Here is a 72,089-nt window from a genome sequence, read left to right as displayed (position 1 = left end):
ACAGAGCTCAATGTGGGGCTTGAACCCACGAGATCATGACCTGAGCTTAACTGAATAGACCACCCAGCCACCCCCAAATAAGAGTTTTAAAAAAATAGATGCCCATTTTGTCCACATATTGCCTAATGTCTGCATGTTGGATATATCGAGATACTTGATACTATGAATCTAAGTGACTGAATATTAGACTTCTCTAGACATTTTGCTGTGGTTAGATACAATCATTTTCTTTGGGAGTACTATTTGTTAACCCTCTTCTATGCCAAACTACATATCAAAAAGGATTTCTAATCTAGCTTCTTTCTAGATAAAAATCATTCTGTGCCGGGGAAATCAGCACACTGACTCCACATGATTTTCCTGCCTTCCTTTCTTAGCTGAAATGTCCTTCTGCTTCTGAGAAATGGCTTGAAATATCTGCTCACGATTTGTCTGTCAGAACTTTGTGTCATCAGGGATGACTGTGGCTTGCTTTCTTCCCTTTATTTATCTATTTTTATTTATTTTTTTAATATGAAATTGATTGTCAAATTGGTTTCCATACAACACCCAGTGCTCATCCCAACAGGTGCCCTCCTCAATGCCCATCACCCACTTTCCCCTCTCCCCCATCCCCATCAACCATCAGTTTATTCTCAGTTTTTAAGACTCTCTATGGTTTGGCTCCCTCCCTCTCTTTTTTTTTTTTTTTCCTTCCCCTCCCCCATGGTCTTCTGTTAAGTTTCTCAGGATCCACATAAGAGTGAAACCATATGGTATCTGTCTTTCTCTGTATGGCTTATTTCACTTAGCATCACACTCTCTAGTTCCATCCACGTTGCTACAAAAGGCCAGATTTCATTCTTTCCCATTGCCACGTAGTATTCCATTGTGTATATAAACCACAATTTCTTTATCCATTCGTCAGTTGATGGACATTTAGGCTCTTTCTATAATTTGGCTATTGTTGAAAGTGCTGCTATAAACATTAGGGTACAAGTGCCCCTATGCATCAATACTCCTGTATCCCTTGGGTAAATTCCTAGCAGTGCTATTGCTGGGTCATAGGGTAGATCTATTTTTAATTTTTTGAGGAACCTCCACACTGTTTTCCAGAGCGGCTGTACCAGTTTGCATTCCCACCAAAAGTTCAAGAGGGTTCCTGTTTCTCCACATCCCCTCCAGCATCTATAGCCTCCTGATTTGTTCATTTTGGCCATTCTGACTGGTGTGGGGTGGTATCTCAGTGTGGTTTTGATTTGTATTTCCCTGATGAGGAGCGACATTGAGCATCTTTTCGTGTGCCTGTTGGCCATCTGGATGTCTTCTTTAGAGAAGTGTCTATTCATGTTTTCTGTCCATTTCTTCACTGGATTATTTGTTTTTCGGGTGTGGAGTTTGGTGAGCTCTTTATAGATTTTGGATACTAGCCCTTTGTCCGATATATCATTTGCAAATATCTTTTCCCATTCCGTCAGTTGCCTTTTAGTTTTGTTGATTGTTTCCTTTGCAGTACAGAAACTTTTTATCTTCACGAGGTCCCAATAGTTCATTTTTGCTTTTAATTCCCTTGCCTTTGGGGATGTGTCAAGTAAGAAATTGCTGAGGCTGAGGTCAGAGAGATTTTTTCCAGCTTTCTCCTCTAGGGTTTTTATGGTTTCCTGTCTCACATTCAGGTCCTTCATCCATTTTGAGTTTATTTTTGTGAATGGTGTCAGAAAGTGGTCTAGTTTCAACCTTCTGCATGTTGCTGTCCAGTTCTCCCAGCACCATTTGTTAAAGAGACTGTCTTTTTTCCATTGGATGTTCTGTCCTGCTTTGTCAAAGATTAGTTGGCCATATGTTTGTGGGTCTAGTTCTGGGGTATCTATTGTATTCCATTGGTCTATGTGTCTGTTTTTGTGCCAATACCATGCTGTCTTGATGATTACAGCTTTGTAGTAGAGGCTAAAGTCTGGGATTGTGATGCTTCCCACTTTGGTCTTCTTCTTCAAAATTACTTTGGCTATTCAGGGTCTTTTGTGGTTCCATACAAATTTTAGGATTGTTTGTTCTAGCTTCGAGAAGAATTTTGATTGGGATTGCATTGAATGTGTAGATTGATTTGGGTAGTATTGACATTTTAACAATATTTATTCTTCCTTTCCATGAGATTGGAATGTTTTTCCATTTCTTTGTATCTTCTTCAATTTCCTTCATAAGCTTTCTATAGTTTTCAGCATACAGATCTTTTACATCTTTGGTTAGATTTATCCCTAGGTATTTTATGCTTCTTGGTGCAATTGTGAATGGGACCAGTTTCTTTATTTGTCTTTCTGTTGCTTCATTATTAGTGTATAAGAATGCAACTGATTTCTGTTAATGTGCAGAAATCAGTTGCTTTCTTCCCTTTGAAGTAATTTTTTTTTTGGCCAGAAATGTTTCTACCTTGTACTGTACCCCACAAAGTAATGTCGTTTCACCTTCGGAAACAATAACAAAAGTAAGCAGGGACACAGTATAGTCTCCTACGCTATTGCAATTTAAATTTAAAAAAAAAATTTTTTTTTGAGAGAGACAGAGTGTGAACAGGGGAGAGAGAGAGGGAGACACAGAATCCGAAGCAGGGTCCAGGCTCCGAGCTGTCAGCACAGAGCCTGACGCAGGGCTTGAACCCACAGACTGCGAGATCATGACCTGAGAAGTCAGATGCTCAATCAACTGAGCCACCCAGGCGCCCCTCTCCTATGCTATTTCAAACATCCTTTTTTTATATTCACATATATTAAAAACTTACTTATCAGATATTTTAGGAAATGTTTTTAATTGGTAAGTCAATGTAAGTATAACAAAGTAATGATATTCAAACTTGTAACGTTGACCAGAGACATTATGAAATTTAAAGTCCCTTTCGAATCATAGAAAATGTGTTATTATAAAAGTGTTTAAGTAATGGGTATACACTGTTTTAGCCAAAGTCTCAACTCTTTCAAATACTTATAGTATAAACTATTGTGTGTATGTATAAATATGTGCATATATAATCATAATCTCAGGTTTTTTCAAATAGTTATGTTATCAACCATTTCATATGATGTGTTTCTGAGACATTTGCTTCTATTTATAGAGATTAGTGCACATTATCATTTGTATCTTTGGAACTAAATGTTTGGCTGTTACCATGGCAAATGTCAAACCTATGACTAACAGAGTAGAAAAAAGTAACTGAGTGTTAGATATGATATGTATCTGTTTCCTGGCCTGCCAGAATGTTCTGAGGATAAAGTAGGTAATATTAATAGATACAGATAATCAGAACAGTTCTCTATCTAGGGGCACCTGGGTGGCTCAGTTGGTTATGTGTCTGACTCGGTTTTAGCTTAGGTCATAATCTAACAGTTTCATGAGTTTGAGCCCCACATCGGGCTCTGTGCTGACAGCTGTCTCCCTCTCTCTCTGCCCCTTCCCCACTCACACTGTCTCTGTCTCTCTCAAAAATAAATAAACTTAAAAGTATATTTTATATGTATAATAAATGTTAAAGTGTTAGGTTCTGGGGGAAGAAAAAAATCCCACATTCATCTTGCAAAGTTCTTTGCCAGGCAGAAACATTCCAGGAAAATGTTTTTTTTTTTTCATTACTACTGTGTATTCTTTGACAGAAGACTCTTGATTCTCATCTTGCCTAATGGAGCTTTTCCAAAACTGTGCTTTTTGAAATAGAAATTTTCCTTTGCCAGCATTAAGTCAAATCTAGACTTTAGTTTGGTTACTACCTTACGTATGTGAATAGAGCGTTTAAAATTAGGGCCTGGGGCGCCTGGGTGGCTCAGTCGGTTAAACGTCTGACTCTTGATTTCGGCTCAGGTCATGATCTCACAGTCGTGAGATGGAGTCTTGCACTGGGCACCACACAGGGCAAGGGACCTCCTAAGATTCTTTCTCTCCTTCTCCCTCTGCCCCGACCCCTGCTCGTGCTCTCTTTCTCTCTAAAATAAAATAAGATAAGATAAAATAAAATAAAATAAAACAAAATAATAAAATAAGGGCCCAAAACAAAGATGCCTGCAGATACTGTTTCGAAATATACTGTTTCCAGCATCAGTACAGTGAGCTAACATGAGCCGAAGCAGCCGTGGTTAGGAACACAGAAGGCAGATGTTGCTCTCTTATAGGACAAAGGTATTGTAACAAGGCTGGTGAGTTTGTTACTGTTATTACTGGGTTTTGTTTTTCTCCAAAACTCCTTCTTGGAGAATTAAACTAAAGACACTTATGCCATCAGGGTTGTTCAAATGTCAACAAATGTTGAATCTGTCATATCTCCACGTTTAACTTCCAATTTTTAAGTATAAGTCATCAAAGAAAATCAGCTATATCCATGTTGTAGAATAGCATCCTATATAGGCAATGGTGCTCAGGTTAATGGGGAGCCTTTTCAATAACTGTCAGAGTTGAGATGAACAACTTCCTAAAATATTGTCAAACTGCACTGTTACAGTATAATTTTCAAAAACATAAAATCATTACTGTCACGCGGATATAGAATGAATATATGTGAAAAAAAATCTTAGCTAAGTAGGAGACTTAGCTCAAAAAATTAAAAATAGAGCTACCCTACGACCATACTACTAGGTATTTATCCAAAGGATGCAAAAATGCTGATTCAAAGGGACACGTGCACTCCAATGTTTACAGCAGCACTTTCAACAATAGCCAAAGTATGGAAAGAGCCCAAATGCTCACTGACTGACAAATGAAGTTGTGGTGTGTGTGTGTATATATATATATAATGGAATACTACTCCATGATCAAAAAGAATAAAATCTTGCCATTTGCAACAACATGGATGAAACTAAAATGTGTTATGCTAAGCAAAATAAGTCAGAGAAAGATAAATATATGATTTCACTCATGTGGAATTTAAGAAACAAAACAGATGAACTTAGCGGGGAGGGAAGCAAAAATAAGATAAAGACAGAGAGGGAGACAAACCATAAGAGACTCTTAAATACAGAGAACAAACTGAGGGTTGCTGGAGGGATCTTGGGTGGAGGGATGGGCTTAATGGGTGACGGCCATTAAGGAGGACAGTTGTTGGGATGAGCACTGAGTGTTGTATGCTAAGTGATGAATCACTGAATTCTACTCCTGAAACCATTTTTATGCCACATGTTAACTAACTTGGATTTAAATAAAATTTCTTTAAAAAAGAACTTATGTCTATAGGCTAATTTGACAAGAAAAATTTCAGAATAAAATTGTTACATTAGATATAAAACTGGCTTGTGTCCAACAGACCATTGACCACAATCTCTGGGGAGGCTAGTGAACTGACAAAAATTGCTTGTATCTCTGTGAGGCAACAATCTACAAGTTAACCTTTGCTTGCACAGAAATAATGTACCCAGACAACAAAAATCAAGCCCAGCGCTGCATTGAAAGAATGGCTGGTGATCGTTTGCCTAATTCCAAGTTTCAGATGCAAAGCATGTGTCTGGGTTTCTTCCATATCTAACTACCTTATTTTATCACGTTGCTAATTCTGTACAGCAAAGGACGAGAAACGTCCACACAACAGCAATATCAATATTCCAAAATAGGTAAGTAAGTACTGGCCTCAGAGAATTTAATTTAGATCTATTATTCAACAAATATTTTAATAATAACAATAAAAATAATAACAAAATACTTAATTGAGGTTTTCCTGTGTTCCGGATACTGTGCTTACAAGATATAAGTGTTTTGATGCGGTAAGTACAGATAAGAGAGGACCAGGGCCTATTATTAAGGCACCGAGCCCAATTCAGGGGGTCCTGAAAAGCTTTTTAATGGGGATATCTATGAATGCGACATTCCTTCGTTTGGTAATGTGATTTGATTCTATTTTCTACATTCATTAAGCCCACCATCACTAAACCCAAAATTGTAACCCACGGCCAGCCTATCCTCTTTATATACTCCTCACCTAGAAAAGAAGGTAGGAAATGCTAATTAAAAATGGGAACAAGCCTTTGGATCTTATAGATTATTTTTGTGGTATTATATCTAAAAAATTGTTTTTCAGATAAAAATTGATCGTGGGAATACTGTGAATGTAATCCCTAACAACAGTGTTGCAAATTGATTATTATGCATCCCATTTATATATTAATATCCATTTAAATGTTATAGTATGGATGGATATACCTTAGCTTATAAAAAAAGATGTCAATTACATGCAGCTCGAATGTGCACCTAAGATAAACACCTGGTGATACCTTCTAGTCTTTGTAGACCTCAGTATTTTCAATTCCGAGTTTTCCATGAGATTCTTTTAGGGGAACCTTCATAACAAGTAAGCCTACCCAGCATGTGCCAAAGTACATGATTTTTCCTGGTCTCTCTGTATCACTGGCTTCTTTGTGCCATCTAGTGAACGTTTACAAAGTATTTATAGAGAAAAAAATCTGGGGAGCTTTAGCTGCAGACATGCAATTTAATATTTAAGGTATATGACCTTTTTATAAAATCCACTTACCTTTGCTATCACTGAACAGATATTAATGCCCTTTCCATAAAATTCATAGTCTCAAAATAAAGGTTTTACGAAACCTACAGAGAAAATAAATTTTGAAACAACACAAAGGGGTTTACGTTTATGAAAGAGCATTTCCATTACATTTTACTTTGCTACTTTGAAGCGTTTCTTCAATAATCACCCTCTCCATTTTTGTCTACGATGCCCTTAAGTGCGTAGCAGTTTCAAATGAAACAATTTTCATTTCTTTGCTTGACTGGGGAAGAATTTTTCATTTAGATTTTCTTCCTCGATTCATTTGAATGTATTCTACTAGTGACATACATACGAAAAATATTGCCTACCTTCTTCTAAAGATTGTTCAGTTTTCATTCCATGTGTAGAAACATGTTAGTGGCATGGCATGAGACACAAAACCTCATTTTTTTTATATGTTCCTTTTCTTCACCACCCCTACTACTTCCCAAACGCAGATTTGAAAAAGCTGCCCTTGACCATGGTTTAGCTCCGTGTTCTCAAAGAAAAAAACTTCTGAAAGATATAGCATAACATAGTCAACAAAGTATAACTTCTAAGAGGAAAGCAAACTTCTAATACAGCCTTTATAATTTCCTTTACACCTGCCTAGATCATCATTTTCATGACACCAGGGGTGAGAATGCTTGTTTACAAAATACTCAGCTCAGCAAACAAGGCATAAGGGGAACTTCCTCAGCTTGATAAAGAACATCTACAGAAAACCTGTACTAACAGGTGAGAAGCTAGAAGCTTTCTTACTAAAATCAGAGGTAAAGCAAAGACATCCCTTCTCATCACTCCTTTCCAGCATCTTGTGGGAAATCCTAGCTAATGCACTGAGACAGGAAAAGAAATTAAAAGGCCAAAGAAGGAAGGATGGAAGGAAGGAAGGGAGGAAGGAAGGAAGGAAACAGTCTTTCTTTTCAGATGACCTGATCATTTATGTAGAAATAGAAAGTAGAATGGTGATTACCAGGGACCAAAGACCAGGGGATGACAGGGAATTGGAGAGATCTTGTCTGAGATCTCTTTGTAGTAGATAACCAAGCCCTAAAGATCTAATGCACAGCCTAGTGATTATCATCAACTATACTATTTTATAAACTTCAGAGTTGCTAAGAGTCTACATCTCAATTGTTCCCACAAAAGAGAAATGATAAGTATGTGGCATGATAAAGGTGTTAGCTATGATGGTGATGATATCACAATATATAAATGTATCAAATCAAAATGCCATACCCCTTAAACTTCACACGTTATATGTCAATTATCTCTTAATAAAAAATTGACATAAAAATGGATCACAGACCTAAATGTAAAATGTAAACCTATAAAACTCCTAGAAGATGACACAGGAAAAAAACATATATGATATTGGGTTGACGATAACTTTTTATTTTTTTTCTTAATGTTTTATTTATTTTTGAGACAGAGAGAGACAGAGCATGAACGGGGGAGGGGCAGAGAGAGAGGGAGACACAGAATCGGAAGCAGGCTCCAGGCTCTGAGCCATCAGCCCAGAGCCCGACGCGGGGCTCAAACTCACGGACCGCGAGATCATGACCTGAGCTGAAGTCGGACGCTTAACGACTGAGCCACCCAGGCGCCCCGACGATAACCTTTTAAATACAATACCAAAGGCATGATCCATTAGAGAAATCATTGTGCTACATTTCACTAAAATTACGCTTTTCTGTTTTGCCAAACACACTGTCAAGAGAAGAGAAGAGAATTCACAGACTGAGAGAAAATGTTTGCCAAAGACATGGTAACTCATTCAAAATGTACGGGTAACTCTCAAATCTCAGGGGGACATCTGGCTGGCTCAGTAGGTAGATGTGTCGCTTGAACTCAGGGTCATGAGTTGAAGACCCACGTTGGGTGCAGAGATTATTTACAAATAACTCTAAACTTTCAATAGAAACATGAACAACTCAATTTAAAAACTGAGCAAAAGACACCCTTCCAAGGACGATATGCAGATGCCTAATAAACATATGAGGAACTGCACACTGAAGTAACAGATACCTCGACATACTTATTAGAATGCCTAAATCCAAAACACTGGTAACACCAAATGCTGGAGAACTCTCATTCATTGCTGGTGAGAATACAAAATGGTACGGCCACTTCAGAAGACACTCTGGCAATTTCTTACAAAACTAAGCATACACTTACCATGCGATCCAACAATCACAGTCTTTAACATTCACCCAAAGGAGTGAATCAAAACTCTAAAAATGACATATCATATATCTACAATACCATACCTACGTATGTATTTATATCCGTTTAGGATGGTGTAACTCGTAAAAATTTTTCCCCACCTAACGTTAAGAAAATGCCAGGGAAGCTACAGACTCATAACTTACTGGAGCCCATCCGAGAGAGAGGACAGATCATCTATTTCATCGTGGGGAGAATACAGAGGAAAACAAGCCAGTCACAGAAATACGTCAGAAGAACACAACTGAAATTTTAACAAACTCTTCATGACCGAGGGTGGGGTAGTCCGATAGTCTTAAATCCTCTAGAGCTGGGCTCCGAGAAGATGATGCCTTGTGTATTCCCAGTACCTGCTATTAAGCATTTCTTTACTGTAGTATGAGTGCCTGGCGGGAAGCTTGCGATTGCTGGGGCGATCATCTCAAAGACCTCCACCTTGAATAAACATATTGCCCAGCTGTACGACACAGCTACTACCTAAACACCTAGGATAAGAAACCAGGCTGCCCCATCCATGAAGTTCTCCTTTTAGAAAGCCACTTAGAAAACGGAGCGCAATCTGGCTTTTCCCTTCCTCTGCCCTAACTCCCATTCTTAGGCTTTAGGTTTGCCGGTAAATAGTGAACCCAGGAAGCCCTCGGCACCCACCCTGCCTCGATGAGGGCAGAGCCCCGGGGCTGTGGCCCTCGATCTGCCTACCTGTGACCTCACCATGTGGCCCTGAGGCTTGCTATGTGCCCTTTAGGACTCGTGAGTAATAGATCCTGATGGTTGTTGCTGAGGCACATCCTGCCATCATAGCAAGACCACAAGGGCCAGTCCAGTCACACAACACTTCAGGCAAATGCCTGTGGGGGCTTGCCACAAGCACTGTGGGCCCGGGAGAGTGCCCCGGGCGTTTCTAGCCGAGGCATCACTCTCGGGAGGCTGAGGTCAACACTACACGCTCACTTGGATCCTTTTCCCACCAGCGTCCATGGGGCGAGAGGAGCAGTGGGGGTGGCGGGAGATCCACAAGAGAATGTGGGAGCCGGGCAGGCCTGAGAGAGCTACCCTTGTTGGAGCACAGACCTGTCCTGTGGGACCTGTCCCCCTTTGCAGACCATTTTTTACAGGAAAGAAAGCTGTCTTCCAGGAAAAAAAAAACACCCATCCAAATGACAGGCTTAGGGACGTGGCTCTGGGAGAAGAGTGGAAACAGACGCCAGCTACTGCTGCTGACGGGCAAGAAACACTTCCAACACCTGTACCCAAGGGACGGCCCCCAGTCCCCTGGGCCCAGTGGGACAAATCCCTGTCTGGGGCCGGCCCCAGGGAGGACCCAGTGTCCCCTACTGCCACGAAGGGGAAGTGTGCTGCTGTTGGGCAGGGGAAGGGAGGAGCAGAGGACGGCCCCGCCCCAGACGCCCCTCCCGCACCAGTCAGAGGGTGGCGGCCACAGGAGGAAAGCCAGAAGGCTGAACCAGACCCACCCCTGGGGCCCAGCAGCACAGGCCCGCCTACAGGTGAGCAGGAAGAAGAGACCCAAGAAAGCCCCAGCACTACTCTGAGCACTGCCCTGAGCGCCCCCCTCAGTAGTCTGTCACTGGGGAGTCACAGGGTGCAGTAGAGGGGAGCTGGCCTGGGTCATGCTGAGACCTGAGAAACAGCCTCCAGCGCACAGGCTCCACACTTGGTACCAAAGTCCCCGGGGGCTGGGGAAACTGGAAGGCTATGGCACACCGAAGGGGACAAAGCTCCCACGGATCCCAGCCCGGCCCAGTTACAGACCGGGGTGATGCCGACCCTCATATTAATGACTGCCAGGCAGGGGACATGCCTATTTCCGGGGGCAAATTGTACTTTTTGTATATATATAAAACGACATCTGATATTCCTTTACAAATTACAACAGACACCGCAAGAACAAGGAAAAGTAAGACCCGTGGACAGGAGACGAAGCAGTCAGTGGACCAGCAGCCCCAGCAATCAGCCCAGATGTCCGGGCTGTCAAGATAGGAACTTTAAAATAGTTCTTATTAATAAATTAAATGACCTGGAGGGAAGAGAGGTGATGTGTGTGAAGACGTGGGGAACTTCAGCAAAATGTGGAAATTAGGTGCCTTCTGACCAGAAGGCACAGTCTCAGCGGGATGGCTTGGGGTCCTACGAGACCTCCCCGACCCTGACAGGTGACATGTGTCAGCAACGGGTGAAAGATCTCTCTCAGCCGGTTCCCCACAACCTCCCCCGGCCGGCTCTGGCCGGAAGCCCTTTCCTGGCTCGCTCATGGCCTGTGCACCAATACAGGAAAAGCTAGCTCATCAAAAAGCCTCCAGGCATGAAAGCAGGACTGGACAAGATATCCACTCTGCCGCCTTTGTTGCTTAAAAAAAGAAAAAGATCTGACAATCCAGGAATTGCACAGGGGTTGCCAAGAGGATAAAAGGTCTCCTTTTTCCCTTCAGTAAAACTCCAGAGAGACTGCAAGTCTCCATAAACAGAACCTGCAGGTATTTAGACAGGAACAGGACCCGTGACTCACGAGGAAACGGAGGACATGATTCATAAAGCGACATGACAAATGGCAAAGATACACAGCTTAACAGGGACCTAGATGGAGACAGCTTGATTACACGTGGTGACAGTTTCTAGATTCGGAATCGGACAGTGTGAACGCTGAAGACACATACTAATCTCACACAGCATTTGCTAGGGAGGAAATGGAGGGCAGGGAACAGTGGCCACCCCTCTTCTGCTGCTGGCTACCTCCAGGTCCCGTTGACTCTCTTATCTATCTGTCTATCATCCATCTATCATCTATCTATCTATCTATCATCCATCTATCTGTCTATCTATCATCTATCTATCTGTCTGTCTATCCTATCTATCATCTATCTATTTATAGAGACAGTGAAAGTGGGAGAGGGGAAGAGAGAGAAGGAGAGAGAATTCCAATTCTCCACTCTGTCAGTGAAGAGCCTCACGTGGGGCTTGAATTCACAAACCGTGACATCATGACCTGAGCCAAAACCAAGAGTCAGACGCCTAACCAACTGAGCCACCCAGGCGCCTACCAATTGACTCTCTTTTTTGACCGAACAGAATCTGCGGCTTGATCTGCATCACGAGAGGCAGAGGAGGGAAACAAACCAGGATGCTACCGGGAGTCACGCAAGGTAACCTGCCTTCCGTGGGTGCATTTCTGACGGAGGAGAGTGCCTCTCTCACTTGTCAGAGACCCAGGTCCTTCTCTGCCCTGGCCAGAGAAACCCACTGCATGACTTTCAGATTCTCTCTCTTCCCTGCTAAGGAATGTGTCCGGGGCACTCCGCCCTTATGAAGAAAACATAGCTGGATGTCCAATCAGGAGCAAAAGTCAAACCAACGACAAACCCAGACACTCCCAGGTCCAAAGTAAAAGTACAAGATACATATACGAGCATCCTTGTCTGCTCAGACACCCACCTACCAACATACACACAGTAGGCACGCATGTGCACAAAAATCACATCATCTGCTTATACTTTCCTGGTGACATTCACCAGAAATTGTCTTGCTATTCATTTCTTCTTTGCTTGTCTTCCGTATACGTCTCTCATCTAGAAAGGAAGTTCCGTGCGCACTGAGTCCCAGTACCCAGTACCCAGTACCCAGTACCCAGAAGAAAACCTGCAACACAGTATATATTCCATTGCATCCGTTGACTGAATCAGTGAATCCACACCCACATTTGCCTCCCCCTACGGTCCGGCTCAAAGACAGTGAAAACTCGAGCGTGCCTAGACTGTGAAGAGAGAGAACCAGCAGCGAGTGACGAGGCAGGGGCGAGACTAACGGATGGGAGTATTTCATGAGGGAGATGGGACCACAGCACGGGCACCAGCTTCAGCTTCAGGGGAACGAAATGGTATCTACAATTGCGCCAAAGCTGGAGGGCAGGGGGCATGTGGAAGAGTAAGAAAGAACCCCCACTTACCCTGCCCTCCTTTAACGACGATCAGTGGAAAGACCATCTGTTGCAAGTGGAAAGGGGTGAGCGGTTAGTTCAGGGTGTGTTTGTTTGTTTGTGGGACTAGAGCTGGACTCCTTTCGCAGGGCCCTTTTCGGATGGTGATTATCAATTTAAAAATGTAGTCATCTGCTCAGCTCTGAATGTGATCCCAGATAGCGGGAATGCTGTCAGCACGGCGCCCAGCACAGAGTAAGGACTTAGTAGATGCTCCTTGAGTAAGAGAAGAGTAAAGGTGTAGAAAATCCCCTGAAGCCAACTGAAGGGGGGTGACTGGGATCACACAAGTGGATCTCCAGGTGGGACTGAGGGCTCGCTTGGGGCAGCCCCTGAATATCAATTGTGCCAATCTAAAGGCAAATGGCCCGAGGGTCTTACCACCTATGTAACCTTGGCTCAAGTATCCTGAGTTTTTAAGCCTCAGTTGTATCCTTTCTGAAACAGGTGTGGCCAAACTATCTGCACAGGGATGTCATCTGGGAAAAAAAAGAAGGACGCTTGTCAAACTCCTAGGCCAGGACAATATACACACGAATTACTGGTTGCGTGGTGCCGTTTACTGTATCTTGATGGTTTCGTGGATTCCGTGAGAGCATACCAGAAGCCAAGAGCCAGTCGTGGCCGCCTCTGTGTCCCTAATGTCTAGTATGGTGCTCAGTCGTATACGAACATGGCAGAGGCTTATAGCTGCCCCCTCACATCACTTCCCTCTTTCTTTCTCACAGCACTGATTGTATTCCAGGTAAAGATGTGCACAGCTAAAGCATGCACTTTGCCAGGCTTCCTTGCAGCTCAGGGTACCATGGGAAATGGTCCCGGATGTGTGTGCAAATCCACTGGACATCTCCAGGGAAATTGTGGCTTTTTCTATAAGAGTATGACCTCATCCTTTGTTTCTTTTCTTTCTCCCTGAAGGGAACGTAGGAAATAGGCTGGAGTTGGGGCAGCCTTCTTGAGATGATGAAGTGGCAAGACAGTGTAAGAAGGAGTTTAAAGGACCTGGAACCTTCATCACAGAGCCATCACATCAACTCTGAACTGCTGGCCTCCAGACTTATAAGAAACATTCCCGTCCAAAAAAAGGAGTCATGCATGTCTAAAAGGCTAATTTAGGGGCACCTGGGTGGCGCAGTCGGTTAAGCGTCCGACTTCAGCCAGGTCACGATCTCGCGGTCCGTGAGTTCAAGCCCCGCGTCAGGCTCTGGGCTGATGGCTCGGAGCCTGGAGCCTGTTTCCGATTCTGTGTCTCCCTCTCTCTCTGCCCCTCCCCCGTTCATGCTCTGTCTCTCTCTGTCCCAAAAATAAATAAAAAACGTTGAAAAAAAAAAAAAGGCTAATTTATCAACATTTACATAACAGAATTAAAAGGAGGTTATGTTTAAATTGATTGTATCTGGAGAAATCCAAGTATTTGAGATTATATAAAAATAACATCCGGGGCGCCTGGGTGGCTCAGTCGGTTAAGCGGCCAACTTCGGCTCAGGTCATGATTTCATGGTTCATGAGTTCAAGCCCCGCATCGGGCTCTGTGCTGACAGCTCGGAGCCTGGAGCCTGCTTTGGGTTCTGTGTCTCCCTCTCTCTCTGCCCCTTTCCCACTCAGGCTCTGTCTCTCTCTCAAAAATAAATAAACATTAAAAAAAAAAAAAATAAGTAACATCCAAGTAAAGCTACTGATAAATTAAAATCCTGATGTGTTAATCATGTAGACGTCACTGTTGGATTAACAATTTAAGTTTCCTCACAACAATATATTTCCAAACATATGTTAAACTCAAAATAATACAGAAGATGAACATAATTGTTGGAATTGTTACAGGCCAGAATTATTTTAGGATTATATCAGTGTTTTAAATTTGGTGGGTTTAATTGAACCTTGCAGTTTTGGCTTTAATAAATCAGACATAGTTACATAATCATGAGAAAATTGTTCTGAAGGGAATCGGGTGTATTTACACAAAAGATCCAGCAGACCTGAATAATTAATAATCGTGAGTATTTTTTCTAACAAAAATTGTCTCACTGCTCCATCTGGTGGCTGCAGTCAAAACCACCCTTTAATCAGCTCCCTGGATTTAAATCATTTTCAGGAATTTTTTTTAAATTTCAAAGAAAATGTACCCAAACTTTAAACTCCGGTGATAAGTGAAAAAACATGCAGCGAAGCTGCCTTAAACCTCGGTGTCTGGGTTTAAAGAGAGTCATTTATCCCTCTACTCAAAAGCATTCATTGAGGACCTATTGTCGAAAGATAAACCATATTAAAAAGTTTCAGAGTTAATGTGAGAAACGAATCTACTTAAACCGGGCAGCACCAACCTGGAAGTGATCTGGATCACTCCACCAGGAGGAGGCAGAGGAAACACTTTCATGGAGAAGAGGTGGGAGCAAAGAAAGGAAATCATTTGGGTAGAACGTAAGCAGTTCCTGCATTTGGGAAAGCCTGTTTGGCTGTTGGTGACTGTTTCGACCTCTCAACCGTGAGCCAACCCCAGGCTTAATTTTCGGTTTGCTCACACAGACTCGAAAGGCGCTAGAACCACCGCACTCCAAAGGTCTCTTTGTTTAGTTAATTTAACAGCCCTGCACACCAGATCGTTTTAGACGTCAGGATCAAGGGGTAATCCAGGAAGCCTCCTCCAGTGCTCTCCGAGGGCTCGCATTCCTGCGGGAAGGACAGGCCAAAGGTTGAGTAAATGAAGAGACAAAACACCGAGAAATTGTAATTGAAACAAACAAGGAGTCAAAATGCAGAAGAGCAGCTGGTCGTATGGCAGGATCTTCCTTGTAAGGAGATAAAATTTAGGTTGACTTCGAGGACAAGAAAAAAATTGGCCAAACCCAAAAAGTCAGAAGGGTTATGAGGCCCCCCATTTCACGGTCTATATTTGTACCGAAAATCAAGATCAAGTGATCTTTGCCCTTCTGCTCTTGGGAAGGTTTCTGTCCTCCCACACGAGAGCTGAGGAAACATCCCAGGCAAAGCAGACGGCAGAGAGCAGGTGCAGTGGGCAGGGGCTGGGCACAGTCACGGTGCAGGCAGGCCCCGGCTGCTGCAGTGTGGTGATGGCGGTAAAAAGCGGCCACGTCATGAAGGAGCGTGGAATCATGCAGTTCCTTCTAGAGCATCGTAAAGAATTGGGATTTCACTCAAACTGTGATTTCAGAGACATATCCAGGGCAGCGAATGAAACTTTATATTTGAACGGGATCACTCTGGCTGCTATCTGGAGGGCGGATGGGACAGAAGCGAGAATGGAAGTCAGGGTATCCGTTGCAAGATTGTCTCAAGAGTGTTGGCAAGAAATGGCAGTGGGTTGTGCTAGGGTGACTTCAGTGAGGAGGGAGAGAGAGGGACAGAACCAAGGACAGAGAAAAGAGTGCCGAGCACTCATTCGAGATCTAGTTTAAAGACAGCATCAAAAGCCCCTGCTGATAAACTGATGATAGAGGCAGAAAAAGGGCAAGAAAATGGAAACAAATGTCCAGATAGAGCCACAGATGGATTCGGGAAGAGCAGGAGCACACAGGTGTAGAATGGGGCTGGATTGGGGAACAAGCGGTCTGTTTAGGGGGCTTGTCACACAGAAGATTGTTTTTGAGACATCTGAGTCACACGTTAGGGGGAAGTGAGACGTACAGCTGCATATAATTGACATCTTCTGGAACCTCACGGTTCTCTTTTTCCTGTTCCCTATCCCTGGTTTTTCTCTGTCAACCAGGAGTTAGGCAAATGCTTGTTATGCTGTATCCATTACAGCACCTGGAATATGTCTGTGAATATGGACATTACAGTCCATGGTATCAGACAGCCCTCAATGTCATGCTAAATTGGTTACCTGAAAATCCAATGAGATTTCTCCTTTAGAAAGGTACCCCTTTTCCCCCGACACGTAGCAAGTAATCTCTGGAGTGCTATTTCGGCACTATGCAAATATTCTTGTTCTCAATAAATCTTTCACCCAACGGTTTTTGGCATTCGTTGACAAACCTCGCCTGAATCAATTATTACAAAGTGGTTGATGGGCTAACCGCAAACTGGCGATGTTTCTAATTCTGTCGTTCCTGCTACCTCCATCAGCTGGCATTCATCCACAGAGAAAACTTGAAGGAAAAAATGTTTTAAGATGTTGAAGTTACTAGAGCCTTTGAATGCCGATAAGCATCCTGTAGTAGAAGGTAGATGTAGGTAAGTCAGAAGAGACTGGAGATAGCCAAAAGGAAGAGCTGAGAAGGTGAGAAAAGAAAAGACTCAAGAGCACACGTGATGCAGGGGGTGGTGCCTGATGGGAGGAGACACCCCCTTCATGTGGCAGGAAGGAGAAGGGAGGGTGGAGGGCCGTAGACCTTAGATGTGAAAAAGTTAAGGGCGTGATTCTCCTTCCAGCCATACTGTAAGGAAATGATCTTTCCAAATATTAAGACGTATGCATGAAGACGATGCCCATGGTGATAATAAGGAAAAAATATTTGAAATAAGAATAGTAAAGAAACAACAATAGAGAAAGGGTAGAAGCTATTGCCTTTTCACTGTCTGTAGAATATGATGCCACTAAAAACAATAATTAAGAAATCCGTTAGAAAGAGAGGAACCCAACAAGTGAAAAAACTCATTTTTTCTGAAGTTTTCTGATGAATACATTCTCCTGTTAAAAAAAAAAAGCTGCAATTTTTTTTTTTAAAAAAAGCTGTGATTTTTTTTTTTTTCTGCATGAACCATCCTTAAGGTGGCAGGCAAGCCCACTTTTCACAAATACCTTAAACAACTAGAGAGGAAAACCTAAGCTCCTGCAAGTTTATTTTATCAGTGCAGCCCTTCCTACTGAGAATAACAAATAAAGTTAATCAAACCAGTTTTCATTTTTACTTACTGAGCATAAACTACTATTCACAAAGAGAATGATATTTTGAGGGTGATTTCTACTTCAATATATCAATAGCAGAGGCAAATAGACCTTTGAAGCACTCCAGTGGGCCAAAGGAATAGTTCTCATGTGAGTGTTTTTTTAATCCCTATGATCAAGAGATCCCTCTGCTCTGGGAAGCCTAAACAGTCAATATTTTGATATTTTAGGCACTATGACTAGTTACTGAAATGATTCTTCTGCAGTATTATAAAATAGAATTTAAATAGTGATTGGGCAAGAAAAAGCAAAAACTTCTGAAAAAAGATCAGTTCAAGGCAGCCCCCAGATCATTTATGCAATGATATGTAAGGGGAACCTGAGTGGCTCAGTTAGTTAAGCATCTAACTCTTGATTTCGGCTCAGGTCATGGTCTCACAACTTCATGAGTTTGAGCCCCACATTGGGCTCTGCACTGACAGCTTTCTCTCTCTCTCTCTCTCTCTCTCTCTCTGCCCTTCCCCTGCTCCCATTCTGTCCGTCTTTCTCAAAAGTAAATGATAAAAAAAAAAAAACCTTGTCCAGCATCTCAGTTTTACCACAATAATGCCACACAGCTCAGCGACATACGATGACAAGATCTCCTTCTCCACAGAGACGTCGGCTGAGTAGCTCTGTTCCACATGTCTCATTGTGGGATCCAGTCAGGGGGCTTTAGAGACACTGCCACCTGCAGCACCCACAGAACCTGATTTAAAAGTCTCAAAGGCAGGGGCACCCTGGGTGGCTCAGTCGGTTGACCATCTGACTTCGGCTCAGGTCATGATCTCGTGGTTCGTAATCTGAGCCCTGCATCAGGGTCTGTGCTGATGGCTCAGAGCCTGGAGCCTGCTTTGGATTCTGTGTCTCCCTCTCTCTGCCCCTCCCCTGCTTGCACTCTGTCTCTGTCTCTCTCTCTCTCAAAAATAAATAAACATTAAAAAAAAATTTTTTTTTTTTTAAAAGTTCTCAAAGGCAGCCTGGGAGTATCAGAATAAAGCTGCCTAGGCCAGCCTTGCCCAGGAATGTGGGGGGGGGGCACAGAATTATTGTAGAGATGCATTTCTGCTTCAAGTGGCTTGCCTTTCTTTGACAAGAAAGGCATGTTTGTCAAAGGCATCTTTGACAAGATACTGCATGTAGGTATCTCCAAAGAGCAGGATGTTTGTTATTAGAGATACTTAGTATTTTGCTGTTCTTGAATTTATTATTTCATTTCCAGCCATTTTATGGCATTTTAGATGACATATCTACTTTTATACACTTTTTCCCAAGTAACTCATTTCGTACTGAGTTCTTCTAGATCAATCAGAAGATTCACCAAAATTTCATCAAATCTGTTGCTTCGGGGAACGATGTCACCATAGATCATTTGTGACTTCACACCTCCTCAGGAGAAGAACTAGTAACTATTCCTGGATAAGACAGCGCTGAGAGAATTCTAGCACATGGAGGGGAGGCTGTGGCAGCCCCTGCACCACAGAGGCCACGACAGACCACACTGGAAGGGAAGAGAAGCGGCTCACACGCTGACCGCATTGCCCCTCCCCCAGCCAGCGCAGGGCCACCCAGAGAGTCTGCCCCGAGTCTATGGCTCCCCCAGTAAGAAAAGAGAAACCAGAGGGAACAATCAGCATTGTGAACTGCTTTGTGGGGCCTCTGCTCTGGTTTTGCTCCCCTGGGATCTCCAGGGGATCTGCAGGGTCAACAATTAAGAGTCAGACTGTGTCTGAGAAGGGGGAGGGGCTCACAACCACCAGCACTCAGATCTTGGCAGAGGAAGTTCATACTTGCAGAGCCCAAGCAGTAGTCCCAACCAGCGGCTTTGCTCATCTACGGGGCCAAGTTAGTGGTGTGGTCTGCCCCGGGGAACTCAATGGGATACAGGTCTGCCTGATTTGGGTCTTTAGAGAAGGAGTTTTGGTGGTCCTGGGGCTTGATCTTCCCATGTCCAAGCAGGAGAGCTGAGGTATAGCCCTACCTGCTGTGGAGTGTGGCCCTCAGCCCCATCTAATAGGAAGGGCTGGCAAGAATGCCTGGAAGCTTCTGTAAATAGCCCAGCAACATTCCATCTGAGAGGTCACCCACATCACAAGCAAGGGTGCACTGAGTATCCTGGTCAGGTAAACCTACCAGGTTCGCCCTGCAGAAAAGGAAAGCTATGGGCTGTGCTCTCCATTCTGGTGCCACCTGTAAACAGCTCTGTGGGGGGGGTGGGGGCCGGGCACTCAGTTTCCTGTGTCCCCTGATAAGGTCCCCTGGTTGGGCAGGCTGACACTGTATTCAGCAACAAGTGGGGCTACAAATTAGTTCTCTGCCCAAATGCAGCGAGAAAAGCAGCTCCAGAGCCACTAAGGCTCTTTGTGGTCTTTAGTCAAGCTGACCCATGTCACAAGTAGGATGGGCACACCCAGTGGGTTTCCCTGACCGGGATATTCAGGGCAAGCTCTTGCTTGTGATGTGGGTCCCCAGACAACAAGCTGTGCAGGTCCTGGGTCCCATCCCACTGCCCTGCTAGGGAAGGGAAGCTAATTCATAGCCCCACTTACTGCTGAGTGTAGGACCAAGTCCCGGCTGGATAGAGCCTGATCAGAGAATCCATGCCACCATGGAGCCCCTCCGACAGCCTCACTTGGGCAGGGAACCAGGTCAGCAGTTGTACCCAGCAGTTCTCAGCCAGTGGCACAACCCTCACCCCCAACTTCAGAGCTTGAACAGTTGCCTTGCCTAAAAATAGACCTTGATAGCAGGCTTTCTTGCCCAAAGATGTTGCCACCAGACACATCCAGAAACCCAAACTGGGCTGACTGGTGAAAACTGCCTCTACCGGGGGCACCTGAATGGCTCAGTTGATTAAGTGTCCAACTTTAGCTTAGGTCATGATCTCGTGGTTCATGAGTTCAAGCCTCGCATTGGGCTCTCTGCTGTTGGCATGGAGCCTGCTTTGGATCCTCTGTCCCTCTCTCTCTCTCTCTGCCCCTCCTTCACTCATTCCCCCCCCCCTTAAAATAAATAAATAAACTTTAAAAAAACTGCCTCTACCAAAACAAAACTGCAAAGTCTAAAAGAGGGGACCACTTTCTGTAATATGCAGATACCAATGTAAGAAATCAAGGATAACAAAAAATTAGGTAAATATCACACCACACACACACACACACACACACACACACAGTTCTAATAACTAACTCTAAAGAAATAGAGATTTGTGTACTTTCAAAGAACTCAGGATAGTTCCATTAAAGAAATTTGGTGAACTAAAAGAACACACAGAGGAACAATTAAATAAAATTAGGAACATAATGCATGGAAAAAAGAGAACAACAACACAAGAATTTCAACCAAGAAGTAGAAACCATCAAAAAAATACAAACAGGGGCGCCTGGGTGGCTCAGTCGGTTGAGCGTCCGACTTCGCCTCAGGTCATGATCTCACGGTTTGTGAGTCCGAGCCCCGCATCGGGCTCTGTGCTAACAGCTCAGACCCTGGAGCCTGCTTCTGCTTCTGTGTCTCCCTCTCTCTTTGCCCCTAACCCACTCACATTCTGTCTCTGTCTCTCTCAAAAATAAATAAACATTAAAAAAGTTAAAAAAAAAATACAAACAAAAATCCTAGATCCGAAAAACACAATAACTAAACTGAAGAACTCAGTAGACAGTTTCAAAGCAGACTCTGTTATGCAGAACAAAGAATCAATGACCTGGAAGATAGGACACTGGAAATTAGCCAGTCAGAGGAGCAAAAAAAAAAAAAAAAAAAAAAAAAAAAAGAATGAAAAAGAGTGAAGAAAGCCCACTGGACTTGTGGGACACAATGAAAAGAAACAATATTCATATTGGAAATTCCAGAAGGAGAAGAGAAAGAAAAAGGGACAGAAAGTATATTGAAAGCAATAATGGCTGGAGCGCCTGGGTGGCTCAGTCGGTTAAGCATCCAACTTCAGATCAGGTCTCACAGTCTCATGATCTCACAGTTTGGGTGTTTGAGCCCCGCATGGGGCTCTGTGCTGCCAGTGAAGAACCCACTTGGGATTTTCTCTCTCTGCCTTTCTCTCTCTCTCAAAATAAATAAATAAACTAAAAAAAAAAAAAAAAAAAGCAATTATGGCTGAAAACGTCTCAAACCTGAGGAGAGAAATAGATAGCCAGATCCAAGAGGCCCAAAGGATCCCAAATGGGTTAAATCTGAATAGGGCTACACCGAGGTATGTTATAATTTTCAAAATACAAAGAGAGAACTTTGAAAGTAGCAAAAGATATGCAAGGGAACTCACATGAGACTATCAGTGAATTTTGCAACAGAAAGATTTCAGAATGGTATGGGATGAGATCTATAAAATATTGAAAGAAAAAACTGTCAACCAAGAACTCTATACTTAGCAAAACCATCCTTCAGAAATGAAAGAGGGATAACTCTTCCTGAACAAAAAACAACAACAACAAAAGCTGAGGGAATTTATTGCCACTAGACATGCCTTACAAGATATTCTAAAGAGTCCCTTGAGTAGAAATAAAAGGATGCTAATTGACATCATTAAAACATAAGAAAGCAGTGTAAAACTCACTGGTAATGGCAAATATACAGTCAACGTTAGATTTGGCACATAATTCACTTACAACTCTAGTTTAAAAGTTTAAAACAAGTACTAAAACCAATCATGACTACAAAAACGTGTTATTAATTACACAATATAAAATATAAGTAAATTGAAACATCAATAACCTAAAATGTGAGGGGGAGGAGAAGGAAACATGAAAAGCGTAAGAATGCCTTTGAAGTTGTTATTGATTTAAACAGAGTGCTATAATGTGAGAATATTTGTATAAGCCTCATGGTAACCACAAGGGAAAAATCGGTAGTAATTGGACAAAAGAACACGATGAAGAAGTCAAACCATACTGATTCCAAAAGACATCAATACACAAAAATGAAGACAGCAGGATAAGAAACAAGGGGCAAAGAATCTACAAAACAACCAGAAAACAATGAACACAACGGCAATCGTCTTTACTTAGCAATAATTACTTAAAATATAAACAGATTAAATTTATCGCTCAAAAGACACAGAATGGCTGAATGAATAAAAAACTCAAGATCCAATGATAATGCTGCCTACAAGAGATTCACTTAGCCTTAAAGGCACAGAGAGACTGAGAGTGAAAAGATGGAAAAAAAAAATATTTCAAGCAAATGGTAACAAACAAAAACAACAGCAAAAGCATGGCTATACTTACATCAGACAAAATAGACTTTAAATTAAAAGTAGCAAGGAGTTCCCAGATGGCTGGGTCATTTCAGTGTCCGACTCTTGGTTTTGGCTTAAGTCATGATCTCATGGTTCTTGACTGCACGCTGTCAGTGCAGAACCTGCTTGAGATTCTCTCTCTCTCTCTCTCTCTCTCTCTCTCACTCTCCCTCTGCCCCACCCCTGTTCATGCACATGCACATGCTCTCTCAAATTAAGTACATAAAAACTTAAAAATAAATTCATTAAAAGTCGCAAAAGGAGACAAAGAAGATAATTATTTAATGATAAAGTTGTCAATCTATAGAGAAGATATCAATTATAAATATGCAGGGACCCAACAGCAGAGCACCTAAATATTTAAGCAAAAACTAGCAGAGCTAAAAGGAGACATAAACAGCAATACTGTAATAGGGATTTTACTACCCCACCCTCAACAATAGATGGATCATCCAGAAAGAGAATTAACGAGGAAACAGTACATTTGAACAATACAGACCAAATGGGCCTCACCAGAATACAGAACATTCTATCCAACAACAATAGAATATATGTTCTTTTCAAGTACACAAGGAACATTTTCTAGGACAGACCATATGCCAGGCCAAAAAAACAAGTCTTAGCAAATTCAAGGCTATTGAATTCATACCAAGTATCCTCTCTAGCCACCATGGTAAGAAACGAGAAATGAATAGCAAAAGAGAAACTGGAAAAATTACAGTTACATTAAAATTAAACAACACTCTTCCCAAAAACCTATGGATAAAAGAAGACATTAAAGAGAAAATAAAAAAGCATCTCCAGACCAACAAAAATGGAAACACAACATGCCAAAACTTATGAGACACAGCAAAAGCAGTTCTAGGAGGGAAGTTCATAGCAATAAATGCCTACATTAAGAAGCAAGAAAGATACCAAATAAACAACCTAACTTTATACCTTAAGGAACTAGATGAGAAGAACATACCAAGACCCAAAGTTAGCAAAGTAATCTAATAAAGATTAGAGCAGAAGTAAAAGAAATAGAAGACAGGAAAACAATAGAAAAGATTAACCAAAAGCTGGATTTTTGAAAGATAAACAAAATTGACAAACTTGGAGCTATACTAGCCAAGGAAAAAGAGACAGGACCCAAATAAACAAAACTATAAATGAAAAAGAAAACATCACACACGAAACTACATCAATTGAAAGGGTCACAAGAGGCTACTATGAATAACTATCTGGCACCAAACTGGAAAATCTAGAAGAAATGAGAAAATTCTTAGAAACATGCAAACTATGAAGAAAGGAATGAGGAAGAAATAGAAAGTCTGAACAGACTGGGTGGCCTGGGTTGGCTCAGTCAGTTGAATGTCTAGCTCTTGATTTGGGCTCAGGTCATGATCCTAGAGTGGTGGGATCGAACCCTGAGTTGGGCTCTGCACGGAGCATGGAACCTCTCTCTCTCTCTCTCAATCTCTCTCTCTCTCTCTTAAAAAAAAACAAACAAAAAAAAAAAACGAATAGACTAGGTAAGGAGATTCAATCAGTAATTTAAGATCTCCCAATGAAGAAAAGCCCAGGACCAAATTGCTTCACTAGTGAATTTTACTAAATATTTAAAGATGAACACCAACTTCCCTCATACTCTTCCGAAAAAGTTGAAGAATATGGAATTCTCCCAAACGCATTTTATGCCACCAGCATTAGCGTGACACCAAAGCCAGAAAAGGACACTACCAGAAAAGAAAACTACAGACCAATATTCCTGGTGAATGCAGATGACAAAGCTCTCAGCAAATAGTAACGAACCTAATTCGGCAGCACATTAAAAAGATTTTTACCATGATCAAGTGGGATTGATACCTGGGGTGCAAGGATGCCTCAACATATGCAAACCAATCAATGTGTTACATCATATTAATGAAATGAAAGAAAAAAAATCATATGATCATCTCAGTAGACACATAAAAAAGTATCTGCCAAAATTCAAGATCTGTTCATGATAAAAACTCCTAATGAATTAGGTGTAGAAGAAAGGTACCTAAAAATAATGAAGGCCGTATACGATAAGCCCACAGCTAACATCATACTCAATGATGAAAGGTTGAAAGCTTTTCCTGTAAGATCAGAAACAAGACAAGAGTGCCCACACTCATGACTACTCTTCAACAAAGTGCTGGAAGTCCTTGCCAGAGAAATCAAGTAAGAAAAAGAAATACAGGAATCAGAATTCGAAAGGAAGAAGTTAAGTTGTCCTGTTTGTACCTGCATGATTTTATATGTAGAAAATCCTAAAGATTTCACCAAAAACTGTTAGGTCTAATCAACAAATGCAACAAAGTGGCAGGATATGAAGTTAACAGATTAAATTCAGTAGCATTTGTATATACTAACACTTAATTATCTGAAAAAGAAATAAAGAAAACAATCCCATTACAATAGCATCAAAAACAATATAATATTTAGGAATAATCTTAACCAGGCAAGTGAAAGATCTCTCCTCTGAAAACCCCAGGACAATGATGAAAGAAATCAAAGAAGGTACAAAAAATGGAAAGGTATTCCATATTCATGGATTGGAAGAATTAATGTAGTTAAGATATCAATAGTACCCAAAGCCATCTAGAGATTCAATGCCCATCGGGATCTAACACCATTTTTTATAGTAGAAAAAACAATCCTACGATTTAAATGGAACCACAAAAGACCCCAAATAGCCACCGTAATCCCAAGGGGGGAAAAATGGGATGCATCACACTTCCTGATTTTAAGCTTAGCTATAAAGACATATGTACCCTTATGTTTATTGCAGCATTATTTACAATAGCCGAGATATGAAACCAACCCAAGTGTCCATCCATAGATGGATGGATAAGGAAACAGTGGTTTACATGTGTATGTATGTACACATATATAATAGAACATTACTCAGCCATAAGAAAGAATGAAATCTTAGCATTTGCAACAACATGGATAGATCTGGAAGGTATGATGCTAAGTGAAATAAGTCAGAGAAAGAAAAAAAATATGATTTCACTCATATGTGGAATTTAAGAAACAAAACAAAGAAAAAAGAGGTGAACAAAAAAACAGACTCTGAACTATAGAGAACAAACTGTTGGTTGCCAGAGGGGAGGTGGGGGGGGGGAGAGATGAAGGGGATTAAGAGGACACTTACCATGATGAGCACTGAGCAATGTACAGAATTGAATCATTATATTGCACACCGGAAACCAATACAACACTGTATGTTAACTATACTGGAATTACAAAAAACACCCGGGACACCTCTGCTGATCACCCAGTCTTTGTTAAAGAAAAGAGATGCTTTCTTCACAAAAACAGGTTGAGCTGACTCCCCAAGCCGTGGTGCAGTGGGCCATCTGGTCAAGGACCGCACTTGAGGCATCTGCTGTGAATACAAACTACTCCTGATGCCAGAAGGTATTTGTCAAAAGAGAAATCCTGTTCCGGGTTGTGGGAAGCAAGCAGTTCGTCCATTTTAATAGTTTCTAAGAGATGTCATTTTACCTTTTCTTTTCTTCCCTTTCCCCATTTTTTAATTGATGGAATCTGTCTTCAGGTAACCTTGTAAGATAAGGCATAAATAAATAAATGTACCTTGCCCTAAACCGAAGGACAATGGCATCTATTGCAATCTGTATAAACAGACGTACCATTAACATCCTATTTTCCATGAATGGTGCATCCTAGAGCACCACTCCATATGCAGAAAGCATGGGGATTACAGGGCATACCGTGTTTTGCAGTTGAGGGGACCATGCAGCCCACCCTCGTCCAGGAACTTTTTATTTGTATATAACCTTTAACAACACCATACACCTTCAAGATTCTGAATTAGGAGCGACGTTCTATTAGTAAATCTTATCCCTTATCCTCCCTTTGTATCCCATGATGAAACAGTACGCACACCTTGCTTAAAATAATTAAATATCTCCAAGACATCAATGTCTTCTATGGCCTAATGATTCCAAATTACCCACTTGCCATACACCTCATCTCTGCTGGAGCAGGATGAGACGATTCCTAGAAAAGGAAATGGCTCTGGTTGGTCTTGATTAGTCTCTGTGTACCTGGCCAAATGCCCCCCCCCTTTCCTTGTATCTTACTTTTCCTGTATGTGAAATGGGACGAATATGCCAGACCCAAAACTACCCTAGTAGACGACCATTATGTGAAGCATCCCCTGATCCTTTCCTTAATGGGGGTAAGTATAAATGAGTGCCATCCGTGGTGGGATATCGTTTGTTGTTTTCTCAGCAAGTTGCTGGGGAACAGCAAGCTTTCTCTAAGTGCGAGGGGTTTTCTGGTTAATTTCTCCACCTTACACATGTGAGCCCTACCTGTACTTACCGTTAACTCAAATAGTGACGTGTGGGCTAAATAACATAAGCGATTTCTCTCCCATCTCACTCTCCACACGAGTGGCTCAAATATTAAAGAAACGAGGCTTGTGATTATAAGATAAAAGCTTATCGTGCTTTTCTGCCCATCCTACGTTCTAGAGTTTTTTGTCCTAATTAGCAGTTAGACATCATTCTCACAATCAACCGAAATAAAGGAGAAGAAGATTTCATTCTTAATCTTGCCCTGTCAAACACTTCTATTTATTCGCTGGCTTCCCCATTTAGGGATCTTTTCCGCGGAGGCACTGAGGCGACTGAATGATGGTTCCCATGTTCTCGGGCAATGGAACATCCACTCATCAAACAGAAAATGTTTCAGCTTTTATTTTAAACTGGGTTTGTCTCAATGTGGACTAGCGATTTGGATTTCTCCGTGCTAATATGAAGGCAACAACCTAGAAATGATGGCACAATAGTTTATCCAGGGATTAGGAAGCCAGGGTGAAAGTCCTACTTAATCCCACACACACCATGGTAGGTACGGACCCCAACCCAGGCCTTGCTGTGGCCAACACAACAATGTCAGTCCATCTTTTCCAACAGTCTCTGTCCAAGATTCCAAGACTGCCCAGGCGAACCCGTGGTAGGGAGGATACAGTGGACAGATGGGTCACTCAGCTCTCCCCCGCTCTGTGTCCAGAGGATGTCAAAGTACAGCTGCAGAGTTTATGAAAACCGATGGAGTTTCAAATCCCCAGGATTCAACCGGCTGTGTTTGTGGCCAGATATCCACTTGATTCTCTGTCCATCACCAGAGATATAACGTGGCAGTGACTCTAAGCGTAAAACTTTAATTTTCAAAAGTCACTCAAGATTCATAAAAGAATTTTGCGAGTCATAAAGAAAATCAATAAAATGCTTCCAAGAAATTTGAAAGATACTGCAATGAATTTCAAGGGGTCTCCGAAGGCCACCGGCCAGCAGAGGACTGCTCAAATGTACATTATTGAAAATGTAATGGAGACATTTAAAAAAAAAAAAACCCTGTATTTGGGACGATTTACCATTATTGGTTACCCAAGATAGAAGATTTCTAAATTTACATTTTTTTAAAACTGATAGCTATGAATTAGTGTTCTGAATAACTTTGAGGTCGAAGGAAGCAATTGTCATTGACCAAAATCAGAAAGGGAGTTTGCTCTCTCACACGCAAAGGAGACTTTTTCCCTTCTATGTATTTTTGAAAGGTATTTTGTACCTAAATAATCGATAAATGGATTCACGCCCACCAAACTAAGCAAGCAAAACCCGCCGGGAACATTCACACTCTCTTTCACACCTAACCCTGCGCTATAGGAAACAGATGTTTCTAGAAATTTTCATTCCTGTTTGGAATCCATCCCAAAGAAAAACTTGCCCTTCGAAACACTGTAATCAATGACTCTAGGCTGGTTAAGGCTTTGCCCTCGTGTCTGAGGCGTAAAGTGCCATGATTGGGCAAACCGAAGCCTCAGTTCCCTCTCTTAATCCACTTGCCTCCCATTAGTAAAGACAGAAATAGAGATAGAGGGCTGGTCAGGCTCCCTTGTGATTCCAGAATCGGATTATTTACCGGGTTCACCTGACTTGCACTAAGGAACAAGCCATAGGGAATCGACAGCTCCCTGTGGAAAGGAATCCAATAGGGGCAAAGATGAGGGTCTGAGCCATTTCGGCTTCCTGGCTCTCCCTCGGGCAAAAGGGATGAAGAATGCGAGGAGAACGGGATCGAAGGAACGGATACACACTTCTTTGTAATCTCGTTCGGTCCTCACACAAGTTTTGTGACATTAGGCCACACATATTTGTGAAGTTCTCGGTCCTGAAAAACAATACTCGCACAAAGAATTGAGACGAACCGGTCCAAGCTGTAGGAGAGGTCACCTGGGGCAAAGGGGCGTAGGAGGACTGAAGCCATTTGTGGAAAGCAGGGAGGACGGGGACCCCAGAAGTGTAAGGAGCAGTTCAGCAGGTGCGCTCCGAGGCGGAGCCGGATTTTAGGACGCTTTGCGCGGAGCAGCTGGCTCCGCAAGGGGGCGCCACCGCCGCGCGCCTGGGACACTCGCGGCTCCCGGCCTTTGCGAGCCGGGCGAGCCGGGCTCCCCCGGAGTCTGAGAGTCGTGGAGCATTTTCAAGTGAAAGCGGAGGCAGGAAAAGCGAAAGGCAGAGAGAAAAGGAGCTAAAACAGGAAAGGGGAACCTTCACTGTTCTTACCACCGTGGTGGGTAGTCACAGCCAAGCTCCAGCCTCCTTCACCCAAATCCCACGCCTCCGCCAGACGCGCGCACTCCCGCGCGCTCCACGGGCCCCCTAGCACCCCGGAGGAGTGGGCGATGGAATGCACGGGACCGGACCCGCTTCCGCAGCGATTAGGGCGAGGGAAGAAGGACTCGATAGAGGTCCTGGCCAGGCTGGTCGCGGGCTTGAGCAGTCAGTGCCGGAAATCGAAGAAGCAAGGTGCAGGGCGAGCGCGGGGCCGACGCCTGGGGGCGCCCGCGGCATCCTCCAGCCCCCGTCCCCGCCACCCCCGAATCCCGGGATAGAGTCGAGGGCTCCACCTAGAGCCTGGGTTGCGAACGCCTTGGGCGGCAGGAGAGAGGGGGGCGGCGCAGGGGATTCCCAGCAATACCGGCCCCCTTCCCCTCCCCATTCCTCCCCTCCCCTGTCAAACTCGGGGGGTCGACTCGGTGTCCTTTGGCATTAGAGAGAAGTGAGCGTGCGTCCTCGGCCGCAACAGTCCTTCTACTCAGTGTGCTCCCGCATCCTCGGGAGGGCTTCACCAATTCAAATTCGGACGCAGCCCTAGCGCGTCGGATTCCCGAGGTCTGAGCCGGAGCCTCAGGGAATCTGCGTCTCCGGCAAGTTTCCGAGCGCCGCGGGCGCCTGCTCCCTCCGCACCCGCCGGGGCTGGCGCGGCCGGGACCCGGGCGCAGGGCGCGCGCGGAGCGGAGCGGGGCGGGGCGGGGCGGGGCGGGGGTCAGGCGGCAGCGCGGCAGGCCAGCAGCTGGCGGAGGCTCCTGCGGAAGCTGTCGTCCAGGAAGGCGTAGAGGAAGGGGTTGAGGCAGCTGTTGGCGTAGCTCAGGCTGGTGATGAAGTAGGAGGCCGCGATGACGAGCGGCGTCTGCGGGAGGTCGGTGGTGAGCGCCACCACGGTGCTCAGGTGGTAGGGCGTCCAGCAGAGGAGGCACACGGCCAGGATCACCACCACCAAGAGCGTCACCCGCTTCTTCGCGCGGTCCAGGGCCTTGGCGTGGCTGTCCAGCCGCATGGCGCGCAGCCTGCACAGCAGGACGCCGTAGAGGACGCAGATGGCGGACACGGGGATGGCGAAGCCGAGCACCAGCGTGTAGAGGCGGCTCGCCCGCCACCAGAAGGCCTCGGGCTGCGGGAAGACCAGCACGCACTGGCGCCGGCCCTGCTCGTCGTCGAGCCGGGCGAAGACGGCGAAGGGCAGCACGACCAGCGTCACGAGCCCCCACACGGCCAGGCTCACGGCGCGCGCCGCGCGGTACGTGCGGCCGGCCACCCGGCGCGACTCGGCCGTGGCCAGCACCACCAGGTAGCGGTCGGCGCTCATGACCGTGAGGAAGTAGAGGCTGGAGAACGTGTTGTACTGGTCGATGGCCACGATGAGCTTACACATGAGCTCCCCGAAGGGCCACCGCTGCAGCAGGAAGTCGGCGATGTTGACGGGCAGCACGAGCGTGAAGAGCTCGTCGGCGATGGCCAGGTTGAGGATGAACAGGTTGGTGACGGTCTTCGTGCGGGGCGCCCGCAGCAGCACGTACAGCACTGCGGAGTTGCCAGCCAGCCCCACCGCGCAGATCACCGCGTAGACGACGGGCACGGCCACGGCCAGCGGCGGCGGCAGCGGCGGCGGCAGGCTCGACGCGTTGGGGCAGCCCAGCGCGGGCCCCGGGCACGACGCGTTGGCGGGCCCCGGCTCCGAGAAGGTGTCGTTGTGCATGTCGGCGAGGGCAGGGGAGCCGGCGACCCCGTCTCCTCCACGGCCGCCCCGCCGGGCTCTGCGGCTCCCCCGGGGCCGCGTCCGCGCGGACCGCGCTCCGACTCCTGTGGCTCCACCACCCCCCCCGCGGAGGCGCGTTCCCCGCGGTCCTCTTCCCCCGCGGTCGCCGCGGACTCTGGGGCTGCAAAACGGAATCGAGAGGTCGGGTTACGATGACAGACGTGCGGCGACAGCGAGAGGCACGGTGCCGAGGGGAGGAGAGAGGCGCCGCGGCGGCCCCAACCTCCCCCACGTGACCTCTCTCCGCCACCTGTTGAAATCCTATCGTAACCAGTTGAACACCTCGAACAAAGTGCGACAGAGAAACGAGTCCTGACCCTTCGTAGGAAAAACACCAACCTGTCTCTTCCGCTTTAAGACGCCCCTGGCCGACGCGGGTCTCCCACCTTCCGTGCGTCCTCTCCAAGAGTGAGCTCAGTAGCGATCTCTAGGTCACCTAGCTAGCGGGGAAGGGGCCGCCTTTGCCCGGAGCGGGGAGGTGGGGAGACCGCCGACTGCTGCGGCGCCAGCCCGCCCGGCGTCCGCCTCCCCGCTTCGGCCCCCGGCGCCAGCGCGCGTCTACGCGGGTGCAGCCCCCGCGCTCCTGCAAGCTCCGGGACCGCGCAGCTGCGACTGCGCCCCCGCTGACCCGGCCGCCTCCCCACCGTCCCCCGCCCCGGCGGTGGGGTAAAGAGCCGCGTTTCTCAGCAATCCTTTTTTTTCCCTTCCGTATTAATTACATTAATAAATGAAAAGCTCTCCTGCTGAGAATTAAAGAGAAACAAAGCGGGGGGGGGGGGGGGGGGAGGGCGGTGAGTGGTCTATTTTAAAAGAGCAATGCGGTTCTGGCTCCCATTCTACTTTTTAAAACCCCATACCCCAAAGGAGCTAATGCAATTTTAAATTTTAAGTTACATTTGTACTGCATCGCGACACAGAAGGGAGAAGTGAATGCAATTTTAAAATACAAATCGCCCGTTTTCTAATACTCTGGCCTTCACAGGTACAAGATCGTTCATAGCAAATAAAGGTCAACGATTTGAGATACTTTATTTAGTCTCTCTCTATATGTTATGCATATACATGTATCAGTGTACCACCACTCTTAACGCGTATTTCATAAAATGTTGCCGGTTGTTCGACACACTGTCCTGATTCTCCAACACACATTCCTGATTCTCCCGGGAAGAGAACTCACCCTTGCGTTCACAGCGCTGTGGCCGAGCGAGGCCGAATAAAGGCAGATCTGGACTGCGATCTCCCTCTCTCTCAGAGCCCCTACAGAAAGGAGAACTCACCCTAGGCACCCCACCTCTGAGGACAGGATGAAATCAACTCGGTATTGGTTCTCTCCAGTTCCTGTTCTCTTCCCCCACCTTCTCTCTGGGAGAGCCGCAAATTAAACCACGGGATTCTCCCTGCTTCCCTCAAACAGGTTTCCTTCCCACAAAAGCAGGCAAAAGTCCAAATAAAGTGCATTTTTTGGTCTCTTATGAGGCATTTTTAGAGGAGAGGCTAAGATACTGAGGAGGAGGCTGGGAGTGGCCGGTGGAAGAATCTCTGGGTGCAGGAATACAAACGCTTTATTTACCCACTCCTTCTCTTTTTACTAGGCTCTGTGTAATTAAGCTCCCTGCAGTTTCACACTTTGTGAAGAAGATGACAGGAAATTCAGGCTATGTCCATGAGCTAAAAATATGTGAGAAAACACCATCTAATGTTAAGTGAAACAAAAAAGGTTATACATGATATATATATAAAACATATAGAATACACATATATACACGTATGTATACCTGTGTATATATGTATGTATGTGTATGCGTGTGTGTGTGTGTGTGTGTGTAGTTGCTTAGTTTTCAAATATTTGGAGATTTTCCAGTTCTTTTAGTTATTGATTTCTAGCTTAATTACACTGTGGACAGTGTACATCCTCAATGTGATTTCAATTCATTGGTATTTGTTGAAACATGGCCCAGTATATCGTTGTTCGTCCTAAGTCTTTCCTGTATACTTGAAAATGATGTGTGCTCTGCTTTTCTTGGGTGCCAAACTCTAGGTATGTCAACTAGTCAAGTTTATTATTATGTTCCTTAAATCTTCTCTCTCTATTGGTATCTTTATCTGATTGCGTTATCAGTTACGGACAGATATTGTTAAAAAAAATAACCAGTCAATGAATATAGGTTTCTCTAATTTTGTTAATTTTTTAGTACGTAATTTGATTCCATTCCGTTAAGTGCACATCAATTTCAGATTGTTATCTTTTCCAGTGGCATGGACTCTTCTATCATTACAAAATATCCTTCTTTAACCGGGTTACTGCTTGTAGGTAGTCTCCTTTGTTTGGTATTATTGCAGCTATTTCTTGGTATTATCAAAGAATGTATTTTCTTGATTTTTTTTAAATTTTAAACTCTCTATGTCCTAATGTGTAAAATGTGTCCCATATAGGGGATGCCTGGGTGGCTCAGTCGATTAAGCGGACGACTTCTGTTCGGGTCAGGATCTCATGGTTTGTGGGTTCGAGCCTTGCGTCGGGCTCTGTGCTGACAGCTCAGAGCCTGGAGCCTGCTTCAGAGTCTGTGTCTCCCTCTCTCTCTGCCCATTTCCTGCTGTGCTCTGTCTCTCTCTCTCTCTCAAAAATAAATAGACATTAAGCAAATTTTGTAATGTGTCCTACACAAACATGACAAAGGTTTTTTGATCCAGTCTGACAATATTTGTCTTTGAATGGAAGCTTTAGTTCATAATGTCTTTAATGTAGTCACAGGCAATATTCGGGTTTACCTACTATGTTATTCTTTGTTCTCTGTTTCTCTTATCTTGTTTTCATCTTTTTTTCCCCTTTCTTATGTTCTTTCGGATTAAAATGAATTATTTTATTATTCAGTTTCCCACATTTCATTAACTCATTAGTTTTACATGTTTTTATTTAAACAGCTGAAATAAAAATTGGATATGAAATTCTAGATTTTCAGGTTTTTCATTTCAGTAGTTTTGATGACACTTTCTTTTTGACTCCATTGCTTCTATTGGAAAACTGGTTTCCTGTCTTACTGTAGCTCTTTAAGGTACTTTGCCTTTTTTCTATAACTGTTCTTAAGCTGTCTTTGATTTTGTCTTTTGGCAGGCAAACTAAGATGGGTAGGGGTGGTTTTCTTTCCATTTATTCAGGTTTGGATTTTTAAAGCATCTGCATCTGTGACTTGATCTTTTTTTTTAGTTATTTTTTATTTTCAATTTTGGAAACCCATCAGCATTCACTCTTCCAGTTACCATTCTGTCTCATTCTCTCTCTTTGCTCCTACCAGGACTCCAATTACATGTGTGTTAGGCCTTCATGCTCTTTTCTGTGTTTCCTACCCTCCTCCCTCTCTCTACTTCAATCTGGTTTCTCAAATCCTGGCTTTCCTGGTTGCTCCCCAATTTCTTCAAACAGCTGTTAGTTTTCTTTCTCAATTTTTATGGTAGCTCATAACAGGAGGGTTTGTGTGATGCAAGCTGCTTTGTCGTAACTAGAAGCAGGAGTTAATATCTAAAGTTTTCTATACAGCACAATACTAAATTAAAAAGTATGTGTGTATGTGTCTTTTCATGTACATAATTATGTATAAGTATGTGCAATTATGCAACATGTACATCAAAATATTTTTAAAATATTTTGGTAAGATATAAATTCAGCAGTAATTTTTTATGAATATAATTTATTGTCAAATCGGCTTACATACAACACCCAGTGCTCATCCCAACAAGTGCCCTCCTCAAAGTGGTAATTTTTATTTTCTTTGTACTTTTCTGTATTTCCAAAACATTTTTTATAATGAGGGTGTATTACTTTTGTGTTATTAAAAAACATCATATTTATAAAAATCACCATAATAGTATTTTTTGGTCATAAAATACTAACTATTGAGAAGAAATTAAGAATATATAGGGAAGGTATTTCTTCCAGCATTTGTGACATTGCTATAAACACACACACACACACACACACACACACACACAGTGAATAAATAGATTTATAAAATATACTTTTACATAGAAATATACTTTATATACCCTGAAGCCTACCCACAAAATTGCCAAAAAAAGAGAGTTCCAATAGTAATTTGTACTGCTTGAACCAATTTTGTTTATTAATAAGAAAATGTTAAATTAAAAACTCTTCTTATTTTAAAAGTATGCAATAAAATACTTGAATCTTGAGTACTAAGAACATTAATACCTACTATAATCACATGTCTTAGTTTAGTGTTACTAAAACTTCCAAAATTGCTTTTCCTCAGCCCAGAAAAAAAAGAGTTTTCAAGGCAGAAATGAAAAGATAGAAACATCAAATTCACAGTACTTGTCATGATAAAGGACTAGATGTTTTGTCCCTAAAAACAACAATAAGACAAGGATGTCTTCTTTCCACATTTTTATTCAACCTTATACGGCAGGTCCTAGCCAGCACAGTGAGGAAAGAAAAAGTATCTCTGTGCCTTGAAATCAATATAAATGCTGGTCTCCATCTAAAATAATAGCCATAATTCTGTTGTTGGTGCACGTCGTTTTCATGTTTTATACTGTTTTTGTACATTTTTTGTGTCCAAAATACATGTTATATTGTTTTGAGTATTTCTAACACTTACATAAAAACTATCATCTAGATATTTTTCTGTACTCTGCTTTTATCCAGATTTGCCTATTTGATGCATTATTATTTAGCTACACTTTTTAATCCTTTATAGTATTTTCTTACATGCAAATACCATAGTTTGTCTTAAAAATTCATTTAACGCTATCTCTGACTCTACTTTATTCCTTATATTCCTTTCATTCTTTCCATTCCTAATCTCATTCCTTTTATTCCTAATATTCTTATTTGTACTTTATTTCTTTCTTAAGAATTTTGCTACACTATGTTAAAACTGAATGGCACACACAATCAACTAGATCTAATTGACATTTATAGAATACTTCATCCAACTTCAGGAGAATACATATTCTTTTCAAGCTTGCATAGTATATTCACTAAGATGGATCATGTTCTGGACCCTTACAAATTTAAAAGGTAGAAACAATATCATCTTTCCTCTTAGACCTCAACAGAATTGTGCTATAAGTCAGTAACACATTGCTGGAAAACCCAAAAATATTTGGAGATTGAACAGCAAACTTTTAAATAACCTATGGGGCAAAGAAGAAATCTCAAAAGAGATTTTTAAATAATTTGAACTAAATGAAAATGAAAACACAGCTTACCAAAATGTGAAGTATGCAGTAAAAGCAGTGCTTAAATGGAAAGGTATAGCATTGAATGCATATATTAGAATAGAAAAAGATCTAAAATCAATAATCTAAATTTTCGCTTCAGGCAAGTAGGGAAAAAAGAGCATATTAAATCAAAAGTAATAGGAAAAATTAATAATAAAAATAACAGCAAAAATCAATGAATTTCAAAGCAGAAAAATAGAAATTATGTCCATTCTCTACAATCTCTTTCAGAAAATAGAAATAAAGAAAACCCTTCATAATTCACTCTGTGAGAAAGCATTATCCTAATACCGGAATCAGATAAACACATTACACGAAAGGAAAACATACCAATATCTCTCATAAACATAGATACAAAGTCCTCAGCAAAATATTAGCATATTGAATCCAAAAGTGTATAAAAATAATTATACCTCATGACCAAGTGGGATTTATCCCAGGTATGAAGCTTGATTCAACATTTGAAAATCAATTAATGTAATATCTCACATCGACAGACCGAAGAAGAAAAATCACCTGATTATATCAATAGATGCAGCAATCCAGAGTCCAACACCCATTCCTGATAAGACTCACAGCAGGAATAACTTCATCAGCTTAGGAAGAAACATTAACAGAATACTTCCAATTAATATCATACTTAATGATAAGCTACATGTTTTCTCTTTAAGACTGGAAACAAAGCAAAGTTGTTCTCTCACCACTCTTGTTTCAAAGTCATACTAGAAATACCAGGTAATGCAACAAGACAAGAAAGGGAAATAAAAAGTATGTAGATTGGTAAGGAAGAATTAAAACGGTCTCGTTTCACAGATGACATGATTGCCTATGTATAAAATCACAAATAATCAACAATAAAGTGATTATGGCAAGGTTGCAGGATACAAGGTTAGTATAAAAATTTAATTTCTTTCCTATATGCTAGCAATGAAACACTAGAGTTTGAAATTAAAAGCATAGCATCATTTATATTAGCATCAAAAATGAAAGAAAAAATTAGGCAAAAATCTAATAAAGTATGTATAAGATCTATATGAGGAAAACTATAAAATTTTGATATAGTAAATCAAAGAAGGACTAAATAAATGGAGAGATAGTTCATGGTCTGGATAGGAAGACTTAATGTTGTCAAGATGTCAGTTATTCCCAACTTAATCTATCTATCCAATGCAATTGTTAAAGTAAAATTCCAGCAAGTGATTTTGCGGATATCAACAAAGCGATTCTAAAGTTTATTTGGAAGGCAAAGACCCAAAATAGCCAACACAATGTAGAAGAACAAAGTCAGAGCACTGACACTTCCTGACTTTAAGATTTACCGTAAAGCTATAGTAATCAAGACATTGTGATATTGGCAGAACAAACAAGTAGGTCAATAGAATAGAATAAAGAGCCCAGAAATAGACCCACAAAAATATAGTCAGATGATCTCTGACAAAGGAACAAAGACAATTTAATCGAGAAAGGATAATCTTTTCAACAAATGGTGCTTGAACAACTAGACATCCATGTGCAGAAAAAAGAAAAAAAGAAAAGAAATGAATCTAGACACAAACACAGATGTCACACCCTTCACAAAACTAACTCAAATGGATCATAGACCCGCATGTAAAATGTAAAAAACCATAACATGCCTAGACATTCTTTATAGGAGAAAATCTAGGTGACCTTAGGTGTGGTGATGAGGTTTTAGATACATCACCAAAAAGTTTAATCCGAGAAAGAAAAGATTGATAAGCTGGATTTGATTAAAATGGAAAACGTCTGCTCTGCAAAGGACAGTGTTAAGAGAATGAAATCACACTCCACAGACAGGAAGAGCATATTTGCAAAGCACATACTTGATAAAGGACTTGTGTCTAAAATATACAAAGGACCCTTAAAATTCAAGAATAAGAAAACAAACCACTTTTAAAAATGGGCAAAAGAACTAAATAGAAATCCCACAGAAGACACGGGGATGGCAAATAAGTATATGGAAAGATGCTCAACACTGTAAATCATTAGAGAACATCAGAGAGCTACAACCCATCCGAATGGCTAAAATGCAAAACACTCACAGCACCAAAAGTTGGGGAGAAGGTAAAGCCACAGGCACTCTCCTTCTTTGCTGATGACGCAAAATGATGCAGACACTTGGGAAAACAGTTGGGCAGATACAAATCCAAATGTAGTCTTAGTATTCAATCCAGCAACCGCACTTCTGGGTATTTAGCCAAATGAGTTGAAAATGTATGTTCACACAAGAACCTGCACGTGCACGTTTATAACAGCTTTACTTGTAATTACCAAAAGTTGGCAGCAACCAAGATGTCTTTCAGGAGCTGAATGGATGCGTAAACTGTGGTCCATCCAGACAATGGAATAGTACTCAGTGTTAAAAAGAAATGAGGCATCAAGCCGCAAAAAGACACGGAGAAAAGTTCTATGACATTTTTTAGTAAAAGAACCGAGGTAGAAATGCTCTATACTGTATGATTCTAACTATATGATGTTCTGGAAAAGACAAAACAATAGAAACAGTAAAAAGATCAGAGATCCCCCAAGGCTTGGAGGGAGAGGGGCCGAGAGACATGAATAGGTGGGGTGCAGGAAATTTTTAAGGCAGTGAAATTCTTCTGTATGATCCCATACCTGTGTATACATGACCTTACGTATTTGTCAAGACCCAAAGAACTGTCGAACACAAAAAGTGATCCCTAATGTAAACTATGGGCTTTAGCTGCTGATAGTTTATCAGTATTGGTTAATCATTTGCAACAAATGTACCACCTTAATTCAAGATATGAATAATGGGGTGGGGGGCACCTGGGTGGCTCAGTCGGTGAAGTGTCTGACTCTTGATTTCAGCTCATGATCTCATGGTTCATGAGATCAAGCCCTGTGTTGGGCTCTGTGATGACAGTGTGGAGCCTGCTTGGGATTCTCTTTCTCTCTCTCTCTCTCTGTCCTCCCCCCCTCGTGCTCTCTCTCTCTGAAAATAAATAAACATTTTTTTAAAAGATGTTAGATTAAACAGAGAATACATGAAAATTCTCTGTACTTTGTGCTCAATTTTTTTTTAATTTTTTTTAACATTTATTCATTTTTGAAAGGCAATGAGAGATAGAGCGCGAACAGGGGAGGGGCAGAGAGAGAGGGAGACACAGAATCAGAAGCAGGCTCCAGGCTCTGAGCTGTCAGCACAGAGCCCCACGCAGGGCTTGAACTCACATACTGCGAGATCGTGACCTGAGCCGAAGTCGGAGGCTTAACCGACTGAGCCACCCAGGCGTCCCTGTGCTCAATTTTTCAGGTCTAAAAAAAATAAGTCTATTAAAAAGAAAAAAAGGAAAACCCTTTCCAGAAAACTAAATGTAAGTGGTTAATGAGTTGTTACAAAACATCGTGAACTTATATTTATATGTATAACACAGGCCATGTCATTTACGTTGTCATGTTTTCTTTGATTTTGAATTTACAACACTAAAATTATAAATGAAGGAATAAATTCCAAGAGAAATGATTTAAATCGAACGATCGATCAAGAACTGTCAAAGTGAAATCCTTCTAATTGCTTTATTATATTCCATTTCAGGGCCAAGTCGACATTCAGATTCAAATATGAAATACATCTATGTAGTTTTTACAATTTTAATTAGGGCTCAATCCATTTCGTTTGTGAGAGCCAGAGGAAAGAGGAAGTGTAGTTAGTAACCAGCCAATCTCAGGTTAAACATTTTCCTTAAGAAATTTAGCAGTCAGTTCATTGATGGCTGATCTCCTCTTTCACTTCGATATTTAAACCTCGTAGCACTTCTGATCAATCGCCTCGGATGGAAGAACTCACGTGTAAGGAAATGACCTCATTTCAATCTCTGCAAACGAATTTCTGCTTTTGATACTTTGGAGGCATAAGTCCCATAGTCAAATGTTACTTTTTGCTAAAGTTTTTTTTTTTAAAGGTTTTATTTATTTTTGAGGGAGAGAGAGACAGAGAGACAGAGACAGAGAGACAGAGAGAGAAAGAGAGTGAGAGGGGGAGGGGCAGAGAGAGGGAGACACAGAATCGGAAGCAGGCTCCAGGCTCTGAGCTGTCAGCACAGAGCCTGACGCGTGGCCCAAAACCATGAACCGTGAGATCACGACCCGAGCTGAAGTCGGATGCTTAACCGACTGAGCCACCCAGGCGCCCCTTTACATTTTTTTCCCAATGTTTTTACTTTCTCCTGATGTTAATAGATCATTTTTTCACTTACAAAATTGAAGCTTGAGGCTGACACAGATCCAAGAAACCACTCTGGTATCACTTTGTTTTTACAGCTTCGAAAGATAAGATGATGAACACCAAATGGGTCAAAACGCCACAAAATATGTCTTCATATTGGAACCCTGTGTGCCAAGAGCATCATTAGGATTGAATAATGGACAACGAAGGTACCGTCAGCCTCAAGTCTGAGGGCAAAAGTGTACGCATAATGCTGCTTTGTTTACACAGATGTTCCTCAGAAGACATTTCACATCATAAAATAAGTTGCAACATTTATCTGTGTTCCTTTTTTTTTTGGTAATAAAGCTGCTTAGAGCCGCGTGGTTATGACTGTTTCAAAATGAAATGTTTTTGATGGCACGGAACAGATGACAGCACTTTTGATTTCTCTGTGTTGTGCTTCCGAAGGATGCACTAAAGGAAAAAGTGACCCGAGCAAAATGGTCACTAAATTTATTATTTATTTATTTGCTTACTTATTTTAGTTTTTTTTTCTTTAATGTTTTTTTCTTTTTCGGAGAGAGAGAGAGAGAGAGAGAGAGAGAGAGAGACAGAGCATGAGTAGGGGAAGAGCAGAGAAAGAGGGAGACACAGCAGGCTCCAGGCTCTGAGCTGTCAGCACAGAGCCCAATGCGGGGGCTGGAACGCCCGAACCATGAGATCATGACCTGAGTAGAAGTCGGACCCTTAACCGACTGAGCCACCCAGGCGCCCCATTGGTCACTAAATTTATTAATCAAATCTCGGGGGAGGGGAATGATTCCTCATTTCCATATGGGAAGCCAGATCAGTAGCATAGTGACTCAGGTAAAAGTAGATTTAACTTCTTACGATCCAGAACCCATCTGGTCTCTGCCACTATCAACCACGTCGTGGCAAACTGCGCCATTGCAAGTCGGTGTGTGAATGGACCGTCTCCAGGAGGCTTGACGCTTCTCTGACTGGGCTGACTCATCAGAACTTCATTCAACACAACAGATGCTCTAATGTTTCATTTGAATAGTGTATCCCACCATTTTTACATCCGCTTTCATCAAGCCAGAGATAATATTTCCAAGAGTTTATAACCGCTCCGTTTAAAATCTCATGGTGTGACCCGTTCGTCTTCCTCACTTTTCCCACTAATTGTGGCCTCGAGCAGTTCCAATTTCTCAGTCAGCTCCCTCTGGTAGCTTAATTGTTTATTTCCTTTGCTTCCTGATGGTGTTACAGTTCTAGAGTTGCCTAGAAGAAAACATCACCAACGCGTCTGAGATGTGCCTGCCTCAGAGTGTGGACATTCGTACGGCATTTCCAACAACCCACAAGTAACCATGACGCATAATGCCAAGAAATACAAAAGTGAGAAAGGGCATAGTAGATTGGGCAAAAGTGTCCTGCAAGAGAATAGTAAATAATAAGGAAAAAAGAGAGTAAAACAAGATAAATGGAGGCTGCGTCCATTTCTTTGTTGCAGGTGCTTCAGCATCAACCAGCTAATGTAAATCGGGAAAGTCTAAGACAAACAACAGTACAGAAAATTCTCTAGACCTCCATTACCTTTACGGGGATGTCGCCAAGGGATAAGCCTTCCTCAGAACACGCTTTAGAAGAGGCAGTATAAAATAAAGTACTGTAATAAAAGCAAAGTGGTGTTCAGGCAAAGTCTAGTGGAAGTCCAGAAGAAGGGATTGTCCTTTACATAAGGGGGAAATTACGGAAGTCGTCATTGAGGATGTGACACGGTAGCTAGTGTTTGAAGGTTACCCTGAGAGTAAAATGAGGATGAGGAGAGTTCTGGTCAAAGAGACTGCATGAGGAAAAAATAATTAAATAGTTAATTAAGTGTTTAAAAATGAAGACATGGAAGTACCTGTTCTGTTCTTGAAAAGAGCAGTTTTGAATTTCTGTTCAGAAAGAGAGGGGCGCCAGGGTGGCTCGGTCGGTTAAGTGTTGGACTCTGGCTATGATCTTGCAGTCGTGGGATCAAGGCTCCTCCATGACACCATGGAGCATGGAGCATGATTCTCTCTCTGCCTCTTCTCTCTCAAAATAAATAAATAAACATTAAAAAAAAAAGGCTAGGAGGATGATGGGGCCACTTACCAATTATGGAGAAAAGAAAAAAGAACATTTGACCAGACAAAGCTGGAAGATGAAGGGAGTGCTCTGCAGAAGGTAGAGGTAAGGAATTATTTTGGACGTGTTAATTGTGTGATGGGGGTTCTTGATGAAGTTTTTATGAGAAAATTGGAAATTTGATCCTGGAGATTAGAAGAGAGCCCTAAGTAGACTATAAATAGTGGGGGGATCTTGGCCTATAGACAATATCCCAAAATATGGGAGGAAAGTATTCTATTGGAGATCAGCCTTCAGCAACATTAATCCTTACATCCCAGAAAGCAAATTACTTGACAAAATATAAAAATCATGTCCGTCTTTACAGTGACGGAGAATGAGATTTCTGATCCTCGTGGGTGTAAAGCTTCTTAAAGATGAAATGACTGTGTTTCTATCACACAACATGTAGCACAGTCAAATGGTATGCCCTCAAAAACATTATAGTATAATTCAATTCTAACTCTGATTTCTCAGCCATCTTTCATGGTATTTGAAAGAAGATAGGTCCACCTCCTCCTAACCAGAATTGATAATCTACCATTATTCCACAAGGGGTAGAAAATGGGTTGGTTGAATGGTAAAGGATGTGTAAAGGACAGGATTGAAAGACTAGTGAGCAAGGACTATCGGGAAAGAGGTATGTAGATGTATCTCTCAAAATCAGGGTAGACTGTGAAGTTTGCATCTGTATTAGTTACCTACCACGACGTAATTAATGACCCACCACAAAAGTTCGTTACTGTTAGCTTAAAACAATAATCCGGGAATGGCTTAGCTGGGTCCCCCGCTTCATGGTCTCATAAGGCCGCAGTGAAGGTGTCAGCCAGGACTGCGGTCTCAAATGAAGCCTCAACCAGGAAGGCATCCACTTAGAGGTCACTCACATGGTTGCTGGAAAGATTCTGTTTCTGAACCTGAAGGCCTCAGTTCCTCACTGGCTCTTGGCCAGAGGCCACCCTTCGTGGCTTACCAGGTAGCGCTCTCCATCAGGGCAAGAACGAGAGAGAGAATGCCAGCAAGAGAGAAGTCAGAATCTTTGTAATCTCATCTTGGAAGTGGCATATCATCACGTTTGCCATATTTCATTTCTGGGAAGTAAGCCACTAGGTCCAGCCCACGCTCAAGGAGAGAGGGTTACACAAGGACAGAAATATCCAGGCATCGTGAGGACCTATTTGGGAAGGGTGTGTGCCATAACATTTCATGCGAATACTCACTAGAGGGTACACACCACAGAAGAGGTCCTCCATAATCAGGTGGGCAATGGTGTGCTGTGTGGATTTCAGTCAGCATCTTCTCATGGTGTCCATGGTGATAAGGATGGAGATTATTCCCGGGCTCAATAGCACACACTTCTTACCATGGCAGACGCGGCTACCACTGCCGTCTAATCTCCCCAAGAGTAGAGAAAAATGCTCTGGTCCCAGATATGGAACAATTCTCTAGGGGGAACTGCCTCCCAGTTGCAGGTTGATTACAATGGATCTGTTCCATCGGGAAGGAGGCATAGACTCATCCTCATTGGACGTTAACTTTACAAATCAATCTTTAGGTAGCAGAACTTTCATTGGAAGATGGCTGAATCCAAGGAGTCATTAGAATGGTGGATGACCGAAACAATTACTTGTGGGAAGGGCGTTTCTCCTCATTTGGGAGAAAGGGTAAGAACTTCCCTTGTGGGAAGGATAGCTGCACCTTGTTAAGTGAAAACATGAGCTGTTTAACTGCCACGTGGAAGTTTAAGTGTTTGACGAAGGGAACACATGGAATCTGAGGAACCAAAGGGGTAGACAGTCAATCCACTGACATTGACAATCCACTTGTCAATCCATTCCTTCTAGATACCAAATCGACCCTCCTATGACCTACATTGTGATATTTTAGTTGCAGCTTGTGAACAGTTCTCCTGTGCCAGCTGATACAACGGTAGGCTTTGTCAACAGAAAGACCTCTACACGGACAAAGCGAGAGGAAGGGTGTCTTTTCCTGATTTCAGCGGGCTTTCTCCTGTGGGGTGGCGGCCAGCCCCACTTCAGTGACACTGACAGCCATCCTGGGCGACCAGCACCCTCCACGGAGTTTCTCCGCCATCAGCTGTTCACTTCTCATGGGTCGCTACCACCTCTGTCCTCCAGCACATTCCGTCACCCTGGGAAGGCTGCACAGATTTGCGGCAGGCACTCCCTCTCTGCTGAGGTCTGAATTCAGCCTCAGGGAAGACCCTCTTCCAAGCTGTTCATTCATTCTCAATTTTTTTCCTTAGGCCCGCTTCATCCAATTTTTCTATTGTTTCCATTGTTGCATTCCTTAGGGTTTGTTTTTTTTTTAACCTCCTCTAGTAGTTAACTACCTGTTTCCGGTTAATAAATCTTAATATCGATGTTCCCCCCACCAAATTATTGCTGTCGTTTCTGTCTCCTGAGTGACAATGGTTGATACAAATCTCAGTATTTAATCTCGGCATTTTCATTCTCCAATTACAGTCTTATAACATGGATACTTACGTTTGGTGTGCCATGCAAGCATTTTTCTCAAGAAAAGTAAAATTTCAGGATATAGCCCTACAATGCTCATTCGTAAAGTATCTCATGTAGATAAAGTGGGATAGGAGAGAGAAGAGGAGAATGGCATTGGCTTTTTTTGCAATTGCTTTATTATATTATATATCATTATAATTAATATATAATTATAATTCTTTCATTAGACCATATATTATAGCATATTCTGCATATACTATTGTTATTTGTATCACCCCCAGTTTGAATTTGCATTTTCATAATTTTATCCCATTTATTAACCATGCAGTACAAAGAATACCACAAATACAAAGAAATTTTTACTTTAAAGAACCTGCCATTGAAACAAAAAGAACAGTCACATATAGGGGTAAATACAGACTGAATTTTCTATTCTGCTTTTTTCTCTTAAGAGTACATGATAGATGTTTTTCTCTGTTGCTTTATATTTTTCATCGTATAATTTTTAATGTCTGTACCCTATTCCACTTGAAAGAATCAACAATTTAAACTCATTCCTTGTTTGCTTTTCTGATATCTTGCTGGAGATTTTACAAAGCGATGAAAGGTACTTTGACCAGTGTTGGAGAGAACCAGAAAAGAAAACAGGCATTTTAACTTCTCACCGAAGAGAATGTATTTATTTGAGGTACCAAGGGGAAAACTGGGTTACAGAATGCTCAGGATCTTGCAAATCCACGGGCCGAAACAAATACTAAAAACTTAATCAGTCGAGCTTCTTCCAAAGTACCTACCCAATTCATGGGGACCAAATTAAGCCTTCCTGAAAACTTCCTAGATTACAAGACATACCACCCTTCCCGTCCACACATACACTGAAAGAGACAACCCTTGAAGTTCGAAGTCTGGATCGGTCAACATCTGGAGAATAAAAGAGAGGATAAAGTCAATGACCAATATTAGCTCACCGCAATATAACGTGTTTTCCATCTTGACTAGAATGCTAGATGCAAAGCTCGTTGTTAATAAACAATTTTTGCTGTTAAAAATTGACGACTGGCTTCCACTTTAAATGGCCCTTTTCGGGGCGCCTGGGTGGCTCAGTCGGTTGGGCGTCCGACTTCGGCTCCGGTCATGATCTCATGGTCCGTGAGTTCAGGCCCCGCGTCGGGCTCTGTGCTGACAGCTCAGAGCCTGGAGCCTGCCTCGGATTCTGTGTCTCCCTCTCTCTCTGACCTTCCCCCGTTCATGCTGTGTCTCTCCCTGTCTCAAAAATGAATAAATGTTAAAAAAAAAAAAAATTAAATAAATAAATAAATAAATGGCCCTTTTCCTTACCATTTGTCACGTAGTCCTATTGTAGTGTTGAGTTTCGCTATATCTCTTCCCTCCCCCATTCCCCTTCGTCTCCATATCTCTACGGTTCAGTAGCCCCATTTTTAATTTACTCCACTTCATGACCTTCCCGATTTAATAATAATACTTGTTTTAAAATGTAAAGAAACTTCTCTTCTGACGCTTGTGCATTTGATTTTCAGAACTGACGGAAAAAAGAAATGTGATCAAACAGCTTTTGGTATGCACGTTTCCATGGTGATCTGACACTGTTGACCCCTACTTCCTTCTTGAAACGTTTTCTTCTCTTGGACCGTGTACCACCCGCTGTCTTAGTCTTCCCCATACCTGAGCCTCAGTGTCAGATTCCCTCACGTGCTAGTTGTCATTCTTCCCCATCTACACTCACTCCCTATGTGACATTATCCAGTCCCATGGTTTCCCAGGTCACCTCTCTTTTCCATCTCCAGTGTCTCACTCTTAGATTGGAGACTCTCTAGTCAGCTTCTTCAACACCCTTCCTTGGATGTCCAACAGGCCCTTCAAACTCAACACATATACGTCTTGGTTTGATTCTCTCTACCCCCAAATTTGCACACACACACACACACACACACACACACACCGTTGAGAATCTTGAGCCGGCATCTTACAACACTAGTGTGATCCTCTAAAACGGTAAGTCACATAAAGTCTTGCCCTTGCTCCGAGGCTTCTGCAGTCTTCCTTTTATAATGAGACCAAAATGTAAATCCCTCTTCATGGCCAATAAGACCATGATCTGGCCTCTGTCCCTCCTCCACATCTTTAGCTTTTACCACCTGCTTCATCTGCTTCACCTGGTTCACTCCACTACACTGTAGGCCTTCTTGCTAGTCCTCAGACACCCAAGCTTAGTCCCTCTCTTGGTACTTGGGCTTGGTATTTTCTTTCCCTACTGTGCTTTTCCCAAATTCTTCCTGGGAATGGTTGCCTCATTTTCTTCAAGTTCAGCTCCAATATCCCCTCCCAAAAGAGGCTTCTCTGAACATTCTATCTATATTAACACTTTGCCACATCTCTCTCTCTCTCTCTCTCTCTCTCTCTCTCCTTAGCCTACTCTTCCATTCTACCTGCCATTCTACTCTATGCTGGTTTTTTGTGTTTATTGCCCATCCAGCACATTAGAATGTAAGCCCCCGGAGGGCAGGGACTTGTCTTGTACCTCAAGCCAGAAAAATGTTCGGACTAGGTCTACAATAAATATTTGTTGGATAAATACATTTTTAAAAATGTGTGATTTTTTTAGGATTTCTTGGTGCCATCTTACTCAACACATTTATAACATAGAAGAAAATGAACACGTACAAGTAATTATCAACTATTCATTTTTCTGCTGTCTAATTTTTAACTGCAGGGTTTCAAAAAATTCAGCCATATGTTTTATGAATAAGGATGAGGGACGCCGAATTCTAATTGTCTAATTATAGACAGTTTTTAATTTTTTATCTTATGATTTTTTTCTCTATAATATTTCAACTAGAATAATTTCATTTATCTCCTCCAGCTTTTTATGAATATCCAGTTGTATGTGATGATATTTTTACAAGGGTGAAAGCATTAACATGTAGCAACTAACAAAAGCCTATCTGAATCCAACTTTAAGGATGCTTTCCAAGAGGCCCTTAGAATTATCCTGGGAATTATATGAAATTCCATGTCTTCAAAGTGAAAACAATAAAGAGTAATTTCTATGCCTATTACTGAGAATATCAATAAAAATAATCCATATCAAATTTTAACTTAGTGGATCTACTCCAAATTGTCAAAGTAAGGAATATTTTTAGTAAAGAAATATTTTTAGAAATTTTATTTTCTGATTTTATTATGCCTTTTAAAGCATACATATATTTTTATAACGGTCAAGGTCCTGACACAGCCAACGAAGTCTTAATAAATGAACTTCAAAATTAAAAGCAAATTATCTTCGGGCTCCTGGGTGGCTCAGTTGGTTAAGCATCCGACTCCTGATTTCGGCTCAGGTCATGATCTCATGGTCAGGAGATCAAGCCCCACGTTGCGCTCCATGCTGAGCATAGAGTCTGCTTACGATGCTTTGTCTCTCTCCCTCTGCTCCTCTCCTCTGCTCATGCTCTCTCTCTCTCTCTCTCTGTCTCAAATTAAAAAAAAAAAATTTTAAGCAAATTATCTTCTTAGGGTACGCTGGTGGTATTTTTGCTTCAGGATTATACTCAAGAAACACACAAATATAACTAAAAGCTACGATCTGTAACTTCCATACTTGCAATATTCTGTAAAATAGCGCTTGTTCCCGTTTAACATGGAGCCCTAAGAGACAGGACTTCTTCCCAGGAGGAAAGGTAAGGTCTTTCCAATGAATCGTGCCATTATACACATAGCCTTGATGTAGAAATGGCTATTTCTATTGGAAGTTGTGATAGATGAATCAACCTTCTTGACTGCTGAGAATGTGGGTGAATAGATAGCAGATTTTAAAGGATTAACTAAGTCAGACTCACTTAGAATAATTAGGAGTAAACGTAGAGAAATGTGGAATTTTATACGATAGCGTTAAGCTTCAAGAGCCACAGTGCCATTAACAAAATCATCAGAGAAACACTTTGGCTAGATAGAGGAAAATACTCAGCCTTTTCCCAAACTCTTACATTTTATTTGTTTTTAAGCTACCACAGTTTTTTTTTTCTAAAAAAAAAATAGAAAACAGAATTCCTCATAAATTCAACTATTATAATAAAATGTGTTCATATTTTCAGAAAATGGTGTTTGCGATTGCATTTGTAGCATATGTTGCTATCCAGATTTTATCACTTCTTTTGTAATATAACATTAAAAGGGCTCAGTACTCATGGCTCCAGCTACTTCCTTGCATTGGCGATGCACCCAGGTCTGCCCCTCAGCCCAGATCTCTCCTGCTATGTCCATGCTTCTATGTCCAGATGCCTACTGTTTACCTCCTCTTGCATAGCCACAGGCAGCTTCAACTCAGCCTAACTGGTCCCTTCCCCATCCCTCAAACCTGATCGTCAAATTCTCTACGATGGCACCAAAGTACATATCCTGTCACACTAGCCAGAAACCTCCCTTCTCACCCAAATCTCTAACCAGAACTCCCGCTGATCCTAATTCCTACGTACCTCTGGAATCTAATCCCCGTTAATTTCCTACTAACCTAGCCCAGGTCCAGGCTTTCATCATATCTTACCTGGAGAATAGAAGTAGCTTCTTGGATTCCTTATTTCTACTTCACGGGCCCTCTGGCCCCAATCACTATTTTCTATGTTGCTTGGGTAACAGCCGTCAAACGCAAATGTGATTATACTGCTCCTCGGTTAAAATCTTTCAACTGAATTGATTTCTGTGAGAGAGAATTAAAACACCTTAACACGTTAGCCACACTAAACTCCTTACAGGTCAAGGGATCCCTCTTCTGGGTCCCCAGTGGCACGTGAACATCTTTGCCACAGCTTTCTTCATTCTAGACTCTCATGTTTGGTTGCCCTTCCACGTTGCCGACTAGAATGGGTGCTGATTGAAAGAGGTGAGTGTAAACACTTCCCTCTGTATTTTCAATGCCAAGCATATGATAAGTGTTCAATAAATGTTTCATGCATGAATCAATAAACTCAAATTACTATACTAAAGGATGCTGCTGAGTTAATCATGAACCTTCTCAGGTAATGCTTATTGTTTAAAGTATTTCAACAAAGATATTTCAACCTAAGGAAATCTTCTAATTTCCAGTTACTGAGCTGGCTAGTGGAGGAATATTTGCAAGCAAGGATGCCTCTGATGCCTCTCAAATCAAGCCACTATGTGCTGGCTTTATTGTATACAGTTAGAAGTGGCTATGACCGTGCATCATAATTAATGGTTTTTCCATCATTAGTCTTGGCCAACCTAGTAATTTGTGAGGTTGGGTATACAACTGACCATTTTTACAGCTTAATGCTGTCATCTTGGCTTGCAGGCAATTTACGTACAGTCTGAGTTTGACAACTTAAAGGTCACAGAACTTTAATAAAAGACTAAAGGCTATCATCTCTCATACGCTTTCTTTTATGGCCCTATGTGAGAAACACAGAGGTAATATTGATAATTCATGAGGGTTTTATTTAGGTACTTAGAATATAATTCTGGAATATATACAACTGGAAAGATAGAAAATGGCGTAATAACGATTGTATACGTATGGTGATTTACCACTCAGAATTTACCATCTCTAAGCAATATGGCCTTTTTTCCTCCTCCCTCTTTGCTGTGATCTCTAAGAGTTATGGTGCTGTGCTTCCTCAGATAACCTTGACCTTTTAAAATATTGCACAGTTTCTGAAGAATCAAAGATGGTGGCTGGCCCCTGGGGAGGTCTGAGCACCACAGCACGTTGTTATAAGACAACTAGTACCAGAAGTACGCAAGAGTACTCTGAAAAACCAAAGCCACATCAGTGGTATTATTGAGAAAACGTTATGTGAGTGGAGGACTCCCAGCATCTCTCACCCACACTGTAGATGTCCTGGGGAAACTAAATCAAAGTTTCCTGTAAGAAAACTTTTTCCTAAAGTTTGTCCTGTTTCAAGACTGGCTCATGTCAAGGAAATGGTCAAGAAGTCTGACCTTTTTGTCTACTGAAATCAAGATGGATGCTTTCATTTCACTCCCTGTTGTAGACAAAAGGAAAATGGCCGAGCTTGGAGACAGACCCGCAGAACAATCACTTCTGAGAAAGGTAACTTAATGGCTCTGTTTCTTGCGGTGTTTTGTTTTGTTTTCAATTTATTTATTTTGAGAGAGAAGAGGGGAGGGGCAGAAAGAGAGAGCGAGACAGAACCTCAAGCTGACAGCATGGAGCCTGATCTCATGAGCCGCGAGATCATAACTTGAGCCAAAATCAAGAGTCGACACTTAACTGACTGAGCCCCCCAGGCACTCTGCAAAGGTGTTGTTTTAAGTGGTTTATCCATCTCAACTTTTCTAATTCTTGGCTTGGTGCTGTTATTGCCATCCCCATCCTCCAGATGAGGAAACTGAGGCATGGAGAAGGTGAGTCACTTGTTGAAGGTCACAGAGTGGTAAATAGATCAGAGAGAGTTCAGAACCAGACCATTTGGTGCCAGAGCCCTTGCTCCTAATCACTCTTCCAGACTGCATTTCCCTTTAAGTTATTGCCATAAAAGAGCAGGAAACAAAATGTGATATCCAGAGATCTTTATAAATACATAACACAAAGGAAAACTTTTGGAATTAAAACAATATATTGATTATGTAGTAAAGCATAGGAATTAGAGTCAGTAAAACTGGCCAATTTGCCTATAATTTTTCCCAACTATAAGCACTTCTGTTTACCAACTAAGACATTACTTAAAATTTCAGTTCTTGATAGTGTTCTGGTAGTTCTTGGTACTATGTCAGTAACATAGCAGACATCTTGAATCCAGCTTGCTTCCTGTTAATCTGTGATAAACCAAGGGATGACACAGAAAACCTAGAGCTATTCTATTTCCTTCTCTTTCCCAACTAAGCTGTCTGTATTCTTTTCAATTCAGACCAGAGATAACAGCTTATCTGCAGGTGAAGGTGGCTTATTTAAAAAATTATGTTAGTTTTCAATTCTCTGATGAAATTTAATTTTCTAGAGATGTTTTGCTTTCGTCGATACATTCACTTAAAAGTTAGAATATGTACTTCTGTAACACAAATCATTCATTTGTTTACTAAGTATTTACTGAGTGTCAGATATTCCAAAATGGGTCAATTTTGTATTTACCAATGTTAACACAATGGGAAATAACCTTTTACATTCATATTTTACGATCTTCCTAGCAACGTTTCTAAATAATTAAATTTATTTCTAATTAAAATGAAGTTAAAACATAAACCCTGGCACATGAATTTGTAATGAGACCGTAGTTCTAAGGAAATAGAATGTCTTCATTATAATTAGCCTATTCTTTCAACTTGAAATGCTTTAAGTCTAAGAAATGCAGCTGTCCAAACTTCAAGATTGCTCAAGTTATACTTTAGACAGTCCCCATTCTGGGATATTTGACACACTTTAGTGTTCTAATACCAGATGTAATCAAATCCTCTGTCTGAGGATACCACAGAAGAGACATTAAAAGAGTCGTTCGATGGCTCTGTTCAGGCAAGGATTGTCACCAGGAGACTGGGTCCTTCAAAGGGTTTGGTTTTGGAGACTTCAACTGTGTGGAAGATGCCAAAACCAACAAGGAGACCATGGAAGATGGTGAAATTGATGGAAACAAAGCTACTTTGGACTGGGCCAAGCCTAAGGTTGAAGGTGGTTTTGGAGGCCAAGGTCATAGCAGAGGAAGCTGAGGTGGATTTAGTGGCAGAGACTGGGAAGGCTTTGGAGGGTGAGGGCACAGAGGAGGAGAGGGTGACCACAAGCTACAAAAAGAAGTCGAAATTTGAATAGTTTCTTCCATCCATCTTTCTCTTCCCTCTTCTGTTTGAAAGAAAAGGACCCTGGGGACTCTGTTACCTGATCAATGACAGAACCTTCTGAGGACATTCCAAGACAGTATATAGTCCTGTGGTCTACTTGGATATTTGTATAGATAACATTTCAAGGGAGACACCCTGTTGGTTTTGACTAGTCACATAAACTTGTTAAAAAGATGAGTGATAGAGCTAATCCTTACCCTTTCCAAAATCTTTTTGAATTTATATTGTTTCTTGCCTCGTACAAAACTATTTTTTTCCTACAAATAGTTTTGTTTCTGTTTTTGTTTTTGCATTGAGGGGTGTAAAGGAAAGCAGAATGTGTCATCAAGATTTTTGTTGCGGCAACTTTGGGACAAATGAGAAGTCCTAAACTCTGAAAAGAAAATCAAATTTGAGACATCTTAATAAAGGGGAATGAAAGGTATAAAAATAAGTAAGAAATAAGAAAAAGTGTTTCAAGCACCTAGCAGCAGTGGAGGAGGCATTTCCTCCTACCGGCCTGAAAATAGTGAAACAAGAGAGCAGTTTCTGGAACATAGAGTGAGGAGCCTTGTGGGTCAGGGCTACTTGACAGGGACACACTCGGTAGGAAGATGCAGTGGAATTTCCTTGCTTCACAGGGAAGAGCCACCAGTACACCCCTCATTCCTTTCCTGTCCTCTGACTTCCTGTAGAGTATCCCATTGGCCCACCTGAGTGGGAAGCTAAACGCAAAGGAGGCTGTGAGTACAGCCCTTAGTCTCCTGAGCCCAGACACCCTGCAGCAGGAGGGGACAAGGTGGGATGGGGGTCTGAGGAGATGAACAGAAGATATTTCATGGTATTTCTGTCTTTCTTATACCACGGGAATCTCAAGAGCTTCGTGAAATATGGCCATTCAAAATTTAGTAGGGAAAATTAACATAATAATCCCGTGGATTTTTTCTCCTTTTTCTCTTCTAACTTCCTTTTGCTCTGAAATTAAGATAATTCTACAAATTTTAGGTTGATATATTTGAAAAACAGATATCAAAATATTTTGTTTGCCATACCTAAATAATTATATGAATACTCCACCTTTCCCAAATTATGAGTGAAAACTATCAAAATAGGTTAAAGTAGCATAGGCAACATTTGAAATACAAGTTAGAAGAAAGTAAGACGTATGTGTAACATGAGAAATATGCCTGTTGTTTCTAAGGTGTAATTTCCCCATGACCTAAAAACCATATGCTGAATAAATGGTAAGTAAACAAATGAATGTATTGGGTAGTACGACAGATAAATGTGCAAGACTTAAGATGTTACTGCTTTAGCAAGAATAGGTCCTGATGTCTCTCCTACTGTTTCTTCTCTGATGCCTTTGATTATATGTGTAATGTTCCTCATTGACATGCCTGGCTTTCTGACCAGACTGTAAATTCCTTGAGAGCAAGTAGCATATCCTCTTAAGAGCGCCTAGTAGGAATTCAGTTCATGTCGTTTAAATTAATCAATGAAACAGGAATTACAGCAATAATTGCCAACAGTTTCCAGACCTCATGTTGACAATTATCCATGGAATCCTTGCCCCGTATACTAAGCTGGTATAAAGGAAGTCAGAGAGGTCCTAAATAAAAGTGTAACGTACAGCTTCAAAGCAGAAATAGCACAAAGACCTTGATTGTTAAGCACCAATGGCTGAAGAGATCTTTAATAAAGACCGACTGACAATAAAGACCACACCCCCGGTGTCATATATGACCCTTATTTGCTTACACTTACCATTAGTAAATAAATATATTTTATGTATTTTCATGGCCATCTTTATCATTATAAACATGGATAGTGTTTACCATAGGTTGTTTGAACCTTCTCAAATAATTCCCCAAAAATGCCTGGATCCTTACCTCATACCATCTATCACACAATTCAGGATAGATTAGAAAAGCAATTATCAAGCTCAAAATATCTTAGTTCACAGATCAAAAAGTTCTCACCATGCACAAGGCAAAATCAATGAAAGAAACTGACATTTAGATCTATCCTGTCTTCCTAATATCTATTGTTATTTCAAGGATATATAAAATTCTACATCCAGGCAGATAAAAGAGACGAAATGATCAATTTGACCGCACACATCAATGCTAAATTCAGAAATAAAATGTACCACAGTCTAAAGAATACTTAGAAAAATATTTGTGATCTAATAATTTTATACAATTAAGTTCATAATCAAGAAAAGTTAAACCCAAATGCCCAAAGGGTGCCATTTCCCATTATGATTTCAATAAATATTTTGCAAATTCTATTTTTAAAAAAGATAGATCGAAAAGTCAATATGAATACCAATGTCATAAAGAAATAAAAAGAAAATATAAGTGAATATTTTGATAGTAATGAGATTAGTGCACATGTTTGAAGGACCCATATACATTTGAATCCAGGAGGATCCAACCAACTGGTATTATTGAATAGCCAGGTCAGACTGGAAGTGAATTTTACAAGTATCAGAGAAAGGACATCAGGTTGACAATTATCTGAGCTATCTACACAGAAGTACCCCCAATTGGGGTAATTTATCTTGTTGTGTAAGATAGTCTTAGATATTTGGTTTTCTGTTTGGGGTTCTTAAAGGAAGATCTTCCTTCCTTGAAGAGCAAAGGTAACATAGATGATAAAACCAATTCCAAAAGGAACTTTAATTATTTGCTCCTTAACTAAATTACCACCGGCAACCTAATACAATTGCAATTTATGCAATTTGTGTAATTTATGCAATATAATTGCAATTTATGCAATTCTTAAATGAATTGCAAAGTTGTCTGGGTAATACATCCACTATTAAGTAATATATAGAGAAAATTACCAATATCCATGCTCAGTCAAAAAACAGACTATACTCATGAGAGTGAAGAAACATTCTAGACAAAAATGATCTAAGCCAGACTTTCTATTTCTATTAAAGGAAAAAATAACTAGAATCCTTATTTTAAAATTAGTGTTGTAAACTAGCTTCGGTTCAGAAATGTTAATGTCGTAAACTAGCTTGGGCTGAAAGAGGGTTCAGGCATGTTACGTCCTCTGTTCTACATCTTTCTACCAGTTTCTATTCTACTGTTGAATGCCACAATAATAAATTTATTCGATCCTTATACTCAAAAGGTGATAAACAAAAAGTTATTCTACAGTCTCATTATCTAAGCAATTATATTTTTCTCCCTAGATTACGTAAGTCATAATATTTTGTATATTTATATTGATCAGGCATAAAATAATAGCCATCAGTAGGAAATTAGGGGCTACTACAATGAAATAAACAATGTTTATGCTCTTTACAATTTCTAACTTTGCACCTTTCCTTTTCACTTTTACATTTTCAATTTTTTAAGCCTAGATTCCATGTTCTTCAGGCTCTTCCTGAATAGTAAAGAATTTATGTTTATTTAATTCTTTTATTAAAAAAAACCAACTGTCACATAATGAAGGAATTGTAAACTATCTATGAATCACATTATTGCATGCTTAGATAGTACCATAGAAAAGATTATCAACTAGGCAAAGTATGCATATTACCTGATTATTGAGATGAGACTCTAAACTATATATTCTTCTGAAAATTTTAGGATATATTCAGTTCAGCATATTTACAGTGAGGACTGAATTTGAAAGGAGAGTTTAGTTCATAAATCATCATATTCACCTATAGGAATCTTTCCACACACAAAAAAAGCATTAACATTATGGAAGATTTGAAATGATTTGTGTCATGCACTAAGAAATGTTTTGCCCTTTCCCCATCACCTACTTCTGTTGCACAAATTAACCAAGTCCATGTACACAGGCTCCTAATCAGCCTAAAATGAGGACAGGTCTGAAACCCTAGTGGTGAAACACTTCCAAGAAAAGGGTTACTTTGCCTATCACTTTGTGAATTGTCTGTGCTAAGTACTCAATAGATGTGAATTTAATTGTATAAAAAGCCCTCAGCAATTATGAGAAAGCTATTACACTCGGTATTACGGTTCTCTTTATTATTGTATACCAATTAGAATACATATAAAGAACATGACAGAATAAAATCCAACTGTTTCCTGCCTGCAATCTACTATTAAAACTTCAACGAGGTGAAATTAACCACATTTATTTTCTCATTAAATTGCCATTTTGTCTCACTAGTAGCAAATACTATTTTTTTTAACGTATGCTTTCTCTCATTTCCAAGTTGTACAAAAAGTTGCAGTACAATACAAGGCACCTATAACAATATCAAATACATTTATAGTATATATTTATAAATATTATATATATTTAATTCTGTCTACACACTAAAATTCCCGTAGGCACATATTATGGGGATTCTCATGAAGAAGCTTTGGAAATGGTAGCTCTTTAAATGTAGGTGGATAACTCTCTGAGCAAATAATTCCAATTCTACACAGTATTCTTTAAACCTGATAGGGCAACTGCAAAGGTTTTCAAACAAAGCTTCTCTTCTGCTTTCTCTCTTTTCAAAAAAAAAATTTTAATGTTTATTTTTGAGAGAGAGAGAGAGAGAGAGACAGAGGGTGAGCAGGAGAGGGGCAGAGAGAGAGGGAGACACAGAATCTGAATCAGGCTTCAGGCTCTGAGCTGTCAGCACAGAGCCCAACGCAAGGCTCGAACTCACAAACCGAGAGATCATGACCTGAGCCAAAGTCAGATGCTTAACCGCCTGAGCCACCCAGGCACCCCTTTGCTTTCTGATGCATCCATATAGTTGCTCCAGAAGCCTACACAAGGTTCCGCCTTCATGGTTCACAAAGAAAATGGTTATTTTGACATCCACATTTTTTAAAGACAAATTTAACTTTTAGTCTGTGTGATCCTAATTTGGATCTAGAAGTTTCTGTAGCTTCTATGCTTTGGAGAATGATTGCAACATCTAAGATTTCTTTAACTTTTAGTCAACATAACTTTTAATGTTTGTAAAGTATAGAGTCAATGAAAATTCAGGGAAGAAATGTGATGAGTATGAATAGAGCTAGTAATTTGATGCTTAAGATTTGCCCTATTAAAATTTTGATGAAAACATCTGATTTCATATACCCTATTACAGGAGGAAGAAATTAAGGCTTTTGCCTGAATTTTCTTAGCAAAATTTCTGAAGGCATTTGTGAGCAGAGATTTTGTCTTACTTCTTTATTACCCATTTGGTGTTACGTAATCCACATTGTCAGGAAAATAATTTAAATCTACTTGAATTGTTTCGTGAGATGGACGCCAAATTTCTCTTGATTTATTTTCACTGCAATTATTTTTTAGATTATACTTATGCTTGTCATCTAAAGAAAATATAAACTTGTTCTAAGGCAAACTGATTAAATGAGCTTCTAATTCAAAATGGGCTTATTCTTTTCTTCTCTTTGAGTTACACAGTTCAGTAGGTAAGAAATGGAAACACTGGTGGTGTGAGCTCTCTGAAGGCAGGGCCTTCTACCTCTTTCGTTTACTCTTGTAACCATAACAGCTTAGAACAAGGCTAGGAGTTGTTCAGTAAGGGCACTAACCCCATCCTAATCATCTCCCAAATCACCTCCCAAAGTCCCCATCTCCAAACACCATCATTTTGGAGATTAGGTTTCAACATACAGATTTTGGAGGGACAAAAATATTCAAGGTATAGCACAGATCTTTCTTCTCTAAGGGCAGGTGCCAAAGTTGAAGATTATGGTCAGATGCTATTAGGTTATATCATAAATAAGAAAATAATACGAATTCTCTCATAAAAGGCTGTTATGTTATAACTTTCCAGGAAGCAAACATTCAGGTAATAAAGCAAATAAACGTAGATGTTTATAACATGTTTCATCAAATTAATCTGATAGATAGATAGATAGATAGGCAGACAGATAAATTATGTCATAATTAAGTCATACCATGGCTCCCAGGTCCACATGCCGGGCTTGATGATGATTGCGGAAGGTAAAGGAAACTTTGCAGTTGTTTAACCAATAATTCCATAAGAACAACTTTGACTTGTATCAGCTTTCCACACTTGATGGATGACATCATTCAGCTATGGGATTATTTAAAATTTATTTTGAGGGGCGCCTGGGTGGCTCAGTCGGTTGAGCATCCAACTTTGGCTCAGGTCATGTTCTCACGGGTCGTGAGTTTGAGCCCCGCATTGGGCTCTGTGCTGACAGCTCAGAGCCTGGAGCCTGCTTCAGATTCTGTGTCTCCCTCTCTCTCTCTCTGCCCCTCCTCTGCTTGCACTCTGTGTGTGTGTCTCTCTCTCTCTCAAAAATAAACAAACATTAAAAATTTTTAAAAAATAAAAAATTAAAATAAAATATATTTTGAGAATTCTCCATGAGGATTCTGTTTCATTGGACCTGAGAGATCCCAAGAATCTGTATTTTTATAAGCCTAGCAAATGATTCTGATAGTCAGGTAAGAGGGCAAAATGGCTCCATTTCTGTAGTTGTTGGGAAAAAACTAACACAGAAGCAGTAGAAAGAATAAATAAGCATGAAATAAAGGAGTGGCAACTTGTAAAAATAAGAACAATAAATGAATAAAGAGAAAAAATATGTGGGTAAGTTCTGATAAATATGAACATTGACAGAAAAGTAGAGAAATACTTTTTAAATGCCATTTTTAAAATAAAACTTTTATTTTTTATATAGTGGGTGATGGGCTTTGAGGAGGGCACTTGTTGGCATGAGCACTGGGTGTTGTATGGAAACCAATTTGTCAATAAATTATATATTTTTAAAAAGGAGCATTTATTCTTTACTTTTATCAGTAGTTTGGTATCTTAGCATATTATAACAGCAACAACTTATGCTTATAAAATTGTGTCCAGGGAGCGTATCGCCCAGGAAAGGTGACCTTTTGTTTGGAAACTGAATGGACACCTAGTGTCTGATAAACAATTTCAGGGATGTGACTAATACACGTAATTAAAGCGTTACTCAGCAGGCTGAGGGAGAGAAAAACCTAAAACTCTGAAATACAGTCATGTTGATTTAAGGTCTCACAGATTTAAAGTGCCTAAGAAAAAAACACAAAATCTTGGAGGTGATTTTTGGAGAAAATCTGTTAGAGACAACACCAGTGCAAGGTCCCTGGGTAGCACCTGTCTGTTGACCCTGTTCCCCTGCCTTAGACGGGCTGCTGCCCAGCCCTGGCAGACTACTGAGCTCCCCTTGGCCTCTCATGTTATGGGTACACTGCCCCTCGCAGAGTCCTGGAGGAAATGATGATGGGGGGGGGGGTTCCCCTCATGTGTTTCCCTTGTGTCCGATTAGCCGTGTATTTCCATTGTCCAAAGCCTTGAAAATAGGTGTCCAGTTTTACAGATACTTCTAGCAAGAGGGCTAGTCACATACTGTGTCAATGGTCAGAAGCGGAAGTTCCCCCACCTCAAATAATTTGGGAGTTAGGTAGACTATAACTAATAAAATAAGAGAGTACAGATTAAAGTGGCCATCTATCCCCACTACTGGTTACCCACAGACAACACTGTTGCACGATACTCTTTCGTCGGTCATCAGTCACATCGTCTTAGAAGGACCGACAGCATCATCTTCTTTAAGGTGTGAACAATCACGGATGATCAGTGGTCGATTTTACTTTCTTGGGCAGTTTCTCTAAAGTACCAGCCACACTTTCCTGTGTTCAATTAGTGCATACCGTAGGAATGGCAATGTATGTGACGTTAGACGAAATGTCTTTTCTATTTCTTCTAATGGTCCCATGAAATATGTTATATCAACTTAAATAAAATAAGCCATGTACCCTAAAATGCTGCCGGGAAAAGAATCATGCATTCCAATGCTAAAACTATGATTTCTGGAGTATTCACATCACTGATTCCTACCATCAAATGTACACGGTTTGGAAAGATTATCAAACTGTAAACTTTTTTTTTTTTAATTTTTTTTTTTAACGTTTATTTATTTTTGAGACAGAGAGAGACAGAGCATGAACGGGGGAGGGTCAGAGAGAGAGGGAGACACAGAATCGGAAACAGGCTCCAGGCTCTGAGCAGTCAGCACAGAGCCCGACACGGGGCTCAAACTCACATACTGCAAGATCGTGACCTGAGCCGAAGTCGGCCGCTTAACCGACTGAGCCACCCAGGCGCCCCAAACTGTAAACTTTTTTTAAAGCTTCCTGATCTGAAGAGAAGGCATGGAATAGTGAGGAAAAAAAAAAAAAGATGACAATAATAAAATAACTAGTAAGATCTGTCCCCACGACAGCCCTTTCAGAATGCTCAGAGATTCAGATATTAGGGTCCTTACGCGGCATGCGGTTGCCGCACAAAGGCACTGTAAGACTTTCATATGCTGTGGTGACCGACCCTGAGTGGCCTCGCATAGTTCGAGATTCAAAGACATTTCAAATTGTCCTCATTTGCTCTGTATTGCTAGTTTAAATTGTGGAGCAAAAGACCCCAGTTACTGAAGATGAAAGTTTTGTTTAACTTTGGATTCACAATCGAGTTCAGCAGAACGCCTGTCAGGGGCAGACACTACCATGGTCACCACCCCCTGCTTGCTCTCCTCAATGCCCAATGCATCCAGTTCTCCCCCCCCCCCTTGGATGCGGGGAGAAAGTGTGCTTCCCAGGCCCCTGGTGTCTATGCGGGTGAGCGATAGTTCGGTCAGATGATCCATTTGAAAGTAAAGCCATGCGTATCTCTACACATATCGGGCTGTAGCACTAAGGAGCGGGGGCAGAGCGCTCTGTGCCCTCGGTGCTGCTGTGCTGGCCATGGAAGAATATTCTTCATGAGGTAGAGATGCCACACATCAAAAGGTCTTGAAAGCTGACCCGATGTGTGGAGGTCCACGGCCTTAAAGTCACCAAAAGAAACTCAAAGCAGATTGTAAGGAAAGAAACCTTGGCTGTGTTAAGCCACTGAATTTCAGGGTGCTTGTATTATAGCATAACCAACTGTAGCCTCAGCGATAGAAATATTGGTCGCAAGAGCTGAAAGTTGCTCTCACAAGCGTCCCAAAGGGGTATGGCCAAGGCTTAGCAGTCAGAAGGCCGGAGGCCCTATCACGTAGTGAAAAGTTCTGGTGAAACTGAGAAACTTTAGGGGTGGATTAGGTATAGAAGGAACTTGCACTTCTAGGGAAGACATTGGAAACCATTTTAGTAGCATGGATAAAGTGCTTTGACTAGATATGGCACAATATTACATGAGAAACAGAAGCTCAGAAACAACCAGTTTATGAGCAGAAAGGAAGGGGAAAGAGTTGAAAGAGCCAACTGCTTCTTTACCCCAAATAGTATAAGATGGAGAGGGGGGAAATTTTGAGGATCAAAATCCCACTAAAACTGAGTCTTAGAGAAAGAGCAAACGAAAGCTATGACTTCTTACAAATTGTAAAATTTCGCAACGGATGAACGTGCCTCAGTAGAAAGAGCAAACGGGGTATAGAAACCAGGGCTTTCATGACAGCCTCTTGGTAATGGTCACCAGACATCACATGGGGAGGCTTGGCCTTCACCTCCACCCAGCAATAGCAAAGCACCTCCCTCTTCCCTGGGATAGCATCAGAGGAGGCCTAGTGAGGAGTCAAGATTTTTACCATCACCCAGAGGTAATAGGCCACCTTCTCTGGGGACGTCAGTGGAGACCACATAGGCAAACGCAACTCCTACCCCACTTAGTGGTAACCAGGAGACCCTACCCGCTTTGGTATCAATGGAGGCCAAGGGGGGCAACAGACTTCCACCTCCACCTGGCAGCATTTAAATAATACCCAGAGACTCATTATGTAATAGGAAGAAAAAAAAAAGTCAAGCTTTCAATAGAAAATTACTTTCATACCAAGAACCAAGAAAATCTCAAACTGAAACAATGAAAGACAATAAATGAAAGCCAACGCCAAAAAGACAGAGATATTAGAATTATCTTACAAAGATAAAAGCAGCAATGTTAAAAACAGCTCAGTGACCAATCACAGAACACTTGAAACGACTGAAAAACAGAAAGCCTCAGCAAAGAAAAAGGACCAAGTGGGACTTTCAGAACCGAAATAAGTACAGTAACTGGAATGAAAAGCTTAGTTGAGGGCTCAATAACAGAAAGGAGGGGCAGAGGAAGGAATCGGTACACTGAAAAGTGAAAAAATAGGAACTATTTTAATCAGAACAAAAGAAGGAAAACAGGCTGAACGAATAACTGAGCAGAACCCTGGGGGCCTGTGGAACAGGAACAAAAGCTCTAATATGTTTGTCCTCTTATCTCAGAAGGAGAGAAGAAAAAGGGTGGGGCTGAAAAAGTTCTCAATAATTCAACGAAAACATAAATCTACAGTCAAGAGGCTGCGTGAACTCCAAATAGGATAAATCCAAAGAAAACTATGTCAAGAGGCATCATGATTAAGCTTCTGAAACTAAAGACAAAGATGAAACGCTCTAAAGCAGCAAGAGAGAAAAGGACCCCTTACTGCAGGGGAAAAATAACGTGAATGACCATGAATTCCTCAGAGGTCATGGAGGCCAGACGGAAGTGGCTAATAGAAAGCAACTCTAACAACTCACTTCAGCCCTTCAGGGAGAGCACGGGACTGGTGTCGCTTCAGCCCTGGAGACGTCCCTGGACCAAAACCTCACCTTAGCTAAGGCTCTCTCCCGATGGGGACCCAGTCCCTAAGTCTGAGAACACCGCACGCATGGGGCCCAGAAGCGGTGCAGGATTAATCGGCACGGAAGTTGGAACATCACTATGTCATTTCCAAAGCCCTGAAGGAAAAGAATGGCCAATCAACATCCTGTATGCAGGGGAAACATCCTCTAGGAATGAAGGAGAAACTGAGACATTCTCAAATGGAGCAAAACTAAGAGAATCTATTGCCAGCAGATATATCTTAAAAGGGTGGCTCATATTGAAAAGATATATGCATCCCTGTTTGTTGCAGAACCATTTATAATGGTCACCATACAGAAGCAACACAAGTGTCCATCCACAGATGAATGGACAAAGAAGATGTGGTGTGAAGGATATATACATACACACACACACACACACACACACACACATACAACGGAGTACTACTCAGCCATAAGGAAGAATGAAATCTTGCCATTTGCAGCAATATGGATGGATCTGGAGGGTATTACGCTGAGCGAAATAAGTGTGTCAGAGAAAGACAAATACCATATGATTTCACTAATATGTGGCATTTAAGAAACAAAACCAATGAACAAACAAACAAAGAAAAAAAGAGAGAAGCAAAGCAAAACACCCCAGACTCTTAAATACAGAGAACAAACTGGTGGCTGGCTGCCAGAGAGGAGGTGGGTGGCAGGATGGTGAAATAAAGGAGATTAAGAATACACTTGTCTTGATGAGCAGCACTGAGAAATGTATGCACTTGTCGAATCACTACATGGTACAACTGAAACTAAGCATAACACTGCATGTGAACTATACTTGAATAATAATAATATTAAAGAACAAGGCAAGGGCATGTGCAAGAAACCAAAGAAGATCTAACACATAGAGAGGCACGCTGTATACCCTCTTGGTCCCCCGCACGGTCTTGATGGATTGCCCAAAGGATTTACATCGTTATGATCCTTCTGTTCTCATACTTGAAGTCAATGGACCTGGCAAGAAACCATAGGTTATTCCGGGATGTAGAGAGGAAGGGGTCAGAGAAAATGTGACAAGATGTTAAGTAGGACTTTTGTTATCCTGGGGCCCAAATACAGGAAACAAAGAGGCACCATGACCTCATATTCTAAACTAGACAGCATTCAGACACTGTTGCCAGGGGAGGTAGAATCTGCCTTCCCATAGCTATCCTGCCAACACCACCACCCCCAGGAGCGGGAAGGGATGGAATAAAGGCCTACTCTCTTTGGCCCAGCAGGAGGTGAGAGGGTTCTTGAGGAAGACTTCAAGAAAATCATTGCAGAGTTTGGAGGTGCTCCTTCCGAAGGAGAATTCCCATCTCACTCCCTGGCTTAGTATCTTCTTAGACAGCAGACTTTTTGACCTGCCCTTTACCTACCCAAACAGTGACCTAGGAGAACTGGAGGAAAACCGGGGGGAGGGACTTTGCCTCTTTCACTATTGAGATAACTGCCATTTTTAATAAGCACCCCTTGACTGTATCTCCCTTAACGTGTGGTACCCAAAAGTGAATGCCTTCTTCCAGTTGGGCCTTGACCACCCAGGATAGAATATGGCTACCATTCCTTAAAGGATAAAATTATTCAGGGCACCTGTGTGGCTCAGGTGGTTAAGTGTCCAACTTCAGCTCAGGTCATGATCTCACAGTTTGTGAGCTCTAGCCCCATGTTAGGCTCTGTGCTGACAGCTCAGAGCCTGGAGCCTACTTCCGATTCTGTGTGTGTCTCTCTCTGCCCCTCTCCTGCTCATGCTCTGTCACTCTCCATCTCTCAAAAATAAATAAAATTTTTTTTAGAAAACTTTTAAAAAAAGAATAAAATTTCTTGCCTTAGCAATTAGAAGGATTATCTTGAACGGAGACTCACATCATGACTTAGCTCTTTGAAAATGGCATCCAGAAATCTCCCTGAGGTTCACTGTAAGTCTAGAAAATGGTCAGCTTTCATATATTGTGTTAATCTGCTGGGGCCACCATCACAAAATGCCAGAGACAGCGGCCTAAGGAGCAGAAATTTCTTTTCTCACAGCTCTGGAAGCTAAAAGTTCAATATCTAGATGTCCTCAGGGTTGATTTCTTCTGAGGCCTTTCATCATGGGTTGTAGATGGCCATCCTTCCCCTGTGTCTTCACACAGTCTTTTCTCTGTACCTGTCTGTGTTCTAATCTCTTCTAATAAGCACTTCAGTCATATTAGGGCCTACTCTAATGACCTTATTTTACTTTCATTACCGCTTTAAAGACTGTCTCCAAATTCAGTCACAAAATAAGGTACTGGACATATTAATCGGAGACTGGGGACACAATTCAGCCTATAAAGTACCCAGAGGGGCGCCTGGGTGGCTCAGTCGGTTAAGCGGCCGACTTCGGCTCAGGTCATGATCTCGCGGTCCGTGAGTTCGAGCCCCGCATCGGGCTCTGTGCTGACAGCTCGGAGCCTGGAGCCTGTTTCAGATTCTGTGTGTGTCTCTCTCTCTGACCCTCCCCCGTTCATGCTCTGTCTCTCTCTGTGTCAAAAATAAGTAAACGTTAAAAAAAGAAAATTAAAGTATCCAGAAATCCCTCTGGGTTTCATTGTGATAAGTCTAGAACATGGAGTATGGGGGAAGGGAGAGGGAAGTAATATCCTCAGACATAAATATTACAGAGTAAGGATAAGGAGCTCAGATTTTGTTCCTGCTCTTTTCTCCTCCTTCATCAACTCCCAGCAACCTTCAGACAAGCAACTGGCAGGCGACTGGTCATGCCAAGGCTTCAACAGCAGGACTCCAGCTTGGGGAGCAGAGGAAGGAAGGCCCTTCTGGCTACAATGGTGCAATTTTTCTTTTCAACCCTTTGGCTACAACCCAGCGAGCAGAAGATCATTTGAAACCTCTGAGTATTTTGTCACTCTCTGGTACAGGCCCACGATGTACCATGTAATGACAGCACCAATTGTCAGCTGCTTTGAGGGAATGCTTGCCTCCATCTCGAATGTCACTTTTGGAAGTGACTTGTGGTTATCAACATAGCAAACTCTGTGCCCAAGGAATTGACAAACCGAGCAAGAGAATTTGATGAGTCACTGCCTCTTTCCTACAATCTGACTTTTATGATCTCTAATCCACTTTTTGATCCGGAAAACAGCTGCTTCCTCCTTTTAGTGTGTCAGTGCTTAATCAGATTCTCCAGCCACAGTAGAAAGAAAACAGTAACGTGGTTGTAAGAGAATGAGCTAAAAGTAGAAATATCTGTCTAGCAGTGCAGCTCAAAGTATAGATTTGGGGGGGCAGGCAGACTTGGGAACCAGTCCCAACACTGGTCTCACCAGATGTGACCTGGGGGAAAGCGATCAAACACTATCGTGCCTCAGTTCCCTCCTCCTTTTTTATTTTTTTTAAATTTTTTTCAAGGTTTATTCATTTTTTAAAGACAGAGACAGACTATGAGCGGGGGAGGGGCAGAGAGAGGGAGACACAAAATCCGAAGCAGGCTCCAGGCTCCGAGCTGTCAGCACAGCACCCGACGCGGGGCTGGAACCCACGAACTGTCAGATCGTGAGCTGAGCTGAAGTCGGACGCTCAACCAACTGAGCCACCCGGGCACCCCTCACTCCTCCTTTAAATAAGCACAATCAAAACATCAGCATCGTTACAGGGGTGCACAGATTAGATGAAACTGCGGACGCTCTCAGTGCATTCAGCACCTGGTCCACAGTGACAGCGGCCAGCCCGCCGAGGCGTGAATCTTTTCCTCCCGGAAATGGTTATGCACAATCACTCATACACCCACGCGCCCGTGATTGGGAAAACAAGCTGCAAACAGGGCCCGGTGTTGGAGCTTGTTCGTTCATTCGTTCATTCATTTATTCGGCCTCTGCGGCTGGGTCCCGGAGGGCTCGCAGTCTGGTAAGGGACGCGGGCACGGAGACGCACCCAGCGCAGTGATGGGTGCTCAAATAGTACATGGGCCTGGTGGGAGCAGCACCAGGGAAGGGTCCCCTGCAGGGGCTGGGGAAGGCTTCTCGCAGCTGCTGGAGGGAAGCACTCTCCACGTAGAACACAGAATGGGTGGAGGCGAGAGAAGACCCTGATGCACCTCGAGAAATCGGGGAGACTTCGGTTTGATGAGAGCGTGGGGACACCAATGGGAGAGAGGCAAGGGAGGGGCCGGCCGGGCAAGGTCAGAGATGAAAGGCATTTCTGCAGTGCTGCATTTTGACCGCTCCCGTTCGCGAGGGGTCATCAGGCAAAAGCAAGGTATTTATGGTTTGGTTTGGTTTTTTTAAATAACTATTTCGACAGGTGTTCCGGAATGGGTTGCAGGGGTCATATTGGGAACAAAATCCATTGGGGAAATATAGTGGATTCGGAGGATGAGAGATCCAGCTTTCCGGGCTGCTTTAGGCACGAAGCTGTTGCGCGAACTCGATCAAGTTTTAAAACTTCATAAAGTGAGAAGAGAATACTAGCTAAGTTACAATAGACTATCGGATGTTAGTGTCTTTACATGTTGCAAAACAGGAAATGGTACTTTTCTAATAGGAAATTATTATTTAAGCATTTTCTAAAAAAAAAATTTTAATGTTTATTTATTGTTGAGAAAAAGACAGGGAGTGAGCAAGGGAGGGGCAGAGAGAGAGGGAGACACAGAATCTGAAGCGGCTCCAGGCTCTGAGCTGTCAGCACAGAGCCCGATATGGGGTTTGAACCCACAAACTAGGAGATCATGACCTGAGCCGAAATGGGACACTTAACCGACCGAGCCACTCAGGCCCCTCTACGCTGGCATTTTCCAGGTTATACAGTGCTCTACTCTTCTTCCTTTAAATCACATTTTCTTAAAAGTTTAAAAAGAAATAAAAATCATTTTGTGAGGGCTAAATTAAATGGTGAAATTCGTATGCGTGTAAAATGTTCTACCCAAATACCTGCTTCTACCTGCTTTACCCAAAAGTGGTACAAATAAGTAATCCAAAGCACATTTGCAAAATTGTGCAGATTTCTAAATGCACTGGCAAATGTGCATTATTTCTCCTTATTTCACTTTATCTATCCCTTATTTCACTACTAAATGCCTAAAGGGCAGGTTGGCATTGAGAGTCTGGTGAAATCGGCAGCAACATGTGTATTTCTGTGTATTCACATATGATCACACGGTTGTAGGCTTGGCAAGTGATTTCATAGTTTAAAATTTTACCTTGGCAGAGAAGCAATGGAGCCGACATCTTGGTTTCGAACGTTATTAGCAAAATGCATTGACTATGATTCACGCTGAAACATATTTAAATTCTTACATTTACCTGCGAGAAATTCCGTGCCTCCGAAGGTTCTCGAGGGTGCGGTGTTCAATAGCTTCAGGCTGTTTGGTCTGTGGGTCCGCCTCTTCTGTGTAATTCCTGGCATTTCTCTGAAGGTTACAAAGGGGAGAAACAAGTTCTTGAAAATAAAGTTAACGGGTCTGTCTTCTGGGCCTCCAAAAGGAAATCGGGAGCGTGTCAGTTTAATGTCAATCTACCTGTCCTGTACAAGGACAGCGAAGGTAATGTGCTTGCTTCATCAGACAGGCATCCCACTGGTTAGCCACTGACCTTCTGAACAGCTTTGAAGCAATCAGGGAGAATATATCAAGCAGTATTTTTATCTTTGATCCATTAAGTGACTACATTTAAGCTTTCAAGCCCACATCCTGACATTTACCTTAAAGGTGTTGCCTCCCAAATCCCGTCATTAATTCCATCAAAAGCTGCTTTAAAGCGCTTATTTTAATGGGCACATTTTGGCCCTGCGTCCCCAGCACATAAGGGTTTCAAGTGACTCATCGATGAAAAAAGGGGAAAGGAAACCTGTCTTCTCCTTTCTAATTTCACTCAAGTCAGCCATCGTTTATGGAGCACGCACTCTATCGTAGCCACTGGCTTAGGTAAGTTTCTCTCTCTTTTTTGAGTTGAGGTATAAGGGACATGTAACATTATACTAGTTTCAGGCGTACAAAATAACGATTCAATATTTGTATACGTGATGAAATGATCACCACAATGAGCCAACCTTCACCACCCCACATAGTTGCAAATGTCTTTTCCTTGTGAGGACAACGTGTAAGATCTACTCTCTTGGCAACTTTCAAAGCATCTCCTGAGTATCTCAACAGGCAGGCTCCTCCTGTGTTCCCACAGAAGCGTTCTCCTTTCTCTGTTCTTAACCTGATGAAACCACCACTTAACTGATCGTGGTTTGCTTCACTCCCCCGCCCCTCTCCATCTAGATCCCATCAGCTACCAAGACGTGCTGGTCTCTTCCAATGCCTGGCCTTTCCAACCCACGATCCATTTGCAGGCCTGCTCTATTACCACAGCGTTGTTACCATTCTGTCGGCCATCAGACTCGTCCTGCTCAGTTCTGGCCTTCACACAGGTCCCGGACTGCTGTGCCCTCCAGCCACCTTTCTGGGGGCCAGCACCCGCTACTATGTCAAGGCCACAACGCCTCCTTGACACGGACTCAACCCGTTACTCGTGTTACTGCACTGCCTCCACCCTCACTTGACGTACCTACACTATTCAAGGTTGGGAATGTTATGGTGAACTAAATATCTACACAGAGGTTAGAGTTTAGTGGACTCTTCTAAAAAAAATCCCATCTCTTCCTTCCAAGTCTAGATGAGTTTTACGGATCGTTAGACATCGCCTTCTCGAAGAGACTTCCCCTGACCCACCGGGATCCCCAACTCCCACCTGCGTCCCACCTGTCTCTCCCCCCGCCTCCCCCTCTGTGCTGCATGCGTGAATGAATAGATCTGCTCTCAGAGCCCTTATCGTCCATGGGAGGAGAGAAGAAATCCATACATAAAAAATATATGATGTACATGTCCCCATAAAAATACAGAGAGCAGTCGGGGACACAAAGTGTCTGTACCCTACAAAAGAGAGAGATTACTTCCAGAAACATTTCCTGAGCACCTGGTGAGAACCAACTGTACTTGGAGATGAGGGGAGGAAGTGACCCACCACCCGTTTGAGGGAATCAGAATCCCATGGCATTTGCACTGGGGAGACTTTCTGTGAGGGAAGCGAGAGCTTTCTAAGCTGGAGTTTGGACCACATAGTACCGAACGCTCTGCTGGGCAATGTGGATTTCACGCGTTAACATAAACAGTCAATTAATACCTATTTTATGTGTAATAATGTATTATATGTTGTATTCTTACAATAAAGTTAGAGAAGAGGAACTGTTCTTAGGAAAATCATAAGGAAAATACATTTACAATACTGTACTCTATTTATTAGGAAACAAATCCACGTATAAGCGGACGTGCGCAGTTCAAACGGCTGCTCAAGGGTCAACTGTGTATATTGCTAGTCAGTATCGGTTTCTACCTTCCAATCCCAGTGTGAGCGGGGAGCTTCTTGAGGGCAGGGACCAGACCCGTGTTAGCAACTTTGTGTCCTCAACACCCAGCAGAGTCCAGAGTTCCCAATGAACACGCAAGGACAGTTGTGGATTAATAGATTAGCCATCAATCACCTTTATACTCTATCCTCACTGGAAAAAAAAAAAAAAAGATCACTTAATAATCATGTAACCTTTGGAATCCCAGCCCATTTTCCTTTTATGTTTACTAAGAAGAAATATACTTAGAAGAATTGTAAATCATTGCTTCCCCCCCCCCCCCAACAATTCCATCTAACATTTTTATAGGATTGTCACATTCTTTTATGGATTTCTTGAATCCATAAATTCAGTCGCTGCAGCACAGGTGCACTCCTTCATGTGCAGACCCAAACTCTCAACATTTTTCAACTGTCTTGGAAAGAAGTATAAAACATTGACTAACTGCCCTGACATGTATCCATCTGCCTGATTTTCAAACACAAAGCAAGAAAAATGACTTTAATTTTTTTCTGCTGGCCTAGTAGGTGTTGGTACCTGCGTTGGAAAAGTTGATGTTTGATATCTAACTGCATAGTTCCGGTTATTTTTAGGCATTTTTATTTGAATGATTGAGGTCACTGCCAATTCACGACAAAATACCAACCTGCTGATTTTTCTCTTTAAATCTTTCTTTCTTCCCCACATCTCTCTTATTGGTGGTAAGAATCTATTCTTAATCTTAGACTTTCAGGATAATTCCTAGTTCCCGAGCTGTGCTGGGGGAGGATTGTTTCTAAAATGCCTTGTAGTCTCCCTCTCCTTTTTGTCACTGTTCATCCTGTGTTTCTGCAGCTTAATGCCTCTGTGTGCATGCCCTCTCAACAATGCAATAATTTCCTGCCTTGTGTGATGGGAGCAGCTACGACAAGGCATCAAAATACCAAGAGCTAGGAAGAAGCTGATAAGCCCTTAAAATTGTGACCGTCTAATC

The 72,089-nt window shown here is 41.9% G+C and overlaps 1 protein-coding gene across 1 annotated transcript; it reads right to left on the bottom strand.

Annotated features, from left to right (window-relative positions):
• Nucleotides 1–30,208: 30,208 nt before the first annotated feature.
• On the bottom strand, nucleotides 30,209–31,347 carry NPBWR1 (neuropeptides B and W receptor 1). Its single transcript, XM_049633411.1, has one exon. The coding sequence runs from the start codon at nucleotides 31,196–31,198 to the stop codon at nucleotides 30,209–30,211; it is 990 nt and encodes a 329-aa protein (XP_049489368.1). The 5' UTR covers nucleotides 31,199–31,347.
• Nucleotides 31,348–72,089: the final 40,742 nt, after the last annotated feature.

The sequence above is a fragment of the Panthera uncia genome, chromosome F2, assembly GCF_023721935.1.
Source record: "Panthera uncia isolate 11264 chromosome F2, Puncia_PCG_1.0, whole genome shotgun sequence".
NCBI classification, from domain to species: domain Eukaryota; kingdom Metazoa; phylum Chordata; class Mammalia; order Carnivora; family Felidae; genus Panthera; species Panthera uncia.
This window is presented reverse-complemented; position numbering and strand designations above follow the sequence as displayed.

Coding starts and splice junctions, on each gene's coding strand:
- NPBWR1 (XM_049633411.1), bottom strand. CDS start 31,198: ATGCACAACGACACCTTCTCGGAGCCGGGGCCCGCCAACGCGTCGTGC.